At 43.5% G+C, this 64435-nt stretch overlaps 1 protein-coding gene across 2 annotated transcripts; it reads right to left on the bottom strand.

Annotated features, from left to right (window-relative positions):
* Positions 1 to 4432: 4432 nt before the first annotated feature.
* Positions 4433 to 43210, bottom strand: LOC106561388 (inactive tyrosine-protein kinase PRAG1). 2 transcript variants are annotated; one of them, XM_014125317.2, is made up of 8 exons: positions 42579 to 43210; positions 40661 to 40824; positions 38143 to 38525; positions 36151 to 37943; positions 21264 to 21430; positions 9474 to 10240; positions 7298 to 7579; positions 4433 to 7060 (listed from the first exon to the last, which is right to left on the bottom strand). In XM_014125317.2, the coding sequence occupies exons 3-8, from the start codon at positions 38407 to 38409 to the stop codon at positions 6260 to 6262; spliced, it is 4077 nt and encodes a 1358-aa protein (XP_013980792.2). In that variant the 5' UTR covers positions 38410 to 38525; positions 40661 to 40824; positions 42579 to 43210; the 3' UTR covers positions 4433 to 6259. The 2 variants fall into 2 exon arrangements, with proteins under 2 accessions (XP_013980792.2, XP_013980782.2); XM_014125307.2 differs by lacking the exon at positions 40661 to 40824 and having other exon boundaries at positions 42579 to 43207.
* Positions 43211 to 64435: the final 21225 nt, after the last annotated feature.

Raw genomic sequence — 64435 nt, 5'->3', positions numbered from 1 at the left:
TGCCAGACTATGCTTATCATATTAACCATGCCATGAACTGGTAATGTCCCAAATGGCACCCTATTTCCTATATAGTGCAGTACTTTTGACCAGAGCCCTATGGACGGTGTACACTTTTGCACTATAAAGGGAATAGGCTGCAATACCTAAAGTATTTCAGTTCATAATAGCCAACTTGTTGTGATGTTGAGCGGTCTGCTGCTTGCCCCACAGCTCCAAGAGTAGCTGCAGCCCAATATGGTGACCGGAGTATGGGCGAGTGGGTGTCGAAAGTAGTGGGTGTATGGAATGCGAATCAGCTAATTGGGCAGATTTGTTGCCACTCAAGACCGTTTGGCGTGGCTGACTAACGAATATTGAGATAACCATCTAGATGTGACCTTGAACCATACAGTACCAGTCAAAACTTTGGACACACCTACTCATTCAAGGGTTTTTCTTAATTTTTACTATTTTCTACATTGTAGAATAACAGTGAAGACATCAAAACTATGAAATAACACATATTAAATCATGTAGTAACCAAAAAAGTGTTGAACAAATCAAAATATATTTTAGATTCTTCAAAGTAGCCATCCTTTGCCTTGATGACAGCGTCACGTGGAATGCTTTTCCATCAGTCTTGAAGGAGTTCTTATTCTAAAATGGATTCAAATAATTCCTCATCAATCTACACGCAATACCCCATAATGACAAAGCGAAAACAGGTTTTTAGAAATGTTTGCTAATTTATTAAAAATTAAAACAGAAATACCTAATTTACATAAGGCCCTTTGCTATGAGACTCAATTGAGCTCAGGTGCATCCTGTTTCCATTGATCATTCTTGAGATGTTTCTACAACTTGATTGGAGTCCACCTGTGGTATGTTCAATTGATTGGACATCATTTGGAATTGCACACGCCTGTCTATATAAGGTCCCACAGTTGATAGTGCATGTCAGAGCAAAAACCAAGCCATGAGGTCGAATGAATTGTCAGTAGAGCGCCGAGACTGGATTGTATCGAGGCACAGATCTGGCGAAGGGTACCAAAAAATGTCTGTATACTTGAAGGTCCCCAAGAACACAGTGGCCTCCATTCTTAAATGGAAGAAGTTTGGAACATACAAGACTCTTCCTAGAGCCAGACTCCCATCCAAACTTAGCAATCGGGGGATAAGGGCCTTGGTCAGGGAGGTGACCAAGAACCCAATGGTCATTCTGACAGAGCTCCAGAGTTCCTCTGTGCAGATGGGAGAACCTTCCAGAAGGACAACCATCTCTGCAGCACTCCACCAATCAGGCCTTTTATGGTAGAGTGGCCAGATGGAAGCCACTCCTCAGTAAAAGGCACATGACAGCCCACTTGGAGTTTGCCAAAAGGCACCTAAAGGACTCTCACCATGAGAAACAAGATTCCCTGGTCTGATGAAACCAAGATTGAACTCTTTTACGGGAATGCCAAGAGCGCTTTCGACACACCCACTCCTTTTCACAGCTCTGCACTGACACCCTTTGCTGTCTCTAATTAAACTATGACATACATGTAATGTGTCCTTTGGACCACTAGGTGTCATCCTTGCATTACAAACACCTGTAACAGGTTTGAAGTGTTCTAGCTACATTGTCATTCGTCAGTTATGTTCAAGGAAGACGTTTGTTTTGTGTTGGAGCAATTGTATGGCTGGGTATCTGAAAGGTTTGGGGTGACAGGACAATTTCAACTTTGGATGGTTTCTCCATGAGTTCATATACTTAAAAATGTCAATTGTGAAAACATGAGTTTGATATGGTGCTGAATTGAAACGTGCAAGGCTGACTAATACAGAAAATAGTAGAAAGTATGAGACAGGTCCTATCTCCCCTACACCTTCTGCAGCTAGGTGAAGTCTAATTGTGCATTCCAAATGACACCCTATTTCCTATATAGTGCACTACTTTTGACCAGAGCCATATGAGCCCTGGTCAAAAGTAATGCACGGAATAGGGTGGCATTTCGGGTGTAGGCAGGCCGATGTGGTAAACAACTGTCTTTCAGTATGCCTTCACTTATTGTCAAAACAGATTCAATGCAGTGCAGATCTGGCTTGTACAGGCTTGTTGTTGTTTACAGCTGTGTAACCACTCCAAAAATCCCTCTGTACAGCAGTGGAACATTATGATTTCAAGGTATGATAATTACCTGAACAGAGGAGGAATCGTGATAAATTAGCCTAAAAGGAGCATCTATTCTAAACATTCTCATTATTGCCCAATCTTGTTTGACATACATTGTGTTTCATATTCAGTAGGAACTTATACATATTCGTACATTCAGTCCTCATGCGATCTCATAGATTTAGAAATCAAAGTGAAGTGAATTGAATCGTGACAGGGGGTTGGTTAATGTCAATCTATAGAGACCCAAAACCTCCCAACAGCTTTTCATCCCACGTCCGACCTGAGCTCTCCCACTCCCCCAGGGTAAAAGTGGAGGACTGAAGGTTGCTGTGGTGTGTGTGTGTGTGTGTGTGTGTCTCTGTAGCAGTAGCAGACATGTTGGTTCAATTGAACCATAATGAAGGCATTTAATTTGCATGAAGAGTGCCTTGGTCCTTCCTGAAACAGTTTGTTAGATCTCTGAGTCTGGTAGATTTTGGTCATTCTTACCATAATTTGCACAATATGATGACTGAAACCTCCACATTGTGTAATGTTCAAATACAGAGAGATTACAACCAGGAATGTTAAATTGTCGTTTCCTTGCAGAGACTATCTGCTTGCAGTGGCGGTCAGTGCCGTTTAAGATGAGGGAGGACAATACATTTTTTCATGAGCATGGCCTTATTTCTACTACAGCATATTGGTTGACTCTCATTCGTATTCCATTCACCCAGTTCAATGTAACAGTGATAGGTTTAGGCTACCTCATGATAATCAGATTTTCCCTATACCCATTATGAGGTTGCTACAACCTAGCCTATGAATGAAAGTTTACAATGTAGTTGCACACAGGTCGAGAGACAAATTTGAGGTGACAGACAGTGACATTCAGTTCTGCCTTGCACACTCTTGCCTGCATCTAGCTGATATTGGGTGTAATCATTAGTCCAACAGTTGCAAACAATAGTTTCTATTGGACAAATTCCAGTATGCTTATCCCCGTTTTGTTTTGTTCTGTTTGCTTACGTTTAATAAACCTTTTCAACAGAATTGGCAGAATGAATACACCCCTGATCACGTGTAAACACAGTTCACTTTCATAGCAGCCACATTGTATTCCTTCTCGCATCCATGCACTCTCCTCCTTTCACCTCTTCCCTTTGTTTGTGGACTTCAATGCACAACACATCAGCTGTATGTGACCAGGCGAAAAAACCTTTCCAAACCAAACCGCTACACACTGCCTACATTGTTGTCACCATATTAGCTAAAGTAATGTCATAGTATAGCTAATAGAACTAACGCGTTAGTAAACCCGCTACAATTATGCAGTAACGTTAGTGTGCAGTCAGTAAGCAGTTACACCGGCGGGCCCCGGTGGCAATAAATGGGTAATACCATGAATTAATTGGAAGAGTCCCAGCGTTGTTTTGGAAAGTCATAGCCAGCTAGCTAACATAGCATCCCTCTTTCTGAGCAGGGTATTTCAGTAGGCTTAACTAGCCAGCTGCATTTGCTTGCTAAGTAAGTGAAACAGATTTTTTTTTGGGGGGGAAATCTCTCTCTTGCTTCTCCTTCATTTTGGAAGAAATGAATTTGTTCAAAACTGTTCAACTATCGTCTTTCTCTCTCTTTGAGTCAACTACTCACCATTTTATACACTGCAGTGCTAGCTAGCTGTAGCTTATGTTTTCAGTACTAGATTCATTATCTGATCCTTTGATTGGGTGGACATGTCAGTTCATGTTGCAAGAACTCTGATTGGCTGGAGGACGTCCTCCGGAAGTTATAATTACTGTGTAAGTCTATGGAAGGGGATGAGAACCATGAGCCTCCTAGGTTTTGTATTGAAGTCAATGTACCCAGAGGAGGACGGAAGCTAGCTGTCCTCCGGCTACACCATGGTGCTACCCTACAGAGTGCTCTTAAGGCTACTGTAGACCTTTTTTGCAGAATAGTTTGTTTTAATCAGTCATTTGGTGGCGTGTTTATATTTAGTATAGTTTTATTTAAAAAGGATAACTTTCTAAACATTTTTCAATTGACATTTTTATGAAATTCACTGAGGAGGATGGTCCTCCCCTTCCTCCTCTGAGGAGCCTCCACTGACTGCTTGATACCACATTTGTACCATTTTGTACAAATGGGCTTTCACATTTTCCTTACAGCTCCCTGACTCAGGCATTCTAGCCTTTCTTCCATTTCATTAGCAGCTAAGGTCTTACAAAGTACCAGGCCATAATCAGCAGCACACTTATATCCATTCACAGGTTACACCCATTGATTCAGAACAGAAAGACTGAGACGGAGTATGGTGTGAATGTGTGAAAACATATTTACAATTTATTAATAGATGCAGGTGAGGCTCACAAATTCTGTTAATAACTTGTTAGTCATCAGAGAAGGGTAAACGTTGTAGTCACATAATGATAACCGCAGTGGAATAGAACAGTATTTGGACTGTTTCCTTTGCAGCCTCAGGCCATATTTCTCATTGGAGAAAAAGCTAAGAAGTTAAAGTGTGTATGGAAGCAGTCTGCTGCAGTGCACTGGCAAAGGAGAGGAGACACAGCAAGCACAACAGCAGAAGCATTAAAACATCAACCTCTAAAACAAACAAAGTAATAAAATGGCACCCTGTTCCCTAAATAGTGCACTACTTTGGACCAAATCCCTATATTGGCCCTAGTCAAAAGTAGTGCACTATGTAGGTAATATAGTGTTATTTTGGACGCAACCAAAAAACCAAAATGCATTCCAGTAACTACTACAGGTTTAACGAGACTAATATAGGTTAAACAATTGGATATCATAAATACTTTCACTATGGATCTTATCCATTGCAATTATTAAGACCTGCTTGAGTGGGGCACACCAGTTGATCTACAATCTCTGTATGTACAAGTTATATCTGTCTCCAGACTAGTCTGTGAAATTCCAGTTTCACATATCGAAGAGGGAGTATAGGGGTTACGATTTACAATTAAGTTTTCAGTCACCATAACACATGGAGAACTAAAGGCACTGTAACAATTTTATAATATTGAAAACAACAGTTTTAGATGATATTAAGGTAAGTATTGGGGTAAGTGGGGCCATAGCAGTGGTGGTTCTGGCCATCTTAACTAATGCAATACACACTGTATTAAGTGTCATTAGGCAGTACACATTTTTAATTGGTTCATTCAGGTCAGACTAGTTCCATTCAGTCAAAACAGCTTTGCCTTTAAAATGGCTGCCTCTCTAAAGACCAATACCCTTACTCCCCATATGGATTGACAAGTTGAGATGCAACATCATACCTTTACACTGAATAGTAAGCATCATTCTAGAACCTTTTGACTCCGTGTCAACACTTTTACTGTATGTGCCATTTTAATATAGGCAAATGTAAATACTTGTGTGTGTGACCCTCTATTTACATTTTGTAATCAGCAAATAAAAGTTAAATAGCTGCACAGGCACAATCAAACATTTATGTCAAGACTTGCTGGAGTGGACAGAGATGAAATACCAGCGAGAGCTCTTACTATTTGAAAGGGCAAAGGGTATCAAGAAATCCTATTAATTAAGGACAACACAAGACCGTAACAGTTAGAATGTCTTGGCTCGACTGTTGTTCATTAGTACTTTGCATTCTAGTAAGTGTAAATCTTTGTCTGATTAGAATGCTCCATTCTGTGCAAGTCTCTTCTCACAGGGGCTGTGTTTGGGGTGGAGAGTGCAGAGTGCTCAGTCTGGCCAGAGAGACCATTCCATGTTAGGCTGTTCTGTCCATTCCTGGCCTGGCTGTGCTTTTGAACAATCTCCAGTGGTCTGCCTTAGTCCATACAGTAAACACAACAGCAGTCTGTAAACTAGAACACATACAGTAGAAGCTGAATGGACAGTCAGTGATGCCTTGCTTTCATGCATGTTGTTGTAAAGGAGGCAGGCAGGCAGCAGGTTCACATTGTATTTTCGTATATCCTCCGTGACAGATACAGGGAAACCCAGGGCATTGGTTCATTGTCTCTACACATTGTCCACAAACTCGCCCTAATCCCAAAACTATCCAATCTGTTCAGGTCTCAAGGAGTGCCTAGGGAGCTAGGGTTTGATTTGGGATTCAGAAAGTTTGTCCAGTCAGTGTTTCAGTCATTTGAGTGAGTAGAGCAGTTCAGCAGTATGACACAGGGACAGAGGGTGAGCGGCGCTGAAGTACTGACAACACAGCCAGTCCTCCAACTCTGCATTCCTCTCCGGCTCCAGAGATCTCTCAGCAAACTTCATCATCAGCAGGGCTCTCTTCACGTCCAGCCAGTTGAGGAGGCCCTCGTGGCAGGGCCCTTCTCCGGGGCCCAGCCTGTCTCGGTCCCCCCACTGCTGCTGCTCCATCAGGTCCCTCCGGGGGCCCCACAGCAGGCTCTGCAGCACCCGCTTGGCCTCCTGGATGTGGATGCGTTTGATTGGGTCTGGCTGGAGGAGCAGCCGGGTTAGTCTCTGGAGCCCAGCGGAGTAGAGGGAGACTGGAGGAATGGGGGGCAGGTCCTCACAGTTGTAGTCCTGTTCTTTCAGTTTTGGGCTCACCTCGAATGGGTTGGGCTGGTGGAGCAGCTCGTAGATCAGGATTCCCGTTTGGAACTCGTCGAATTTCCGGTACTGGGCGGCCGACACGATTTCCGGGGCCAGGCGGGCGTGGTCGCGTTTAATGCGGGGATCATTGGCAGCGGAATCCTCAGTGTTTCGCTGCTTGGCCTTGGCGAAGCTGGCGATGACCAGGCGGGGGAGGTGCTTCTGGTCGTAGGGGGCATTGGGGTTGGCCTGCAGGGGGCGACGGTGAGGGATCAGGAGAAGGTTCTCCAGACAGAGGTCGCGGTGTGTGACCCCGTGCTCCTTTAGGTGCTCCAGACCGTTGCACAGCTGCAGCAGGAGGAAGCAGACCCGCCGTTCGTACACCTACATAAAAAACAATACATTTCATTTGTTGAGCGCTATTCATCAGAAATCACAAAGCTCTGTACATCAAAACAAGATAAAAAAAAGGCTGAAAGCTTAAAGCAAAAATGAAGAAAGCTATGAGTGTCCCAAATGGCACCATATTCCCTATATAGTTCACTACTTTTGACCAGGGGCCTAGGGTGCTATTTGAGATGCAGCCTAGTACTGTACAAGATACGCAGACAGACAACTGACCTCTGGCTGAGCCTGGTGGAAGGACGCCCACTCCTTCACGAAGTCTGCCGTACTCTGCTGTGGCACCTCCTGGGTGATAACCACCACGCGTTCCTTGTCCCCCTGCGTGGGGTTGGGCCCGAGGGGCAGTGAAGCCTCGTCAGGGGGGAGCATGCTCTGGGGGACGCAGGCGATGAAGTGACCACAGTCCTGCTGGAGGTTAAAGTGGGGTGGGAGGGTTTGCTGGACAGACAAGCCGTAGAGGTGACCCTGCTTGGCTTCAGAGGTCTGGCTCTTACAGATCTGGAGGGAGAGAGAGAAACATACTGGTTATAGTTGGTTGAGAATGGAGGAGGGAAGAGTCAACGCCATAATGTGGAGAGAATTAGGAAAATGTCAGCCTGGCACTTTCAGAGAACAGAGTGGAGGAGGAAGAGACTGCTTAGACCACAATGTGCATAGTGAGGAAAATACTTGAATTATATTGATACACAAGAGTCAAAGCCCTGATGTGGACAGAATGTGGAAATACTTCAATTATATTGAAACAGTTTTATGACTTGTATACCATCTCTGCCTCCAGAATCAAATCTTGCCTGTGTGTTTGCACGCTACTTGTCTGTCACAAGAGACTTTGCAAGAGATTTCCCCTTATTGTACTACTTGTTTGCAGCTTCAAGTAGAGACATTAACACATTCTCTACTTGCACTTAGTGAGATTTAGTATTCTCACTCGCTGTCACCAAGCTTTAAATCCTGCATTCATTCCAATCTTGTTTTCAAGCAAACACTGGTACACTTATGGCAGCTTAGATGAATGAGTTTCATCATGTACAATACGTGCAAAGCCAAACACTGTGCGTTGCATCCCAAATTGCACCTTATTCCCTATATAGTGCACAAATTTTGACCAGAGTCCTATAGACCCTAGTCAAAAGTAGTGCACTATATTGGGAATAGGGTGAGCTCTGATATGACATTGGGTACTTCCCAAATCGCACCCAATTCCATATATAGTGCAATACTTTTGACCAGGGCCCATAGGGAAATGTAGTGCACTATATATAAGGAATAGGGTGTTATTTGGGACAGTCTGATGATTACTATGAAGGCTGGATTATTTCATACACTGTGTGTGTGAGAGAGAGGGGATCTTTGATGTGTGTGTGTGTGTGCGCGCGCGCGTGTGTGTGTGTACAGGCCTTGACAACAGGCATGTGTATAACTGTAAATCCTGGCTGGCATGAAAAGATTAATGGACCCAGAGACATTAGGAAAGACTATGCAGAGCCTCGGGCAGCAAACCTCCCTTAACACACACGGCCCTGCTCTGGATTTACACGTTGCTAATGACTTTGGGACAAAGGTCAGTCAGAATGAATGCAGAGCAGCACACCCTCCTCCCTCCACGGCAGGCTACAGTACATCCCCTGGAGGAACACTAGAATGGTGGGACCTTCCTTCTCTTCTCTCAGAGAACAAACAAAATCTGTCCCAAACGGCACCCTATCTCCGATATGGTCAAAAGTAGTGCACTATGTAGGGAATAACATGCCATTTGGCACATACACAAAGTGAAGGGGCTGTGGCTCCCTCTGGTTCTCTAAACAGTCAAAAAGCTTGTTATTAAGGGGTCGGCTTACTTCATTGGACAGGTTTTTATTGTTTAACGAGCTAGTCTTTAACAAGGTAGAAAGATGACCTTGATAGATGAGTAGAATTTACACAGTCCAATCACAGGGGAGTCTGGATGTACACAATCCAATCAGAGAGGAGTTTGAATTTAAACTACAGATTACAAAGAACCTCTTCTCACGGTAATTATGTCTCTCACCGACACACACATCCTCGCCACACGCTTGTTTATAATTCCACACGTTTTTTCCCCCCATCTAAATGTATTCTCAGCCTTGTTGTTTTGTCTTTCAGACTTATTGTAAACATTAAACACAAGAGTCCTTGATATCAAAACATTTTGATTATCAAGCACTACATGAGAGCCTTGGCCCCCCAAAACAATCCCACTTTGAAACTTAAGAACACAGAGAGACATATCTCCCTAGGGAAAGCGTTCTTCTGACCTAAATAAAGGTTAACTAAGAAAGTTTGTATTCAGTTACCTTGACTGTGTAGTGTAAAACTTTGAAACTTAAGACCACAGAGAGCTATAGAGATGAAAGGTATCTAATGTTGTTACCTTGACAGCGTAGGAGTTAGATGGGTCGGAGGCGCAGGCAGCAGAGTAGTACACAGCATCGCCTGCATTACAGCTGGCTTTGTTACAGGTCAGTTTGAACAGGGACCAGTTGCTCTCATCGAAGCGCAGCGTGTTCTTCTGACTGCGGGTGAAGTGGTCCTCACATTTCAGAGCCAGGCGCCGCAACGACTCAGCGTACAGGCCTCCCAGCTTAGAGTAGATGCCCTCTCTACTGTCTATGTTACTGAGCAGGGTCTGCAGCTGCAGGCTAGAGCCGTGGGTGGGCCCAGAGGCTGAGAGGTGAGGGCCGCTGAGCTGGGGGGAGGAGGAGGAGGTGATGCTGCCCCGGCTGTGTCCTCCGAGTCTACCACGTACCTTCAGGGGTTCGTCCAGGGTCCGGGAGTGCAGGGGGCGACCCGGAAGGCCATGACAGCGCTCTAGGGATTCGGAGGAGTAGAGGGGACGGGGGTCGACAGGGGAGGACGGGAGGCTGGACAGGGATGGTACGTCTGGACGAGATGCGTTGCTCTCGGAACCACCGGTGAAGGGGAGGCGGGGGAAGGCCCAGAACAGGGGTTTCCCGGCCGCGCTGTCAGGGGCGGAGACGGTGCGGTTCACCATCTTCTTCTCGGGGAGAGGCGGTGGCTGCAGCTGGTTGGAAAGGTTGTTGCTAGGGAACGGGTCAGGGTGAGGAGACACTGGAGAGGAGTCCATGGGGCTTCTGGGAAATGGGGAGGCGCACGACAGACGAGGGGCATCGTGGGAACCTGTAGAGAGCGAGAGAGAAGTCATCAGTATTCATGATGATATTGGATATCACACCGAGACAGGCTACAAGATAAAATATTACATTTGAAGCGCGTTTCTATTTTTTTATATACTGAATTGACTTAAACACTGGAGAACTACTAGTACCAGCAGCATCAACACTTCTCTGATCAAACAGTTGACGAATCCATATACATATAAAAAACATTTGATCAAAACCGCATCAAAACAACATCTCACACTTGAAAAAACTCTGAGCTGACTTCTCTGAAGCGTGTATGTGTGTGTGGTGTATGTAAGAACCCAAGCTGAGCCATAAGGGAGACTCTGGGCATCTATCACACCACTATCAGATTGGGGGGGGGGGGGGGGGTAGTAGTGCATGTATGCTTTTTGTCTCCAGACAAAAGGTGAAGGTCGAGAGCCGTGCATCCTCTGAAACACAACCCAGCCGCAATGCTTTTTGACACAATACCCAGAAGCCAACATGTCTGAGGAAACACCATACACCTGGCAACCTTGTCAGTGTGCAGTACACCTGTCACAGGAGTTGCTAGAGCCTGATTGCCAGCCAAACCCTCCCCTAATCTGGACAACGCTGGGCCAATTGTGCACCGCCCCATGGGTCTCCCGGTTGCGGCCGGCTGCGACAGAGCCTGGACTCGAACCAGGATCTCCCTCGATTGCTAGTGGCATAACTAGCACTGCGGTACAGTGCCTTAGACCATTGCGCCACTCAGGAGGCCCTTGTTGAAGCACCTTTGGCAGTGATTACAGCCTCGAGTCTTCTTGGGTATGATGATACAAGCTTGGCACACCTGTATTTGGGGAGTTTCTCCCATTGTTCTCTGCATATCCTCTCAAGCTCTGTCAGGTTGGATGGGAGGCGTTGCTGCATAGCTATTTTCAGGTCTCTCCAGAGATGTTCGATCGGGTTCAAGTCCGGGCTCTGGCTGGGCCACTCAAGGACAATCAGAGACTTGTCCTGAAACCACTCCTGCGTTGTCTTGGCTGTGTGCTTAGGGTTATTATCCTGTTGGAAGGTGAACTTCGCCCCAGTCTGAGGTCATGAACACTCTGGAGCAGGTTTTCATGTAGGATCTCTCGGTACTTTGCTCCATTCATCTTTCCCTTGATCCTGACTAGTCTCCCAGCCCCTGCCGCTGAAAAACATCCCCACAGCATGATGCTACCACCACCATGTTTCACAGCAGGGATGGTGCCAGGTTTCCCCCAGACGTGACGCTTGGCATTCAGGCCAAAGTGTTCAATCTTGGTTTCGTCAGACCAGAGAATCTTGTTTCTCATGGTCTGAGAGTCCTTTAGGTGCCTTTTGGCAAACCGAGTGGGCTGTCATGTGCCTTTTACTGAGGAGTGGCTTCCGTCTGGCCATAAAAGCCATAAAAGCCTGATTGGTGGAGTGCTGCAGAAATGGTTGTCCTTCTACAAGGCTCTCTTATCTCCACAGAGGAACTCTGGAGCTCAGTCAGAGTGACCATCGGGTTCTTGGTCACCTCCCTGACCAAGGACCTTCTCCCTCGATTGCTCAGTTTGCCCGGGTGGCCAGCTCTAGGGAGAGTCTTGGTGGTTCCAAACTTCTTCCATTTAAAAATGATGAAGGCAACTGCATTCTTGGGGACCTTCAATGCTGCAGAAATGTTTTGGTACCCTTCCCCAGATCTGTGCCTCAACACAATCCTGTCTTGGAGCTCTACGCACAATTCCTGGTTTTACCGTCATTTCCGGACTATAAGCCGCAACTTTTTCCCCACGCTTTGAACCTTGCGGCTTAAACAAATTTTTTCTCCCCAAAAAAACACATTCTGTGACGTGCTCAGTTTTTTGGCGGCATGAAGCTTTCATTAGACCAATGAAATTGCCGAACGGGTTAAGGTCAAAAATTTTTTGTTTACTGTTTAGATTAAATCGAGCGCTCTCAAACTTCCCATCATTCTGATTACGGTAGTCATTTTGTCACCCTCATCATGGCAAAGACACGGAGAAATGCATATGATACAGCTTTCAAGTTGAAGGCGATTGAACAGGCTGTTGGAAAAGGAAATAGAGCTGCTGCACGGGAGCTTGGTCTTAATGAGTCGATGATAAGACGTTGGAAACAGCAGCGTGAGGAATTGACTCAGTGCAAAAAGACAACTAAAGCTTACTGCTAATTTTTTGTTGTTGTTGTTACAAGCCGTGTTTCGTTAAAGCCTATTTATTTTTGTTACAAGCCGTGTTTCGTTAAAGCCTATTTATTTTTGTTACAAGCCGTGTTTCGTTAAAGCCTGTGTAAAGATAATTTGTTTCAATGTACCGGTAGGCACCTGCGGCTTATAGACATGTGCGGCTTATTTATGTTCAAAATAATATATATTTTTTAATTCAGTGGGTGCGGTTTATATTCAAGTGCGCTCAATAGTCCGGAAATTACGGTAGCTGTTTGTTTTTTTCTGTCTAAAAAACTGTTTTTGCTTTGTCATTATGGAGTATTGTGTGTAGACTGAGTTTTTATTTGGTATTAAATCCATTTTACAATAAGACGAACATAACAATGTGGAAAAAGTAAAGTGGTCTGAATACTTTCTGAATACACTGACTGTTTAAAGCAAAACTATCCAAACTATTGATGATGGTGAACCTGAACAATCAAAATAAAATCGAACGCAAGCCTCGATCAGCAGGTAGGCTATAGCCAGATCAGAGTTGTGTCTCTGGTAGCTTACTTTTATTCTGGTAAAACACCATTTTCAACAGCGCATTTGATAACAATAAGCTTGAAAATGATATTGGTTGTCAATGAACTAATAAAGCCTAATATTGTGCAAGCCATTTTACAAGCATTTGAATGCAGCTATACAAGATCAGAAATAGACCTCTCTTCGGGCAGTGCGCGAAGCTGGGCACAGTGTGCAGTTTGACTAGGCTACTGATATTCCCCGGGGTTGTTCGGCACGCAAAGGGACTTGTAGATCAATGACTATCAACGCATTTAAAAGAGCGGTATTTTCAGAAGGTAGAAGGAAAGTTATTTGAGAAGAGGAAAAAAACAAACCGACGATTCGTAACCTTTGAATCGATTTTCTGACTGATGCATGCTAGATCTGGATTGGTTTGGGGTCCCGAGTACCTTAAACATTTGAACTAGGGACCAATGCGTATTAGTGAATCGTTACATCCCCAGGAAACACATATCTCGACCATAAACAGGGTTGGTATAGAACAGGTACAATTGGCCACCAAGGGTTCAGAGACTGAGCAATAGGGAGAGTGAGGAGAGCGACTAACTGCCGCTAGTAGTTACTATTGAACTAGGAGCCTACCGCCTCAGGCGCCTGTATTGATTCTTATAATTGGAGCTTTGTGTCCTTGTGCCTCCCTCACCCAGAATGCTATAAATATATAGTGCATTACCAATACAGTACATTACCCCTCACCGACAAACCTACAGTACATTAACCCTAACCCATAAACCTATAGTACGTTTCCATAAACATACCGTACATTATCCATATGTAACAGATTGCATTCTGTTCTGCCCCGAAACTAGCGATCTTCTGCCCAGCAACACACGCAACTCAAAGCCAACCGTCTTAGCCAAAAGAGCAATCTACATTATCCCTCACCCATAGACCTACAGTAAATTACCCCTCACCCATAAACCTACATTAAAGTCCACAACAGCATCTGCCTGGGTGACTTTGGCGAGCTGCACCCATCCTATCACTGAGTCACTGTGGCCCTCCCTTATAACGTCTAATATCTTAGTCACATTTCATCTATTCAAAGTTCCCTGAGAGGGTGTAGTGAGGGAGTTCAATATGATGGTCAACATGTCTGCTGTGCTATACCATTAGGAAATGGTGAATAAAAGAGTACAATATAAAGAATGTGACACTCCATAGTCTAAGGCTGCATCTCAAATGGCACCCTATTTGGGCTCTGGTCAAAAGTAGTGAACACTGTAGGAAATAGAGTCATAGAGTCACATTTGTAACACCGACTAAATGAGTGTGTATCCAGAGCGGAAATCTAAAGGAAAGATGGCATGTATGCATGGAGCAGCAAAAGCCCTTATTTTCCTTGTTATCAAAGTCCCATAATTATCTCTTCAAACACTTCCCAGGAAGTGAGGCAATTACATACTGTCTGGGAGTGTCCCAAATGGCACCATATTCCTCATGTAGTGCATTACTTTTGACAGGAGACCTATGGTCATAAGTAGTGCACTACATAGAGAACAAGGTGCCATTTGGGTTGCGTCCCCTGGGCTTATATGGAGAGACGAAGACTGTGACGCCAAACAAGAGTGATGGTGCGTCAGACCTCAGCCAGCAGTGTGCAGGGTTAGACACGCACACACTCACTTGCACTCAAACACACACGCACGCACACTGATTCAATCTGTCTATCTGGAAAAAGTATATTTCAAAACAAAGGCTGGTCACACAGACAATTTACATTTTAGTCATTTAGCAGATGCTCTTATCCAGAGCGACTTACAGTAGTGAATGCATACATTTCAAAAAAAAAATTCTCCGTACTGGTCCCCCGTGGGAATCGAACCTACAACCCTGGCGTTGCAAACACCATGCTCTACCAACTGAGCCACACGGGACCATTTGAAAGAGGACAGAGAAATGAACACTTGACTTCTGCTACTATAACCTCATATCTGCAGTCGCCTTTTTCTCTTCTGATTTGTTCTCTCAATTTCAACCTAGTTAGATGGCTTCCTTCTAGTAGAACCATGTGACTACCACAAATGGAAAACAAGCAAAGACGTTTTTCCTAATCATGTAACATGGTATAAAGGGCAAGATTTCCCCCAGGACCAACTCTGGGGCACAATTCTTTTACATTATTTCCCCCAATGATGTTGGATAAGTGTAGTTATGGCTGCACAATTAATCGAATTCAGATCAAAATTGCGATTATTGACGTGCAACATCCATATCGCAAGAGGCTGCGATTTTCTTCTTTCTTTGACACTCCGTTAATAAAAAAAAAAACTAGACTACGGTACCTCCTCCAATAAGATGTGCTAGACTCTGTTCATTCACTCTCTACAGATGTAGGATCTTAAATGCAGGAAATTAAATATTTGTAGCATAGTTGAGAATTCCACTTTGAAATTTCAGACTTGATTTTCCCTTACGAAAAATGTATCAACCCATTCAAAAATGTCCATTAATTATAATCCACATAATAATTCACATTTCCTTTTGCTGCAGGATTAATTTCCTGCTGTAGCAAACTGGCTCAAATGTAGATCCTACATCTGTACATGCACAGAGGATGCTGACAAATCACAAGCGAACTCTCTCACTCTCTGCATGGCTTGTGCATGCTGGCCAATCACAAGCGTCCCTGCTTAAAGCTCGCAGATAGACTCTGGTGAGGAACGAAAGGGCTTTACCTGTGTGTGTGTGTGTCAGAACAACAATGTTGATTTGGTGCCAAAGAAGGGCGCACCTTCAGTGGTATGGCAGTATTTTGGCTACAGGCAAACCGATGTCAACCAAATTAAATCATTTGAAGAATAACCATCCCCTACTTTACGATGATTGCATGGTGAAAAAAACATCTGAATAGCAAAGCCCCTCAGCCACAAACAGCCGCCTAAACAGGCATTGATTGCAGACACATAGAAATCACATAGCTTTAGAAATGTTCCTATTTACACAGTCAGCAAAGATGACTTCAAGAAGATGATAAACAAGCTGGACAGGAGATACAAGATTCCATCTCGCACATATTTCTCCCAAGTCGCCATCCCAACACTGTATAACAAAATGAAGGGAGAAGTTGAAACATTGAATGTCGCATTGAATGACTGGACCAAACTCCATTGTTTTGGACACAGGCTGCACCTTGCAATCGGTAACCTATGTGTTAATTGTTTTTGTTAAGGCACTTTGTCTTATCATTTCAATTATAATAACGATTGAGTCTACTTATACATAATTACACAATCATAAGCTTCCTATTCCATCTGTAGCCTATGGGTACCTGAATAAACACTTAACTTACGTTAATTAAGAGCTCATAAAGGTAAAATAGAAATAAGGAACTCATTATGTTATTCATTAATTAATAAGTGCTGTGCTTATAGCACACTATTTTGATAATAAAAATGTGTTTTAATACAGTTGAAGTCGGAGGTTTACATACACCTTAGCCAAATACATTTAAACTCAGTTTTTCACAATTCCTGACATTTAATCCTAGTAAAAATTCCCTGTCTTAGGTCAGTTAGGATCACACTTTATTTTAAGAATGTGAAATGTCAGAATAATAGTAGAGAGAATGATTTCAGCTTTTATTTCTTTCATCACATTCCCAGTGGGTCAGAAGTTTACATACACTCAATTAGTATTTGGTAGCATTTCCTTAAACAATTTAAACTTGGGTCAAACGTTTCGGGTAGCCTTCCACAAGCTTCCCACAATAAGTTGGGTGATTTTTGTCCCATTCCTCCTGACAGAGCTGGTGTAACTGAGTCAGGTTTGTAAGGGCTCCTTGCTCGCACACACTTTTTCAGTTCTGCCCACACATTTTCTATGGATTGAGGTCAGGGCTTTGTGATGGCCACTCCAATAACTTTGTTGTCCTCAAGCCATTTTGCCACAACTTTGGAAGAATGCTTGGGGTCATTGTCCATTTGGAAGACACATTTGCGACCAAGCTTTAACCTCTTGGGGCTAGGTGGGACGCTAGCGTGCCACCCGTGGTGCACTCCATCAACAGCAGGTGCATTTCAAGAGCGGCAAATTTGAATCCAAATAAATGTCAAAATTCAAGTTTTACGATTTCAAAAAGGTTTTACGGCGAAAGCATACATTTAGAGTATGTTAGGACAGTACATTTACAAGAGTTGTGTGTAATGTTTTGTCAAGTCAAAGACAGGGTCACCAAAACCATAAAACCAGCTAAAATGATGCACTAACCTTTTACAATCTCCATCAGATGACACTCCTAGGACATTATGTTAGACAATGCATGCATTTTTAGTTCTATCAAGTTCATATTTATATCCAAAAACAGCGTTTTACTATGGCATTGATGTTGAGGAAATCGTTTCCCTCCAATAACCGGCAGTCAAGTCAGCGTCACAAATTAAATAATTAAAATTAGAAAACATTGGTAAAATATTATATTGTCATTTAAAGAATTATAGATTTACATCTCTTGAACTCAATCAACTTGCCAGATTTAAAAATAACCTTACTGGGAAATCACACTTTGCAATAATCTGAGCACTGCGCCCAGAAAAATATGCGTTGCGATACAGACTAGACGTCATGTTGGGGAGATCTAAAATCGAAAATACTATGTAAATAATCCATTACCTTTGATTCTCTTCATCAGATGTCACTTCCAGGTATCACAGGTCCATAACGAATGTAGTTTTGTTCAAAAAAGCTCATCATTTATGTCCAAAAATCTCCGTCTCGTTAGCACATGATGTAAGCCAGCCGGACTTCTCGTCATGAACGAGGGGAAAAAATATATTTCCGTTCGTTCAAACATGTCAAACGTTGTATAGCATAAATCATTAGGGCCTTTTTTAACCAGAACATGAATAATATTCAAGGTGGACGAATGCATACTCTTTTATAACGTATTGGAACGAGGGTACCCAACATGAACACGCGCGCCAGGTGTCTAATGGGACATCATCGTTCCATGGCTCTTGTTCGGTCAGATCTCCCTCCAGAAGACTCAAAACACTTTGTAAAGGCTGGTGACATCTAGTGGAAGCAATAGGAAGTGCCAAAATATTCCTAAGCCCCTGTGTTTTTCAATGGGATAGGTTTAAAGTCAATACAACACATCAGGTATCCACTTCCTGTCAGAAAATGTCTCAGGGTTTTGCCTGCCAAATGAGTTCTGTTATACTCACAGACACCATTCAAACAGTTTTGGAAACTTTAGAGTGTTTTCTATCCATATATAATAAGTATATGCATATTCTAGTTACTGGGTAGGATTAGTAACCAGATTAAATCGGGTACATTTTTTTTATCCAGACGTGCAAATGCTGCCCCCTAGACCCAACAGGTTAACTTCCTGACTGATGTCTTGAGATTTTGCTTCAATATATCCACATAATATTCCTACCTCATGATGCCATCTATTTTGTGAAGTGCACCGGTCCCTCCTGCAGCAAAGCACCCCCACAACATGATGCTGCCACCCCCGTGCTTCCCGGTTGGGATGGTGTTCTTCGGCTTGCAAGCGTCCCCCGTTTTCCTCCAAACATAACGATGGTCATTATGGCCAAACAGTTCTATTTTTGTTTCATCAGACCAGAGGACATTTCTCCAAAAAGTACAATCTTTGTCCCCATGTGCAGTTGCAAACCGTAGTCTGGATTTTTTATGGCAGTTTGGAGCAGTGGCTTCTTCCTTGCTGAGCGGCCTTTCAGGTTATGTCGATATAGGACTCGTTTTACTGTGGATATAGATACTTTTGTACCTGTTTCCTCCAGCATCTTCACAAGGTCCTTTGCTGTTGTTCTGGGATTGATTTGCACTTTCGCACCAAAGTACGTTCATCTCTAGGAGACAGAACGCGTCTCCTTCCCAAGCGGTATGACGGCTGCGTGGTCCCATGGTGTTTATACTTGCATACTATTGTTTGTACAGATGAACGTGGTACCTTCAGGCGTTTGGAAATTGCTCCCAAGGATTAACCAGACTTGTGTAGGTCTACAATTCTTTTTCTGAGATTTTCCCATGTCAAGCAAAGAGGCATTGAGTTTGAAGGTAGGCCTTGAAATACAGTGGATTTAAAAAGTCTACACACCCCTGTTAAAATGCCAGGTTTTTGTGATGTAAAATAATGAGACAAAGATAAATCATGTCAGAACTTATTCCACCTTTAATGTGACCTATAACGAGAACAATTCAATTGAAAAACAAACTGAAATCTTTGAGGGGGAAAAATAAAAAACTCACAATAACCTGGTTGCATAAGTGTGCACACCCTTAAACTAATACTTTGTTGAAGCACCTTTTGATTTTATTACAGCACTCAGTCTTTTTGGGTAGGAGTCTATTAGCATGGCACATCTTGATGTGGCAATATTTGCCCACTCTTCTTTGCAAAAGTGCTCCAAATTTGTCAGATTGCGAGGACATCTCCTGTGCACAGTCCTCTTCAGATCACCCCAGAGATGTTCAATTGGATTCAGGTCTGGGCTCTGGCTGGGCCATTCTAAAACGTTAATCTTCTTCTGGTGAAGCCATGCTTTCGTGGATTTGGATGTGTGCTTTGGGTCGTTGTCGTGCTGAAAGGTGAACTTCCTCTTTATCTTCAGCTTTCTATGGACGCCTGAAGGTTTTGTGCCAAAATTGCCTGGTATTTGGAACTGTTTAGAATTCCCTCCACCCTGACTAAGGCCCCGGTTCCAGCTGAAGAAAAACAGCCCCAAAGCATGATGCTGCCACCACCATGCTTCACTGTGGGTATGGTGTTCTTTGGGTGATGTGCAGTGTTGTTTTTGCGCCAAACATAACTTTTGGAATTATGGCCAAAAGGTTCAACCTTGGTTTCATCAGACCATAACACATTTTCCCACATGCTTTTGGGGGACTTGATGTTTGTTTTTGCAAACTTCAGCCGGGCTTGGATGTTTTTCATTGTAAGAAAAGGCTTCCGTCTTGCCACCCTACCCCATAGCCCATTCATATGAAGAATACGGGAGATTGTTGTCACATGTAGCACACAGCCAGTACTTGCCAGAAATTCCTGCAGTTCCTTTAATGTTGCTGTAGGCCTCTTGGAAGCCTCCCTGACCAGTTTTGTTCTCGTCTTTTCATACATTTTGGAGGGACGTCCAGTTATTGGTAATGTCTCTGTGGTGCTATATTTTCTCCACTTGATGATGACTGTCTTCACTGTGTTCCATGGTTTATGTAATGCTTTGGAAATTATTTTGTACCCTTCTCCTGACTGATATCATTCAACAATGAGATCCCTCTGATGCTTTGGAAGCTCTCTGCGGACCATGGCTTTTGCTCTGAGATGCAACTAAGAAAATGTCAGGAAAATCCTACTAGAACAGCTGAACTTTATTTGTGATTAATCAGAGTCACTTTAAATGATGGCAGGTGTGTAATGACTTATATTTAACATGAGTTTGAATGTGATTGGTTAATTCTGAACACAGCCACATCCCCAGTTATAAGAGGGTGTGCACACTAATGCAACCAGGTTATTGTAAGGTTTCTATTTTTCATTTTTCCCCCTCGAAGATTTCAGTTTGTTTTTCAATTGAATTGTTCACATTATAGGTCACATTAACAGTAGAAAAAGTTCTGACATGATTTATCTTTGTCTCGTTCTTTTACATCACAAAAACCTGGCATTTTAACAGGGGTGTGTAGACTTTTTATATCCACTGTACATCCACACATACACCTCCAGTTGACTCAAATGATGTCAATTAGCCTATCAGAAGCTTCTAAAGCCATGACATCATTTTCTGGAATTTTCCAAGCTGTTTAAAGGCACAGTCAACTTAGTGTATGTAAACTTTTGACCCACTGGAATTGTGATACAGTGAATTATATGTGAAATAATCTGTCTGTACACAATTGTTGGAAAAATGACTTGTGTCATGCACAAAGTAGATGTCCTAACCGACTTGCCAAAACTATAGTTTGTTAACAAGAAATTTGTGGAGTGGTTGAAAAACGAGTTTTAATGACTCCAACCTAAGTGTATGTAAACCTCCGACTTCTACTGTATGTAGGTGTAATAATCCTATCTATTATCATATGTAGCCTACAACAATGTTGGAAAATATTTGTTTCATTTGTTTTTATATTTAGTTACCACAGTTTGTATGTTTTAAAATCGCAATTCATAATCGCCATTGCAATATCTGGCCCAAAAAAAACACAATTCGATATTTTGTCCAAATCGCACAGCCTTGCGTGTAGCGCTCTTATTTTTTTTCTTCTGCTCTCGTATCTCGTCCCTAGTTTTTGTGTCCCGGCGGGTGGCTGTACTCACCAGAATCAGAGAGGGCTCTGTTGGAACCTCCAGGCAGGCTGTCAATAGAGGCTGTAGGCAGGCTGCTGCTCCCCAGGCCACAGAGACTGTAGGACAGGCTCTCTACGGAGCCCTGCTGGCTACACCGGTCCAGCTCCACACTGCTCTGACTCATCTTACCAGACACCCTGCAGAGAGAGGAACATAGAGACTGACTGACTGTGTGTGTGTGTATGTGTGTGGGGGGGTTGTTTAGTGCCTTATCTCTATAACCAGGAAGTTAAATTAAAAATTACAAAACAGCTTCCCACCATTAAAAACAAATGAACACTCACTGTTATCATGTCTGATGCTTGCACTGCTTGAAAACAATTAACAAAATGTCTCTATTGCACCTCTCAACAATTACAGACGGTGTTCTCTATTCTTCCAACCAGTTAAAAAGAACACAGAATCTTAGTACTCCTGTCTAATTTCAGGAAACTGGTCGAGCGTGTGTTGTTTGTGTGTGTTGTGTTGTATGCTGCTTCCCTGTCAGTTTTGCTTCAGGGAAGGAGACGGTTGTTTACAATCTACTTTTGTCTCTGTGAGCCAAATATCAAGTTTCCCTTTCATCTTATCTAGATATCTCAACCTGTCTGGATGTGAATAAGACAGTAAGGCCACTCCATTTGGTAACTTGCCTCAACTCTTCACAACAACACATAAAACATCAGATAGATTATTCTCACTTTCCTGGCTGACTGAGTGTTTGTTTTTGCTGTGTCTCTTTAGATAAAGAATTTTCTAGCACACAATACTTACAACCAAAACAATGCCAATTCGTGAAAAAGAGACAATACAGACACTGTAGTTTGCCGAATTGACCGTTTAAGTGCTAGGGGACAATAATGCTGTTTTTGAAAATGTTTGCCACTTTCCACCTTCTAGCCCCATTTAATAATTTACCTGTTCTCCAAATCAACCGACAAAAGCTCTACTCTAAAACGATAGATAGAAAATCAATTTTTGGTTTCCCTTGCCATGATTGTGCCTATCTGATTATATCGGAATGAAAAAGAGCTCCATCCTCCTGGGGTAGTTTTTCTGATCATGGGTCGCAATTAGACTGAGTGACAAGCCGGCCACTGCTATTCAGTTACTTCGTTATAGCTGGTTAATGGGATAACAGCGCATAGGACCGGTTCCTTCATCTCAGCTCAGATTGACTGGCTCTATTGCTCTATCCACCGGGCCTTTTAACTACAATCACCTCGTAAATGACCACAACAAAAAGTGTGTGTGTGTGTGTGTGTGTGAGAACCCTTCTCATGATTGAGCAGAGCAGGACCCAGTATCATTTTTCTGTCATAAATATTGCCGTGTTGAAGGGAGGACCAATACGCAGCGGGAATGTGGATACTCATCTTTTAAAAAAAACATGAGCAAAGCATCCACAGGAAAAAACAATAAACAATACTCACGACAAGAACAGTGTGGCAGGCTAAACAAAAGCAGTGCTCACAAACAACTACCCACAACCACAAAGAAAAACATACACCTGTTTACAGGACTCCCAATCAGAGGCAACTAGAAACACCTGCCTCCAATTGAGAGTCCAGCACCCAACCTACACATAGAAAACCTACCTAGAACCTACACACAACACAAACCCTCTGCCACGTCCTGACCAAAACTAATACAATTACTCCCTCTGCTGGTCAGGACGTGACATTTTCACACCAAAGGTTTACAGTGGCTTGCGAAAGTATTCACCCCTCTTGGCATTTTTCCTATTTTGTTGCCTTACAACCTGGAATTCAAATATATTTTTTGGGGGGGGTTTGTATCATTTGATTTACACAACAGGCCTACCACTTTGAAGATGCAAAATATTTTTTATTGTGAAACAAACAAGAAATAAGACAAAAAACGGAAAACTTGAGCGTGCATAACTATTCACCCCCCCAAAGTCAATACTTTGTAGAGACACCTTTTGCAGCAATTACAGCTGCAAGTCTCTTGGGGCATGTCTCTATAAGCTTGGCACATCTAGCCACTTGGATTTTTGCCCATTCTTCAAGGCAAAACTGCTCCAGCTCCTTCAAGTTGGATGGGTTCCGCTGGTGTACAGCAATCTATAAGTCTTACCATAGATTCTCAATTGGATTGAGGTCTGGGCTTTAGATGTTTCCCCTTAAATCACTTGAGTGTTGCTTTTGCAGTATGCTTAGGGTCATTGTCCTGCTGGAAGGTGAACCTCCGTCCCAGTCTCAAATCTCTGGAAGACTGAAACAGGTTTCCCCTCAAGTGTTTCCCTGTATTTAGCTCCATCCATCATTCCTTCAATTCTGACCAGTTTCCCAGTCCCTGCCAATGAAAAACATCCCACTGTGGGGATGGGGTTCTCGGGGTGATGAAAGGTGTTGAGTTTGCGCCAGACATAGGGTTTTTCTTGATGGCCAAAAAGCTCAATTTTAGTCTCATCCCACCAGAGTACCTTCTTCCATAGGTTTGGGGAGTCTCCCACATGCCTTTTGGCGAACACCAAACATGTTTGCTTATTTTTTTCTTTAAGCAATGGCTGTTTTCTGGCCACTCTTCCGTAAAGCCCAGCTCTGTGGAGTGTACGGCTTAAAGTGGTCCTATGGACAGATACTCAAATCTCCGCTGTGGAGCTTTGCAGCTCCTTCAGGGTTATCTTTGGTCTCTTTGTTGCCTCTCTGATTAATGCCCTCCTTGCCTGGTCCGTGAGTTTTGGTGGTGGGCCCTCTCTTGGCATGTTTGTTGTGATGCCATATTCTTAACATTTTTTTATAATGGATTTAATGGTGCTCCGTGGGATGTTCAAAGTTTCTGATATTCTTTTATAACCCAACCCTGATCTGTACTTCTCCACAACATTGTCCCTGACCTGTTTGGAGAGCTCCTTGGTCTTCATGGTGCTGCTTGCTTGGTGGTGCCCCTTGCTTAGTGGTGTTGCAGACTCTGGGGTCTTTCACAACAGGTGTATGTATACTGAGATCATGTGACACTTAGATTGCTGTAACGCCCTGGCCATAGAGAGGGGTTTTTGTTCTTTATTTTGGTTAGGCCAGGGTGTTACATTGGGTGGGCGTTCTATGTTCATTTTTCTATGTTTTTGTTTTTCTTTGTTTTGGGCCGTGTGTGGCTCCCAATCAGGCACAGCTGTAGTTCGTTGTTGCTGATTGGGAGTCACACATAAGTAGCCTGGTTTTCCTTTGGGTTTTTGTGGGTGATTGTATTCTGTTAGTGTGTTTTCCTGACAGGCCTGTTTCTGGTCGTTTTTGTTTCGTTTTTGTAAAGTGTTCTCTTTTTGAATTAAAATTCTAATGATGAACACATCCTCCGCTGCACCTTGGTCTAATTCTGACGACGGCCGTTACAGAATCACCCACCAAAGACAGACCAAGCAGCGGAGGAAGGAGCAGCACAATGAGGGGATGAAGCAGCGTGCTCGGGAGGTCATGGCATCCTGGTCGCTGGAGGTGTTGGAGTCAAGGATTGACTGGACATGGGATCAATTATTTGACCACTGCAACAACCTGCCGAGGGAGAGCGACGGACATGGGAGGCAGCCCCCAAATTTTTTTTGGGGGGGGCACACGGGGAGATTGGCGGAGTCAGGCGGTAGACCTGAGCCAACTCCCCGTGCTTACTGGAGGCAGCACAGTACTGGTCAGGCACCGTGTTATGCGGTTAAGCGCACGGTGTCTCCAGTGCGCGTTCATAGCCCGGTGCGCTATAGGCCAGCCCCCCGCAAGTGCCATGCGAGTGCAGGCATCGAGCCAGGACGGATTGTGCCGGCTCAGCGCGTCTGGTCTCCAGTGCGCCTTTTCAGTCCAGGTTATCCTGCACCGGCTCTGCGCACTGTGTCTCCAGGGCGCTGGGAGGGTCCAGTTTGCCCAATGCCTGCGCTCCGCCCGTGCATGGCCAAAGTGGGCATTCAGCCTGGAGTGTGGGTAAAGAGCCTACGTACCAGAACTCCAGTGCTCCCCCACAGCCCGTTTTATCCTGTGCCTCCTCCTCGGACCAGGCCTCCAGTGGGTCTCCCCATCCTGGTCAGTCCTGTGCCTTCTCCACGGACCAGGCCTCCAGTGGGTCTCCCCATCCTGGTCAGTCCTGTGCCTCCTCCACGGACCAGGCCTCTAGTGGGTCTCCCCAGCCTGGTGAGTCCAGTGCCTGCGCCCAGAGCCAGGCCTCCTTCATGCCTCGCCAGCCTGGTGAGTCCTGGGCCAGAGCCGCCCGCCAGTCCGGAGCCGCCAGAGCCGCCCGCCTGTCCGGAGCCGCCAGAGCCACCCGCCTGTCCGGAGCCGCCCGCCAGCCCGGTGAGTCCTGTGCCTGCGCCCAGGGCCAGGCCTCCTTCATGTCTCCCCAGCTCGGTGAGTCCTGTGCCTGCGCCCAGGGCCAGGCCTCCTTCATGTCTCCCCAGCCTGGTGAATCCTGGGTCAGTGCCGCCGGAGCCGCACGCCAGCCCGGAGCCGCCGGAGCTGCCAGGGTCACCCGCCAACCGGGCGCAGCCAGGGTCGCCCGCCAGCCGGGCGCAACCAGAATCGTCCGCCAGCCGGGCACAGTCAGGGTCGCCCACCAGTCCTCCGGCGCGGCCAGGGCCGCCACCTAAGTGGGCGACGCCGAGGGTGGAGCGGAGGCCACATCCCGCACCTGAGCCGCCGCCGTAAGAAGGCCCACCCGGACCCTCCCCTTCAGAGTCAGGTTTTGCAGCCGGAATCCGCACCTTTGGGGGGGGGGTACTGTTACGCCCTGGCCATAGAGAGGGGTTTTTGTTCTTTATTTTGGTTAGGCCAGGGTGTTACATTGGGTGGGCGTTCTATGTTCATTTTTCTATGTTTTTGTATTTCTTTGTTTTGGGCCGTGTGTGGCTCCCAATCAGGCACTGCTGTTGTTCGTTGTTGCTGATTGGGAGTCACACATAAGTAGCCTGGTTTTCCTTTGGGTTTTTGTGGGTGATTGTATTCTGTTAGTGTGTTTTCCTGACAGGACTGTTTCTGGTCGTTTTTGTTTCGTTTTTGTAAAGTGTTCTCTTTTTGAATTAAAATTCTAATGATGAACACATCCTCCTCTGCACCTTGGTCTAATTCTGACGACGGCCATTACAATTGCACACAGGTGGACTTTATTTATCTAATTATGTGACTTCTGAAGGTAATTGGTTGCACCAGATCTTATTTAGGGGCTTCATAGAAAAGGGGGTGAATACATGTGCACGCACCACTTTTCCATTTGAAAAAAATGTAAACAAGTAATTATTTTTATTTCACTTCACCAATTTGGGCAATTTTTTATCAATTTAAATTACAGGTTGTGATGCAACGAAATAGGAAAAACACCAAGGAGGATGAATACTTTTGCAAGGCACTGTATGATGATGAAAGACGGTGGAAATGTTGAGGTGGAGGTAAAAAGTAAAGGACAGAGTGTGGTGTGTGAGAGAGAGTGTGGTGGGGGGGAGAGGGAAGAGTGAGTGAGTGAGAGGTTGAGGTACTCTCTCTAAGTTTCAAACTCTGAGATCATTTGTATCCTAAATATCAGATTTCCCTCATCAGATTTCCCCCCCAGCTACCATAGGAATGGAATAGTTTTAATTAGTGTCCTGAGTAAATGTAAAGACAACCTCCTCGGTGACAGTCAAGGATACATTACAGGGACGGACCTTGAGTGAGATTGAGCCTTTAAGAGAAGACATGCATGGACAGCCTCCCATCATTAGGGTCTCATGACACAGTGCCAATGTCTTATAACTGCACAGGTTATTTGTTCTGAATCGTAGGGACACTTAGGATGGGATCCAAACAAACACAGGTAAATGTCCTGTGCACTGCGATAAACTTTCAAAGGCAATTTCCCAGACATTTCCAGTTATCACATTCCCGGTAACACTGCTATTGTAGGCTCTACCGTAAATCACCTCACCTTCAAAAGTCAATTGCAGTGTACAGGTAATCCATCTGTGTTTGTCTGGATCTCAGTACTTATAACTAATATGTAGAAAGTAAACAACAGTGCTAAGAAGCCTTGTGGATCTGTTGACACTCATGATATCATTACATGCGTGTGGTATTTTTAAAGAAGCATCAGGGTGGAGGGGAGGGCGAGATATATGGGGTTGAGGAGCGGGTGAGTTATAAGCGGTTAAGTTATAAGGGGACTACAGATGGCAGTGTTGAAAGACGAGCCTCACTTGCCTGTGGGTGATGTTGTGGTAGATTATGTTCTACAGTACTGAGTCTCTCTCTCTCTCTCTTCTCTTTCTCCATTTCTCTCAGTCACACAGCCCTCCTTTGAGTTACAAAAGAGAATAGCTACCTAGTAGCGAGGTAACTTTAAAGTAGGCCGCAGCCTCCATCACTTCCCCTGCCTGAACTGTGTGATCTGTGACTACGTTGTCAGATGATGGTTGGATAAAAAGGTTACCAAAACAATAATAATCTCTGAAACCTTGTTTATAATGGCATGGCTTCCATTAGCTCTTCAGGCATATGTCTTTCTGATAAATCACCAGTGTCTAAGGGGTTGAGTAATAGTGTACATTTACGCCTACCTGGTGGCCAACCTGCCTATACTGTGCCCCTCCCCTCTCTCTCTGTCCCTCGCTAGCTGGCAATGAAAGATGTGTGTTTGTATTCTTGGAAGTACGGCAACTAATCAGTCTCCTAAGTAATCTTGACACTCAAAAATGGGAGTTGACACCGGGCATCGACGTCCATTATTTTGAAGTCGGCTCTCCACCACTACATCATCGTCGTTAATAGTTGGGAAAATGGCAGAGGAAGGCAAGCGAGAGCAGCGAAGTCCTGTATGACAATACTTTGAGAAGTTAAATGAGAAGGAAATGCAAACTTTCCAAGGTGGAATTGAGGTGCTGTAATGGTAGTACAGGTGCAATGCTTAATTAAAGCTCAGACCTTTTTTTTGTTTTTAATTTTTGCCTAAAATGACATACATCTAACTGCCTGTAGCTCAGGATCTGAAGCAAGGATATGCATATTCTTGATACTATTTGAAAGGAAACATTTTGAAATTTGCGGAAATGTGATACTAATGTATGATAATATAACACATTCGATCTGGTAAAAGATAATACAAAGAAAAAAAAACGTTTTTTATTTGTATTTGTTTTCATCACCTTTGAAATGCAAGACAAAGGCTAATATATGACTTAGGAATCTAGGCGCAATTTCAATTTTGGCCGTTAGATGGCAGCAGTGTATGTACAAAGCTTTAGACTGAGCCAATGAACCATTGCATTTCTGTTCAATATGTTGTATCAAGACTGCCCAAATGTTTAACCATCTGAAAGGTACGCACCGTGAAACCCAAACTTTTTGCCATTTAAACGTTAAGACATTTTTTTCATTTATCATATCCCTAACTTGAAACTCTAAAACTAGATAGAAAGTATGTATAAATAATAATAGACATATATATTTCAAATAACTGCCCTTTTCCTTGCCCGCAAATTGATTTTGAGGAACAAATCGGTGAAACAAAATCTCTGCGGCCCTTTGTTGAATTTTGAAATCCAGATGTGGCCCTCATGACAAAAAGTTTGCCCACCCCTGATCTAAACTATTATATACTACATCTATACTATTACTATACAGTAACATATCTAAAAATGATTTCTGTTCCAGCCTGGTCATGATGAATATTTCCATTGAAAAATGGAACAAGACAATTCACACAATTGCGTCTCTAAAATTGGAAGTGGAATAGGGAATCGAGGAGGACAGCTCTGGTTGAAATAGATTACTGAGAACACGATTTCTCTTTACAGAGTCAGAGGGTGACCTTGGCAAGTAGCCTATTTAGCGATCGATACAGAGTGTTAGAGGATGATATGAGGACCATTGATGAGAGTCATGTGCTGCTATGAATAGCAATAGAGAAGCCCACTCTTATGATAATTCATCATAACATTATTATAGAGTACATTATATGTACATATAGGGTCCCTGAATGCATTCATGCGGGTCTTTCTCAGAAAATACAATCCAGATCTATAACTGCCTCATTGCTGTTGGTCAATATAGAGAAAACGGAGTGAATGTTATGATATGAAGTCAAGTAACAGCATCATCATTCTGTATGCTACCCTATCACCATGGCTGGTCGTGAAAATAGCATTCCTGTAGCCTTCTTTCAGCAGCAGCACCGCAGCATCCGCAAGCTAGCCTGTTAATTAAACATGGTGTTAGGCTAGCGAGGTTATAAGTACAACATTAACACAGCCTGATGAGGACTACCTGCTGTGAAGAGGCCACGCACATACACCGCACGCACACAACCTGCTGTGATGAGTCATGGACCCCAGGAAGAGTAGCTGTAGCTGCTGTGATTGTAACTGGGAATGGGGATCCAAATAAACGAATAAAACACATAGGCAACACAACAGTCTGTATCAGTTCCAAGAAGAAATTATCCCATCTATAATACAGGACAGCAGCCAGTGACACACTGTGACACATACTTATAGCACTATAGACATAGAATGACTAGATTCTGTTTCAATGGCTGAACCGTTCATTTCCTTTTTAAGCATTTAGCAGACACTTCCTATCTAGAGCGACTCACTTGAAGTAAGTGTGGAAGAGTTCACACAACTCCAGGACCATTCAGTGATTCCCCCAGTAACGTTGGTGTGTTGTAATGCTGTTGCAATGCTGATTTTCTTGCCTTGCAAATGCAGGTGAGTTATTATTTTGAGCAGAATAGTGACCATTGTTTCAGCAACAAGGTCATTTGAAAAGCAGGCCAGTCATAAACCACTGCCTTGCTGCCAGGGATATTAATGTACAGGCACAGGGCCCTCCCTCCCTCCCTCTTTGGGAAGTATATTAATGTACAGGCACAGGCCTTTCCTCCCTCCCTTTCTCTCTCCCTTCTTCCCTCTCTCCTCTCTCTATGGGCAGCAGTCACTGTACCCATAACACGTGCAGAGCAGAACTACAAGCAGCAGCAGCAGCAATGGGACGTGTGGTGTGGTGCAGCAACGCTTGGTTTCACAGTGCTCCGTCTGCCACCGCTGAGAGCTACGCCTTAGAGAGCTTTATGTTTTATGAGTCCTCAAGGTCTCTGTCAGTCATGCTCCCAGGATGGATATAACCCATTTAACGTTCAGATATATCCTACATCCGTCTGTTTGCCAACCGTCTTTTATGGAAGATGCGTTTCACCCCATCACCTCCTATCCAGATGACTGGGGCTGCATGCCAAATGGCACCGTATTCCCTTCATAGTGCACTCATTTTGACGAGAGCCCTAGTCTCTGGTCATAAGTAGTGCATTATAAAGGGAATAGGGTGCCATTTAGGACGCAGCCTGTAACCTCCATCCACATCCCAACCCTGGAGAAATAAACCTGGAAGGCATGACATGGGGAGGTTTATGTAATCAGATAGGAGATGCCAGTATCTATCTGGGCAGCAGGCAATGGTTTCACACACAGGGCTGGTTTCAGCTCTCAGCTCTGACAAGCAGTGCCAACCTATGGGGGACACCTGACAAGAGATCGCCTCTGATCTCTAACGATCTCGATCCCACTGCAATGTTATTGTTTCAGTCCATAAGTTGTATGGTTTTGGTCTGATGAAAAATAACCTTAATTTGCAGTACTTCCAAAAACACAACACAGAATCAGAATTTTACCAAGATTAGAACCATCTTATTCAACATAGGGCAACAAAGAAAGTTCACTAGATCATATCTACAAGACCCTATTGTTTTTGTTCAACAGAGTTTGGCTAAAGGTATGTTTCAGAAAAGTCTCATACAGTACCTCAGACTGAAGGATCAGCAAAGGTCCAGGTAGGATGGCCATCAGACACATTATGATTCCAGGTCCTTACTCTCGTTCAAAAACCACAAGCTATGAAGTAATGCAACACTCCCTCAACAAGAGTCATGTGTGTATTTAAAGTCTCTCTCCACAGAGAAAGCAATGGCACCTTCAAACACCAAATAAAAACACCCGTATCTCATAACCTCCACAAACCACACAAACGCACCACTTCTTCACTGCAGCGTTTCCCCTGTACTCTTTCAAACCCAGCAACTATGCTATCTAGTCTATTCTCTGCCATCCGGAAAGGATAAAGCTAATCTCGGGGTGAGGCGAGGGGGGAGGGGGAGGGTGGAGGATCTTGGCTGGGGGTGGCACCTCATTGCCATGGACAGTTTGGGAGTTGCCCCGGGCAACAATCTGCTCTTCCACTACTTTAGGCAACCCATCCGGGTGTCCTGCCCTGACCTAACTGACACACCCACATCCCATAATACACACACAGGACTGATGGGGGTAAGATGGTAGGCCACACACAACGGCTTGGACCAACTGTCACTAGGGTCGTTCCACCTCAAAAAGCACAATGAAGAGGATTTCAACACCCACCATCATGGCATTGGTTTCTTTACCCTGTAAGCAGTCTATTGACAAGGTATGACAGTAACTCATGCTGTTTTTGTTGGTACCATTGACTTGCATTGGATTTGTGCCACAAATGCTAAAACGTTTTGGATTTGTGCCACAAATGCTAAAACGTTAGCATTTGAAACAGTGGCCTTGTAAACAAAACCAAAGCATGGATTGCTGTCATACCTTGTCCATAGACACTTACAGGGTAAGGAAACTAATGTAATTTTGTAATTTGGGTGAAATGTCCCTTTATCGTTGAGGGGGTGGGGATATTTTGGGGGAAATCACCTAATAGCAGGAACAGCACCATCTAGTGGTCAGAACCTGGTAATATCAGGATGTAGGATGGGACATAAACCTAACAACTTCAATGACCAATTTCTCTGAACAGAGGGAAAAAAAAACATCACCAAATTCACTGAGAATACATTACCTAGGATGAAGATAAATGCTCAGAGCTGCAGCTCCATACTACCAGACACAGAGAACTGATACTCTATACTCGTTGTTGGGATTGGTGTGGCGGGTCCGTGGGTGGCTTTAGACTATTTCTTTGGATTCCTCATGTCTTACTCATGGTTAGTTTGGTCCAAATTGGATGTAAGATACTATATTTACTGAATATTATATGAATCAAAGAAATTAAAATGGCCAATTTGGGTGTAATCAATTAGCTTAATTTCTCAAAGATCAAATTGCAACAAAAATAATGTTTCAGGAATGCTAATATTTGATGTTTCCAACTACAGAAACGATTTCAGAGCAATCTGAGATGGTGGGTATCATGGCTTGCGGAAATCACATGGAATGACCCACTAAGGATGAAAGGACTGCATCAAAAGTATCACCTCACACAAGGGCCTCCCAGTGAGGACGTTTGTTTGGTTCCTCACAGTGATCAATGAACTGAGATGATGATTCCCGTCGTGAGAAGGACAGACTTCTCAACCATCTGGTCCTTTAATGATTCATCACACAAAAATGCTGCCTCATCAGGGTTTGGTTGGTTTGCCTGTTTTCCTCCGTCTCGGCCTTGTGGAAACACCACTGCATCACTGGATGTGTCTCAAATGGCATCCTATTCCCTATGGGCTCTGGTCAAAAGTGTAGGGAATAAAGGGCCATTTGGGACACACTTTCCTGTGTTACACTCTTCTCAAAGGCTTTCTAAGACACTTTGTCTCTATGGGATTAAAGTCTGTTCAAGATGTTTCCGGAGTTATATTGGGTGAACTGTGAGCTGTGAAGTTGAATCTGTTGTCATCTGGCTGTTTCTTAACAGAAGACAGAGAGGAGAGATCTTGTGAACCTGACAGAGCTTCATTATTTAGGGAAAGTTCACTGTAAAGCCTATGTGAGGGTTAATGTGACTCTGAGGCACGTTCTTTAAACACGGGAAGAACTGGCGTGGCAGTTCATGCCTAGTCCTAGTGTGCGCTGTAACAGTTAAGCTCTCGGAAAACAAATAAGAACAGAATACCCAAAAGCATGTCGGTTGCTAGGGAAAGGCATGTTCCCACATGCGTCTCTAGAAAGTGTATTTTTATCAGTAGCAGCATGCTAGCAATGTCATAATATAATGGGAGAGATGCATCAGCTTACTAGTATTACAACAAAAATAAGGGTCTGGGAAATGCAGTCAGCAACAGGGGTTCTAGAGTTCCCTACAGCCAGCCAAAACAAAAGCTGCTGCTGAGACTAATTTCTTTCATATTGAAAAGTTTCAAATGTCAAACTTTAAGTTGCCAAATAATTAAGAGAAAAGTGTTTGGGATCATCTTGATACCTCAATGACCTTGCTCCCCAATAACTTAGCCTAATACTGTATAGGTTTGACACATTTTAACACACTTCCATTTGAATACACAATTAACACCTCTACAGCTTCCCTGCAGTTTAAAACTTAGAAATGACATGTAGAAATAGTCATCTACACAGAAAACCAGCAGAGAATCAGCACAGTCTTGTTGACCAAACACCTAAAGCTGCTCTGTTCTGAACTCTGCAAGGACTTGAGGAACTTACAATTGTATTCTAAACCTACAACATGCCCGACAAAGCAAGGTTTATTTTAAAATGACCATTTGACGTCAACACGGCGGCAAACTATGTCTCCTTCTGCTTTGGGTACATGACTCAGAAACCTCAACGTGTATTAATAATTTGAGGCCCTGTGGTCTAAATAGTACATGGGGAAATGTCACTAGAGTTTAACAGCTAGGTTATTTTATATAGCCATGTGACTATATTTGTTTCACAGCTAGGTCACAACTAGCTATTACCAATGTTAGAAACATTGATTAGTTTCATGAACATTTGAATTAGAGCTTAGTTAAATGCATATTCGCATCTTAGATGCATAATAACATATCAACATCTTAGTTAGTTGACAATGTTATCTTTGTGTGTGCCTGTCAGTGTCAATGAGACAAGGCACAAGGACCCTTTTTTCCCCAGTCCCATCTATTGTGTGGTGGCCAAAACAAACGTAGAATATGACAGGGAACATTTTTACTGCCCATTTTGTTCTTGACTTATAGAATGAAAAGTTAGGCTGCAGTTACACGACTCAACTTGCACGCAGTTTTAGTTTGCAGTTGCAGGTTGCAAGTGACATCATCCCAAACAACTTTGCTGTTACATGAAGCAACTCCAACACAGTTAAAATAGCATGCAACAGCCAAAAGAAATTGAAGCTGCTTCTGTCATATTGTTTGAGAATTCTAAACTCACCCCATGCCATCTGCTGCATTAGGTCTTGTACATTGTGATTACAGAGTTAGCGTAACTCTGCATTCAAATGGGGCAGCAATGAAAATGAATGGGCCTTTTAGCTTTTGTTTTAGCATCAACATCCGGGAACGCTGGCGAAACAGACCAAGCAGACCAGGCTGGGGTTTGAGAAATCAACGAGAAGTGAAAAATTCTTCCTTAGTTGTAAATTTTCTTGAAATCTTGGCACAACTTAGCCAATGTCTTAAGTAATTGAACATGTTGTTACTCCAACCTCGTGAAAGTGACAAGCTGACACGTTTTCATTTTTGTGAAAAACTCTTTTATATGAAGGAGTGCCTTTGATTTGACGGCCTGCACGTGTGCAGTTCGGCGCGAGACGACTGTTAGACCCGATTTATGTGTTTCTACGCATGAGCTTAACTTACTAACGTTGTCATGTCATCGCCTACAAGTGTGATGAGGGATTTCTACTGGAGAAGCAGTTTCTGCCGATCTTCATAATGTACCGTCTGTGTTGTTGACATGACAACTGGGCCGGTGTTCCGAACCTTCAAATGTGACAAAAGCATAAGTTCTGATTGGCTGTTTCTTGCGACTAGCTGCATAAAGTTGAAAAGCTTGCAGATGAGATGCTTATTAGTTGCAAGGGGTGTTTCACGGAGCACTCAAGAAGCAACTCAGTTGCAAGCAACTAAAATTGTGTTCCGAGTTGCGTCGTGTAAACCCCAGCCTTAGACTACTACAAATGGAACAAGGAATGCATTGAGACTGGTTCCGGAACAGTCTGAATGATCCTAAGGTTTCTAGAATGAGAATGGAGGCTGATACCGGCTGAATAATCTCACAACGGAAGGCGAGATCACAGTAGGCACAGTCGCCTCGCATCACTGCACAAGACGAGGGAGGAGCAACATTTAACCATCACACCCAGAGAGAGAACAAACCACATGGCTGCTACAACAGACCTCTCTAGTCAGCTGATTAGGTGCACCAGAGGGAGGGGGGGGTGAAACTATTCATCTGTTGTGTTGACATTCCTAAAATAGTCTAACAAGTGAATAGTTAATTATCAAACAGCAAAAACCTTTTAGAGTACAAGGGACATTTAAAATGTCTACACTATATAAAGTAAGTGTTAATACCCGTGCGTTACTTAATTTATGTACTGCCTAATGATGAATGAGTTTCATTACTGTAGCGCTACAAAGAATTGCACTCGATTCTATGGTCTGTCTGGCATGCTGTACTATACTATGCCTGAACCAAGCAGTGCATTGGGTAAGTGAGGAGCCTTTAAAAGCTATAAAGAAAATGACAGAGTGGAAATAAAACAAATACCTATCTAAACTGATACATTAAGAATCACGTTTGCCTAAAATGTTGTCTCATCAATATGAAGCAAGCCATCTAATTCCAACTCAAATTACTGAACACTGAACTCAATGACAATACTGTATATTCAACTAGTAAGCTACAAAGACGCGCCATGGCCTTTGCTCTTTCAGACTCACCATCATTCATTCTGCACTCTCAGGAACACCATCCATAGCTCAATGCTCAGTGTGAGTGAAATAATCCAGGTGCCGTACATTACAAAAGAGTGACTCAACGACAAAGATGAGTAAAGCTACTTCACTACAGTACAATGACTGCTCTTCCTTCTACCCTCTCAGTAATGCCATCCATAGGCCGTAGCTCATAGAGTGTGTAAAAACAAAAGACCCAGGCCTAGTTTCTTACCTGTGGTGTTTCTTAGGAGGAGGGGGTGGAGGAGTGGGGCCCTGGCTTGAACTCTTCCCCTCTGCTGAGAGCTGCACCGTGCTGGAGACAGACGATGGAGTCAACGGCTGCGTTTTGGCCAACATGCTCCTGCTATGTTTTCCCTCCTCTACGCTGCCGCCGCTGCAGCCTGCCTGCTTCAGTTTCTGACTGGCACCATTGTTGGCCACGGTGCCTGGCAGGGTCTGGGTGCTGCCCTGCAACCCCCCAGCGGGTCTCCAATCCCTGGCCTCCCTCCAGACAGCCGCCCCATTGATGAGCCCCATCACCCTGTTCCGAGAGGAACTCTCCTGGGCATGGCCCTCCTCCCCCTCCTCCTCCTCCTCGATCCGGCCCTCCCAGTTCCAGGCGGTGGTGTGGAGCTTGTGCCTCCGGGCCTCCGATGAGGCTGAGTTGTGGGGCTCCATCTGGGGCTTCACCTGCACCTGGACGTCACTCTCCCTGGGGGATAGAGACAGAGCCTGGATTCCCTGGATGCTGAACTCAGGGAGAGGGACTGGGGAGAGACTAGAGGTCCCGAGGAGTGGTTTGGGGGAACGGTTGTTCCTCTTGGGGGGGATAGGGGGGCTGTTCTGGGGCTTGGGCTGGAGGGAGGCTGGGGATGATGTGGAGGATGTCTCTGTGACAGAGGAGCTAGAGGGCCACTTGAAGGCTGGACTCCCAGGATTGCTGAGGGCCGTGGGGCTGAAATGTGGCCACTGGGTGCTGACGGCTGAGTCCGGGCTGCTCAGGTAGAAGGTCCGGTTGTTCTCCTCAGTATGGGCGGCCATGACAGTTATCTTTGCCCTATGGTTCTGACCCTCTCCTGTGAGCTCCAGCTCTGAGCATTGCTTTTGGGCCTGGGGGGGGTTGGGCTTCCCGTTCCCCCCAGCACTCTGAGGCCTCCTCTTCCTCTTGGTGCTCTCAGCATAGATGGGCTCTGATGACATCATCTGTCCCTCTGAGGGAGGGCTGGCTGAGGAGGCTGAGAGGCTCTGAGGAGTGGGACTATCTGGCCCCAGCAGTCTGAAGCCATCGGGTCCTGTGAGGGAGTCTGTGCTGCTGCGGTAGGAGCAGGAGTCTGACAGAGACAGGCTGGAGACAGGCTCAGAGAGAAAGGAGTTGGTTCTGCCACCTCCACAGGGTTGGAAGTTGGGCACTAGTAGGCCCGGAGAGGCCCCCGAGCCCACGGTGGTTAAGGCTGGGACGAGATAAGTGCTGGACGAGTCCGTGGTACCAGACGTGAGCCAGTTACTTGGGGCGGCTGTGGCGGTGATCAGACCGTTACCAATGCCGTTACCGGCAGTTGTGGTTGCCGTGGCGATGATGTCGATAGCAATACCCAAAGGTGCTTGTACATCCTGGACGACCTGGACTTTGGAAGACCCCCTAGTGTCGACACCATTCCCATTGTAAGTGCTCTTGGTGGTTTTGGTATTCTTGGTGATTTGTTGCCTGTAGGAGAATTCACCGTTGCTATTCCCATTCTCCTTCAGACTGTGGGCACTATGAGGCCCCCGGCCGTGGCCATCCTCCTGGGTCACAAAGATACTGCTGATGATCATACTAGAGTCCTTCTGCAGGGCAGACGGGGACAGGGGGCTTAGAGGTCCAGGGGAGAAGCGGCTGCACGGGTAGTCCATCTTCCCAGGGGTTGTAGTACTGTGTAGTACTGCTTCTCTCAGGGCCTTGTTACAGCCGTTACTGTCTATGTAGATAGGGGACAGGTCCAACATCTTAAGGCCCAGTCTGTCCCCTGGACTCTTCTGATTTTCCTGGTGACACATGGAGGGGAAACACAATTCATGGTTATAGAAAACATAGTCATTTATTGAATCACTTGAATTAAGTGACTCTAAAACCTATGGGTTTCTATTGGGTATTTATTATATATTGACATGGTTATTACATAGGAAGGTAAAATGCAAAGGCATACATTTTCACAAATCTGCATTTGAGTTGGTGAGTTCTCACCTGCTCTATGTTCATGTTGACATCTGCCAGCATGTCGCTGGTGTCAGGGTGCATCATGGTAGGGCGGACAGCGATGGTGGGTTTCGAATAGAGCAAGGGCACGGTTACCCCCTGGCCATCCTCCTCCTCTCCACCCAGACTGGCCCTCAGGGCACCACAGGACACTATGCTGCCCCCGCTAGCACAGTGGGCGCTACGCGGGTGGAAGCAGTTCTTACACGATCCGGGTTTCCACACGTGTTCTGCAAACTCGCCGCAGGCTGACATGTTTGTCCGAAACAAACGTTTAGTGGTCGTCACTGATGGGTTGTGGAGGCAATGGAAAGATCCGACATGGTTGATTGGTACACAGAAGCCTGGTGTCACAAGATTGTACAGAAGATCTGCAGAGAGGAAAGCAGAAATCAGAAATTGATAGTGAACAGATTTGTATTTACTGTGGCGATTCTCAGTACTGTTTCTTGTCTGAACTTCAAGAGTTAATCAATAACCATTTTAACCCAAAGGAATGCTATTGAGGGCATACATACAGTGCTTGAGCAGAGGCTCAGGGAGATGAACAGAACAGTGTAGGTTATGAAGATAAGGCATTGTTTAACGCATTTTCTACAGCATGCTTATTTTAACACCAACTGAATTAAGAAATAAAACTTCATCCATATCAACGCAATGAATTAAACTTTTTAGGAACAGGCATTTGATAGTGGATTGTGGTGTTGCTCAATGATCATGAGTCAGGATGAAAATACTTCACACCCACTGGTGAAAACCAAAAGGTGCAATCCTCTCCTCTCCTTTCCTCTCCTCTAACTAACAGAGTTGGCATTATGTCTGGTTGGAGAATCACCAAACTGTCTGTCTGCAGGATGAACTAGGATAGAACGACTACAGTAACCACCTCATGATCATGTTGTTCAAGAGTTAATAGGATATATTACATCACATCTATGACACGTCTATGACACTGTGGGAAGCTACAAGTGTTCCCATCGATTCTAACCCATTACTTAGCTAGACCAGTCTCTGACTGTATGTGTGGTATCAGGGCCGGAATAGCAAAATGTGTAGAATAGCAGGAACAATTCTTAAAAACTGCTAAATGTTCTCTTAGCCTCGTGGCAAAATATAAACAATAGGATGAGATGAGCTATAAAACAGCATGATTTTCTCTCTGACCCATGGCAAAAAGTGTGTGGTACCAGAAAATGTTTAAGCAATGACAGTGATCAACCTCTGTCCCATTGGTTCCACACTAATGCTCCATTGATTCCGATCGATTCTAACCCATTAATTAAGGTTCAATCCATCAAGTGTTTGACTGTGTGAGGTGCCAGTAAAAGTTGAAACAATGACAGGCTTTAAGCTCTTAGTGGCAAAACTCAACAAGCCCCGCCACTATCACTCCACTCCAGTGTTGTTTGTAACTTAAGACGCTCTCAGCTTTGTCCTCGTTTCCCAGGACTCCTAAATTAGAGGATCCTACTTTCTGTTCAGCCCACATGACCCCCAGGAACATAAAGGCTTTTAGAATGCAGTCTCACGTTCTAGAACGTCTGAAACATCACAGAGGTCGGAATGCCTTGAATGTGGAGAGGCGCAAGTCGCACCAGGGTGAATCTCACACCACCAACCCGGCACCACTAACACCTCTCCCTGTGTAAGTCCTGTTAAAGACTGAAGGACGATGAGAAAATCCACATGACTAGGAGGTTCATTTGTCTTGTTCCTCCTGGGTGTCCTACTGTCTCTTCACACAGAGCTAAATACCTAGAGACAAACCTTGGAAATGGTTCACAGTAGTACACACACATATCCCCACCCCCTAAATGAATTAGGAAAGCAATACAGATGACGTAGCGTAATAATATAAGAGATTACTCATCCAATATCAAACAACACCAGAAACTGGAGGATTTATGCTATTGATATTATAGCTTGTGTTTCCCACGTAAATAATATATAGGAACCAACTAATAGGCTAGACACAGGCTGTAGGAGGGGAGTTTGTTGAGATGCATGTTTACATATACAGTACAAACTGAATTCCTTTGATGTTGTTTTTCTGACACAAGAACTGTCTGGAAAGCACCGGAAAGAGCACTGATTGTTGTTCCAACTCTTGTTCCAATAGCAGGAGTTACAAATGTAGCCTATATTCAAATGTGTGACCAATAGAGCGAATTGGCAATACAGACAGACAGTGTGGTACATGGTCAACTTCTGAATCAACAACTAGCTCTGTCTCATGTCAGAATTAGACGTTCATCCAGGTTTCTCCAACGTCAAATTTCGAAGTTGTCGCAAACGTTGTTGTGGCAAAAGTGTTTAAGGTTAAGTTTAGGCATTAGCTCCAAAATCTTAAGGTTAGGTATTAACTCTGAACGGATAAGGTTTGAGAGGCTTAAAACTAAAAACTCAAAAACGACTTTCTATCGCTAGATTCGAACTTGCAGCCTTTGGAATCAGAGGAAAATGTGTACGCCCATCCACCACCCCCCCTAGCAAAAACGAAACCTACTTGAAGGTAACAGTGCTCACTGTTGCCCATAGGGGCCGGTTTTCACATCATCTCCTGACGTCCTCAGACATGGATGGACGTCCAATAGCGACTTGTATTACGGGTGACCTGGCTGGAATCAAACAGTCATAGCTGCTGTTCCATGTTCTCAACGGGGTATCTACCTATCACCCAAAACAAAAACAAGAATGAATGTGGTAAGGAGTTTCATATGAGGGGGCTGTCCATTTCTTCAGCTCCATCAACTCTAGAAATGAACACAACCAAATACTCAGCCAGAGTGTATCTCTTTCTTCCTAGAAATGACACTATTCTACAGTATGTACTCCTGTAGGCGAACATCTATCAATGAGTATGGCTGGACAGTTAATACACAAATTCAAGTCTGTTTTTTTTTATATAAACACTTACCTGAAAGTGAAAATTCTCATATGGCTGTTAAGAAATTCAGAAGTCAAAAGGGAAAAAATGTAAAAGCGATTGGCGGGTCTGGGTCAACTTCGTCCTTTCAGACTGAAAATAAAAAGCCATCTTTGTCCCTCTGTCTCTCTCTGTGTGTGTGTGTGTGTGTGTGTGTGTGTGTGTGTGTGTGTGTGTGTGTGTGTGTGTGTGTGTGTGTGTGTGTGTGGTCAGTAATGTTGTGTTGTTGGGGCGGCAGCAGTCAGGACAGTTTGGCTTCCTGGCACTGTTCTGTTATTGCATGCTAGGCAGAGACAGCAGGGGGTAGGCTTCAGCAGAGAGGCAGCAGTAGTTAATCACACACACACACACACACACACACACACACACACACACCACACACACGCGCACACACACACACACACACACACTGCATTATTTGCTCAGGGCTAGTGTGGTGCAGTGGGGAATGCAGTCTGTGTCAATGTTAGACTCCGTGGCAACACTTTTGACAGTCATATTCAGATAAAGACAGAGGCAGAGCAGGGCTTTGTCAAGGACAGAACAGCTGAAAAAACTCTGATGAATTGGTTTACTTTTATACTTAGTCTACATCAAAAGAGCTTATTTCATGTAGTAGTAGTGTCCAATACAGTTTACCTGCATTTGGTAATCACGCTAGTGACTTCACTTTCAAACTGAAAGCAGCTATGAGACAATTATGAAGACAAGTTTGATACTAGTTTGTAAACCAGTAATTCCATGCTGAAAATGCACTCACATGCATGCGCGCATACATCTAAGGGAAGAAGTTTTCCCGCATGGATCGATACTCTGCACATTCCACGACTGGTGTAATAAACTTGGCAAAAACGTGTTATTAACGAAATAGGGCCATACATTCTCAACTCGATCACGGACGACATATTGAGTTCTTGTGAGGATCTACAGAACATTACGCGGTTTTACGAAGGCAAATAATAATGTGTATGAAGGCAAATAATGAGACTACCGCGCCTGTTTGAACATCGATCCAGCATTTTCCCATTCCTTGATTGAGGATTCGAACACTTCACTCTCATTCGATCTTTGGATTGTCTTATTCGAACTGCGACTTTAAGATTCCTGAAGGTATTTTTCTGAAACAAGTAGTATGCTTCTAGCCTCCTGGAGCACGTGCCTAGTTCCTGAATATCTACAGATGTTGACATTTTCATGCTCCTTGTCCTCGCTCAGCCATGGTCATAAATAACATTTCACTTTTAGAATCCGATTGCGCTCTGGACTATGAATGGTTTTATGCAGGATCACCTGTGACATTCCTATTGAGGTTTCTTAGCCTGATTATACACATGGAGCAAATAGCCTACTAAGCAGAGGGACCGCTATATGTTCAACCTAGAGAAATTAAACAAACACTGGTTTGAATAAACATAGAGGTGTAATTTATCGGTCAGAGAGGTGCTATTCGGCTATCTGGCAAGAAAAACGCATGGCAGAGTCAAATGTTTTCGCTTACCTGCGGACTTGACTTGCCTGGCAACAGCAATTCGCGCCCTCCAAAACAATATAAAATAACTGGGTCCCCAAAACAAGATGTTTATGTTATTTATCCCACGCCCGACAAACCGACAGGTTCATATGGAAGCCTCGAGAAATGAAGCTTTGATGCGGAGTCCCAGCAGCTAGCTTTGATCCGTTGCTCTGGACTCGCAGCGAGGTGAACTGGTAGAGGAACGGGCGAATAGTGAGCTTGAAGCTCCCGCAGCGAGGGGCGGAACTCCCTAAACTATAGGCCTAATAACCTATACGCAGAGTCGCAGACTATAGTCTTGCCACATTCAAGTGGCTGTAAAGTGGTTTTCGGCTACTAGGTTCACTTTCTCTGCTCGCAACATATCGAGCCGTGCATCAGTGGCTTTCCCAGGGGCAAGGGCATTTCGCTTGAATAGGCTATAGGTGACGCGCGTAATATAATATAGTCTAATTGTTAATTTTACCCTATTTGTGAAGGGCGGGAGAAATAAGATGAAATAAGGTATTTTCGTGGTCACCATATCTATAGGCCTGGCCGCCTGGGGATGATGTTTATCACATGCGTATAGCCTATGATAAACTGCATAATTATTATACTAGGAGGGTATGTGGGAGATAATCCCAAAGTAATTAAACACGCATTTTGGGCAGCTCCGGGGATGGTTTTGAGTCCCCCCCGGTCCGGCTCTGACAGGCAGTGCCTTGCTTGGATGAGTGCCCCCCGGAGCTCCTGCTTCTGTACTGAGAGAGAAAGAGAGAGAGACGGGAGGAGCCGTGTCGTGCCCCCCGCTGAGCCTCATTATGACCCGGGCCAAAGGAGGCCAAACTCGGCATGGTCAGTACCATTCAGCACCATCCCATTCCACAACTGAAAGGTGAAACATCACTGTCAGCGAAAAGCTTAGTCAAAACAACAGCCTAACGCGCGACAACGCACACTAGTCTCCGCACGCACGCTCGCGCTAACGCACACACATACACACAGTTGAGTTGTTGCCCCAGGGACCTATCTGTCTGTGAATTGTCTTTCGCCTGAGCAACCCACGATTAGGCTAATGTCCTGATAAGCGATGAGTCATTTAATTATGAACTTTCAATGGAAATTCAAAACACTTGTCATCTCCCAAGGAGCATCAGCTGTAGATGGGCCTAATTGAATTGTATGCACAGCAGTGGAGGCTGCTGAGGAGAGGACGGCTCATAATAATGGCTGGAACAGAGCAAACGGAATGGCATCAAACACATGGAAACCCTGTATTTGATACCACTCCACTAATTCTGCTCCAGTCATTACCATGAGCTCATCCTCCCCAATTTAGGTACCACCAAGCATCATTGACTATCAATGTATGAACTGTAGAGAAGAATGGTTAAAAAGGAGAGGACATGTACTGGCATACCAATATAGTACTGCTAGGTTTATCTACATAGTCTGGTTAAAGTTTGGGTAAATCAAATTCCATGTTATTTTCCTTTTTTGGGACACAACCTAACAGCCGCTCGCGTTGCGTGCGCATGCGTTGTAAAATAAATGTAGAAATGTATATTATTCAATTATTGCACCCACACTGCTCGCACACGCCAACAAGCATCTGTGTTGCCAAGGGCTAAAATAGATGTCAGTTCTATTTGTGACGCAGATCGCGCTGCAAGTCCTGCCTCTCCCATCTCCTCATTGGTTTATAGAAGCAGGTACCCACGTGCCATCTCCTCATTGGTTATACTCACGTGGGTGACTGAAGACGAACGAGGTCAGTGGCGGTAATGCACCTAATTTATGAAAGTTGCCAATTGCAATATAAAGTCAAGAGAAGAAAAAGCCTGGAAGGAGGAGAGATGACTAGAAACGATTCGGTTGACCGTTTTATGTGTGGATTAATTGGCGGAGTAGAGGACCTTGTGCATTTCAGGTAAAATAACTCAATGTTTATATCCCAGGACAAATTAGCTAGCAACAGCAAGCTAGCTAAATAGGACAAATTAGCTAGCAACAGCAAGCTAGCTAGCTAAATTGCCATAAATTATTAATGCTTTTCAACCTGTCCCCAAATTAATATAATTGGTTCTGGAGTTGTTTTGATATTTTAACCTGCGTGTCGTGATCATGTTTGGTGTGGGGGGACAAAATACATTTATGCACTACACAAAATGCCTCATCATGACAAAGCAAAAGCAGGTTTTTAGAATTTTTTGCTAATTTATAAAAAATATAAAACAGAAACATCACATTTACATAAGTATTGAGACCCATTACGCAGTACTTTGTTGAAGCACCTTTGGCAGCGATTACAGCCTCTAGTCTTCTTTGGTATGAAGCTATAAGATTGGCACACCTGTATTTGGGGAGTTTCTCCCATTCTTTTCTGCAGATCCTCAAGCTCTGTCAGGATGGATGGGGAGCATTGCTGCACAGCTATTTTCAGGTCTCTCCAGAGATGTTCGATCGGGTTTAAGTCCGGGCTCATGGACATTCAGAGACTTGTCCCGAAGCCACTCCTGTGTTGTCTTGGCTGTGTGCTTAGGGCCGTTGTCCTTTTGGGAGGTAAACCTTCGCCCCAGTCTGAGGTCCTGAGCGCTCTGGAGCAGGTTTTCATCAAGAATCTCTCTGTACTTTGTTCCCTTCATCTTTGCCTCAATCCTGAATAGTCTCCCAGTCCCTGCTGCTGAAAAACATCCCCACAGCATGATGCTGCCACCACCATGGTGCCAGGCTTCCTCCAAATGTGACTTTTGGCATTCAGGCTAAAGAGTTCAATCTTGGTTTCATCAGACCAGAGAATCTTGTTTCTCATTGTTTGAGAGTCTTTATAGGTGCCTTTTGGCAAACTCCAAGCGGGCTGTCATGTGCCTTTTACTGAGGAGTGGCTTTCGTCTGGCCACTCTACCATAAAGGCCTGATTGCTGCAGAGTGCTGCAGAGATGGTTGTCCTTCTGGAAGGTTCTCCCATCTCCACAGAGGAACTCTAGAGTTCTGTCAGTGTGACCATCGGAGAGAGAAAGAGAGAGAGACGGGAGGAGCCGTGTCGTGCCCCCCGCTGAGCCTCATTATGACCTGGGCCAAAGGAGGCCAAACTCGGCATGGTCAGTACCATTCAGTACCATCCCATTCCACAACTGAAAGGTGAAACATCACTGTCAGCGAAAAGCTTAGTCAAAACAACAGCCTGACGTGCGACAACGCACACTAGTCTCCTCCGTTGTCCTTCTGGAAGGTTCTCCCATCTCCACAGAGGAACTCTAGAGCTCTGTCAGTGTGACCATCGGGTTCTTGGTCACCTCCCTGACCAAGGCCCTTCTCCCCCGATTGCTCAGTTTGGCCCGGGCGGCCAGCTCTAGGAAGAGTCTTGGTGGTTCCAAACTTGTTCCATTTAAGAATGATGGAGGCCACTGTGTTCTTGGGGACCTTCAATGCTATAGAAATGTTTTGGTACCCTTCCCCAGATCCGTGCCTCGACACAATCCTGTCTCGGAGCTCTACGGACAATTCCTTCGACCTCATTACTTGGTTTTTGCTCTGACATGCACTGTCAACTGTGGGACCTTATATAGACAGGTGTGTGCCTTCCAAAATCATGTCCAATCAATTGAATTTACCACAGGTGGACTCCAATCAAGTTGTAGAAACATCTCAAGGATGATCAATGGAAACAGGATGAACCTGAGCTCAATTTTGAGTCTCATAGCAAAGGGTCTGAATACTTATGTAAATATGGTATTTCTGTTTTTTATTTGGAATACATTTGCAAAAATTTCTAAAAACCTGTTTTTGCTTTGTCATTATGGGATATTGTGTGTAGATTGATGAGGGGGAAAAAACGATTTAATCAATTTTAGAATAAAGCTGTAACCTAATACAATGTGGAAAAAGTCAAGGGGTCTGAATACTTTCCGAAGGCACTGTATATAGTGGCAGTACATCATAAACTGCAAGGTGAGCTGTCTGCCTGGGCAACACAGAAACAGAAGACAAGCTCATTCATTATGACCTCTGTATTATAGCCTTTCTGCAACAGCATACACCGTCGTCATCATAGGCCCATACTGTGGTGCCAACTGCAAGTTAAGCCGGTGTATAGGCGAACTGCAAAAGCATAAGCATTCAGGTATACAAACAGAATACATGTCATGTTTGGGCATCACTTTCAACTATAAAGGATTATACAATGGGAAAAGATCATTGCAGCAAAAAGAGAATAATGTAAGCCTGCCTTCCAGCTGCATTACAAATTGCACTGTATTCCCTATATAGTGCACTACTTTTGACCAGGGCCCATAGGTTTCTGGTTATAAGTAGTGCACTAAATAGGGAATAGGGTGCCATTTGGGACACAAGCTTAGAGTATCCCTTCCTGCCACTGGCATGTCATTACTATTCATGATGATGAATTAGCAGTTTGTTGACAGAAGGCTGCCTGCTCTGTCTGGCATGCCTCCTGCAGTATTTGCAATGTGAGAAGTGAGCTGTGAGTGGACAGTGGGGAGATTGCCAATCAGTCCCTCGATTACAGACCATCCCCACGATGAGAGAGATGCTATGTCAGAATGCTGCTGGAAGCTGGACGGGTGTTGCGAAAGGTATATGGACTGTGTAATGGTCAAAAGTAGTGCACTACGTAGAGAATAGGGTGCTATTTTTGACGCAGTCCGTGCTGCTCCTTTTCCAACACGCTGTGTAATCTCATGAAGAAGTCCATGCCTGCCAAGCATCTCTCCTGTGGCTAGCTGTTTGAATTATTAAAGACAACATCATCTTGAATTAAAGTCAGCCGAGGGATAAATGGTTTTATTGCATGAGAAGAAAAAAGTGCAGGGTTTACACTTGACTGGAGGAGTTAGATAGGTCAGTTTGGGCCAATAGGAGTCATATTGTAGCCTCACCCCAGAGTCGTTGGGGTTTGTGTATTTGTGTGAGAGAAGAGTGGTACCTCACCATAAAGTCGTTGCTATTGGGGTGAAGAATGGGGATTTGGTTGAGACTACTTAGCAGGACGGTATATTATGATTATTCTGTCAAAATGATAACTAAACTGCTGACTGAACTGTAATTCTTCTTACTGTATATCTCTGGCAGACCAATCCCAGAGAATGGTTTCATAATCTGGATTTCCCTCTGTGTCAAAAAAGGCACCAATCCCCAACCCTTCACGCCGTCTAGCTAAGCTCTCATTAGTTTCTCAATCCTTCTTTTCCGATTAGTTTGCAATATTTAAGGTTCGCAAAGTTGACTATTCTGAAGGCATGGATTTTCCAAGTGGTTAGTTGTGAGCACACAATCCTTGATTTCTGTCCTTCTCACGAGTCAAAAGAAGACTTGAAAGTGTGGTGTTGGTAACACAAGACCATGAGCACACAAACTGGTTGGACATTACATCATTCCCTAGGGAAGTGTATTTAAAGCTACTGACGAAATATGTAGCCACTAGCATGCCCACCACCTACGGAGATGCCCTCTATTCGTTTTCTAATGTTTAGCTGACTGTGGGGGATGCTGCACTTTGTACTCCTAGGACTGCTTACTGCTTAATGTACCACTGTGTAGTGTCGAGTGTACCCGAAGGAATGTTATATCACGCAGGAAATAGGCTTGGTGCCGCTTCCCCTCATCCCCGACTTGCACGCGTTTTCTTTTTTTCCACTGTCACCATGTTGCTTTGTCTTTTCATTTGTTCACCCCCCTTCCTAGCTATTAGTCGCAGGTTGACATTTATTGTCATGAGTCTTGTCATCGAGGCAGAACTGAGCGATTTCCCCTTAGATAGTCCAGCTGCAAAGTAAAAATTGGCTATATTTTGTGTGCTTTTTGGTCTTAGTTTAAGGTTAGGGTTAGGGTTAGGCATGTAGATGTTATAACTTTGTGGCTGTGCCAGCTAGTGACCACAATGCAGAGCTGCCTCCAGAACAAGATTCAAGATGAAAAATGCTAACCTGCTAACGCTAACCTACAAGCCACCCCCACCTTACTTCTGGCCTCACCCCTGACACCTGGCCTGTCCCAAAATAAGTTCAAAGTTCAACTCACTTCCACTGTTTTTTGGGATGATTGACAAAACAGGTTGCCTGGTTGGCTGGTCCCAGTATGACACACATACCATATAACTCTTGTAAAACCCTCCTTTACCACACCAAAAGGCTACCACTGCTACTGTGAAAGAACTTTCACCTACAATGCCTTCAGAAAGTATTTTGGTATTTTATTAGGATCCCTATTAGCTGTTGCGAAAGCAGCTACTCTTCCTGGGGTCCACACAAAACATGAACACATGTAGCCTACATATCAATACATATACACAAACTATCTAGGTCAAATATGGAAGAGGTGTTGTGCCGTGAGATGTTGCTTTATCTGCTTTTTAGTCTCTAAGAGCTTTGCCCACGTGGATTGAAATTATTCAAGCTCTGTCAAGTTGGTTGTTGATCATTGTTAGACATCCATTTTCATAGTCTTGCCATAGATTTTCAGTCCAATTTAAGTCCAAACTGGAACTAGGCCGCTCACGAACATTCAATGTTGTCTTTGTAAGCAATTCCAGTGTATATTTGGCTGGGCTTAGCTTTATTAAGTTTATCCCCCAAAAAACTCCCTAGTCCGTGCCGATGACAAGCATACCCATAACATGATGCAGCCACCACCATGCCTGAATATATGAAGACTGGTACTCAGTGATGTTGGATTTTCCCCAGTATTACTTTAGTAACTTATTGCAAACAGGATGCATGTTTTGGTAAATTTTTATTCTGTACAGACTTCCTTCTTTTCACTCTGTCATTTATGTTAGTATTGTGGTGTAGCTACAATGTTGTTGATCTATCCTCAGTTATCTCTTATCACAGCCATTAAACTCTGTAGCTTTTTTAAATCACCATTGGCCTCATGGTGAAATCCCTGAGTGGTTTCCTTCCTCTTTAGCAACTGAATTAGGAAGGGCGCCTGTATTTTTGTGGTGACTGGGTGTATTGATACACCATGCAAAGTGTAATTAATAACTGCACCATGCTCAAAGGGATATTCAATCTCTGCTTTTAAAAATAAAATGTATCCACCAATAGGTGCCCTTTGCGAAACATTGGAAAACCAATGCTCATTTCTAACCATTGTGTAAATTTAACACTAAATATCTGCGTGCATTTCTGAAAAGACTACTCACGCACAAAAATATTGATATTTATCAACTTGGTGAAAGACATATATGTTTCCTGTTATAAATCAGGCCTGTCATAAAACCGTGCACATAATTCTGCCAGAAAAAAAACATCAATCACTTTTTATGGTGACATGAACACCATGTATACTTTTGGAAGTATTGGCATTAGGCCAAGAAAGTATCTAAAGGAAATAGCAATGGATGACGAACTTTGTGTTGGTAGAATGTTTTTCTTTCCCAGTGATGTTTCCTGTATAGTATCTGACCATTTCTGAAAATCCAAAACAATTGCACATTTCTGTGGACCTGTAAACAGATCGTTTGAATGCAATATTGTTTTGCATTCACTTTTTCCTGACCCTAAAAATGCTCACTGCCTGTGAATTTGGAAACATTGTCTACTTAGGCCTACTTACGGTGGTAGCCTACACACTTCAATGCAAATGATCAACTGTCTGTTCACCTGTTATATTCAGTATGATATGAACCGCGCTGTTTGTCGGATGCATGAAATTGCTTGAAAATATAGTAGCCTACCTAATAGGCCCAATTAAATGAGAGATGCACATGGTAATTTGTTGTATGGCTACTTCGGCATTATGTAAAGAAAAGGTGAGGAGTTTATTCTACAATGGTTATATATACAGTACCAGTCAAAATTTTGGACACACCGTCTCATTTAAGGGTTTTTCTTTCTTTTTACAATTTTCTACTTTGTAGAATAATAGTGAAGACATCAAAACTATGAAATAACACATATGGAATCATGTGGTAACCCACATTTTTTTTAAACAAATCAAAATATATTTTATATTTGAGATAATTGAAAGTAGCCACCCTCTGCCTTGATGACAGCTTTGCACACTCTTGGCATTCTCTCAACCAGTTTCACCTGGAATGCTTTTCCAATGGTCTTGAGCAAAGCACCCCACACCATCACACCTCCTTCATGCTTCACGGTGGGAACCATACATGCAGAGATCATCCGTTCACCTATTGTGCATCTCACAAAGACACAGTGGTTGGAACCAAAAATCTCAAATTTGGACTAAAGGAGAGATTTCCACCGGTCTAACGTGCATTGCTCGTGTTTCTTGGCCCAAGCAAGTCTCTTCTTATTATTGGTGTCCTTTAGTAGTGGTTTCTTTGCAGCAATTCGACCATGAAGGCCTGATTTCATGCAGTCTCCTCTGAACAGTCCATGTTGAGATGTGTCTGTTACTTGAACTCTGTGAAGCATTTATTTGGACTGCAATTTCTGAGGCTGGTAACTCTAATGAACTTATCCTCTGCAGCAGAGGTAACTCTGAGTCTTCCTTTCCTCTGGCAGTCCTCATGAGAGCCAGTTTCATCATAGCGCTTGATGGTTTTTGCGACTGTACTGTACTGTACAAAGTTCTTGAAATTTTACGCATTGACTGACCTTCATGTCTTAAAGTAATGATCGACTGTTGTTTCTCTTTGCTTATTTGAGCTGTTCTTGCCATAATATGGACTCGGTCTTTTACCAAATAGGGCTATCATCTGTATACCACCCATACCTTGTCACAACACAACTGATTGGCTCAAACACATTAAGAAGGAAAGAAATTCCACAAATGAACTTTTAACAAGGCACACCTGTTAATTGAAATGCATTCCAGGTGACTACCTCATGAATCTGGTTGAGAGAATGCAAAGAGTGTTCAACACTGAAGGCAAAGGGTGGCTACTTTGAAGAATCAAAAATATAAAACATATTTTTATTTGTTTAACACTTATTTGGTTATTACATGATTCCATAAGTGTTATTTCATAGTTTTGATGTTTTCACTATTATTCTACAATGTATTTTTTTTTTTAATAAAGTAAAACCCTGAAATGAGTAGCTGTGTCCAAACTTTTGACTGGTACTGTGTGTGTGTGTGTGTGTGTGTGTGTGTGTGTGTGTGTGTGTGTGTGTGTGTGTGTGTGTGTGTGTGTGTGTGTGTGTGTGTGTGTGTGAATACTGTGTGTGTAATGGTTGTATATATTATGTTTAGAAATGAAATATTGTCTACTTGAGAAATGTGACTACAATATTCAGACGTAGGCCTAATAGCCCACAAACGACAATGGAAAAGGTGAAGGCCAAAAAGATCAAGGACATCAACCACCTGAGCCACTGCCTGTTCACCCCGCTATCATACAGAAGGCAAGGTCAGTACATGTGCATCAAAGCTGGGACCGAGAGACTGAAAAACAGCTTCTATCTCAAGGCCATCAGACTGCTAAACAGCCATCACTAGCACATTAGAGGCTGCTGCCTATAGGCATAGACTAGGAATCACTGGCCACTTTAAGGAATGGAACACTAGTCACTTTAATAATGTTTACATATCTGGCATTACTCATCTCATATGTATATACTGTATTCTATACTTTTCTACAGTATCTTAGTCGCTCGTCCATATGTATATAGTCTTAATTAATTCCTACTTAGATTTGTGTGTATTGGGTATATGTTGTGTAATTTGTTAGATATTACTTATTAGTTATTACTGCACTGTCGGAGCTAGAAGCACAAGCATTTCGCTACACCCGCAATAACATCTGCTAATCACGTGTATGTGACCAATAACATTTGATTTGATTTGAATTGTCTGTTCTATCGTTAAATTGCGCTTCGGATTGGATTGCATAGAGCAAAATACTTGAAATAGCTTATCTATTTACTACTGTGAAGTGGATCCAATTAAATGAGAGACGGAACAAATTATAATTATAGATTAACCTAACTTGTTGTAGGCCTAGGCTATTTCGCGAGTAGTCTATGAAACCATCACAGTCAGAAAAGGTAAGGAATTTATTCTGCAATGATAATGAAAATGAATACTTATTTTAGAATGCAAAGATAAAATAAATTGATTTTCATTCTTCTCACTAAAGGCAAATTATTGCATCTTGTTATTATACACTGAAAAAAATATAAATGCAACGTGTAAAGTGTTGGTCCTATGTTTCTCTCAGATTTTGTGCGCAAATTTGTTTACTTTCCTGTTAATGAGCATTTCTCCTTTACCAAGATAATCCATCGACCTGAAAGGTGTGGCATATCAAGAAGCTGGTTAAACAGCAACATCATTACACAGGTAACCATAAGCCACCACCAACGTCGTTTTAGAGAATTTTGGCAGTACGTCCAACCGGCCTCACAACCACAGACCACGTGTAACCATGCCAGCACACGACCTTCACCTGCGGTATCGTCTGAGACCAGCCACCCAGACAGCTGATGAAACTGTGGGTTTGCACCGAAGAATTTCTGCACAAACGGTCAGAAACGGTCTCAGGGAAGCTCATCTGCGTACTCGTCGTCCTCACCATGGTCTTGACCTGACTACTGTTCGGCTTCGTAACTGACTTCAGTGGGCAAATGCCTTTGATGGTCACTGGCACACTGGATAAGTGTACTCTTCACGGATGAATCCCAGTTTCAACTGTACTGGACAGATGCCAGACGTCGTGTGGGCGAGCAGCTTGCTGATGTCAACGTTGTGAACAGAGTGCCCCGTGGTGGCAGTGGGGTTATGGTATGGGCAATCTGAATGCGCAGATATACCATGACAAGATCCTGAGGCTCATTGTCGTGCCGTTCATTCGCCACCATCACCTCATGTTTCAGCATGATAATGCACAGCCCCATGTCGCAAGGATCTGTACACAATTCTTGGAAGCTGAAATGTCCTAATTCTTCCATGGCCTGCATACTCACCAGACATGTCACCCATTGAGCATGTGTGGGATGCTCTGGATCGACGTGTATGACAGCGTGTTCCAGTTCCCGCCAATATCCAGCAACTTCGCACAGCCATTGAAGGAGAGTGTGACAACATTCCACAGGCCACAATGAACAGCCTGATCAACTCTATGAGAAGGAGATAGTGGCAAGAAAAAGTCTGTGAACCCTTTGGAATTACCTGGATTTCTGCATAAATTGGTCATCAAATTTGATCTGATCTTCATCTAAGTCAAAACAATAGACAAACATTGTGTGCTTAAACTAGTAACTCACACATTATTGTATTTTCTTGTCTATATTGAATACATCATTTAAACATTCACAGTGTAGATTGTAAAAAGTATGTGAACCCCTAGGCTAATGACTTCTCCATAAGCTAATTGGAGTCAGGAGTCAGCTAACCGGGAGTCCAATCAATGAGACGAGATTGGAGATGTTGGTTAGAGCTGCCCTACCCTATAAAAAAAAACACTCACAACATTTGAGCTTGCTATTCACAAGAAGCATTGCCTGATGTGAACCAAGCCTTGAACAAAAGAGATTTCAGAAGACCTAAGATTAAAAATTGTTGACTTGCATAAACCTGGAAAGGGTTACAAAAGTATCCCTAAAAGTCTTGATGTTCATCAGTCCACGGTAAGACAAATTGTCTATAAATCGAGAAAGTTCAGCACTGTTGCTACTCTCCGTAGGAGTGGCCGTCCTGCAAAGATGACTGTAAGAACACAGTGCAGAATGAACACCACGGAAGAAGCCACTGCAAAAAAAACATTGCTGCATGTCTGAAGTTTGCAAAAGTGCACCTGGAGGTTCCAAAATATAAGTTTGCAAAATATTCTGTGTGTAACTGATGTGAAATAGCTAGCTAGTTTGAGGGGTGCGCGCTAATAGCGTTTAAATCAGTGACGTCACTCGCTCTGAGACCTTGAAGTAGTTATTCCCCTTGCTCTGCAAGGGCTGTGGCTTTTGTGGCGCGATGGGTAACGATGCTTCGAGGGTGGCTGTTGTCAATGTGTGCAGAGGGTCCCTGGTTCGAGCCCAGGTAGGGGCGAGGAGAGGGACGGAAGCTTATACTGTTACATTGATGCTGTTGACCCAGATCACTGGTTGCTACGGAAAAGGAGGAGGTCAAAGGGGGATGAGTGTAACCGATGTGAAATGGCTAGCTTGTTAGCGGGGTGCGCACTAATAGCGTTTCAATCGGTGATGTCACTCTCTCTGAGACCTTTAAGTAGTTCCCCTTGCTCTGCAAGGGCCGTGGCTTTTGTGGTGCGATGGGGTAACGATGCTTCGAGGGTGGCTGTTGTCGATGTGTGCAGAGGGTCCCTGGTTCGGGGCGAGGAGAGGGACGGAAGCAAAACTGTTACATGTGGACAGATGAAACTACAATTGAGTTGTTTTGAAGGAACACACAACACTATGACACTATGTGTGGAGAAAAAAAGGCACAGCACACCAACATCAAAACCTCATCCCAACTGTAAAGTATGGTGGAGGGAGCATCATGGTTTGGGGCTGCTTTGCTGCCTCAGGTCCTGGACAGCTTGCTGTCATCGACAGAAAAATGAATTCCCAAGTTTATCAAAACATTGTACAGGAGAATGTTAGGCTATTTGTCCGCCAATTGAAGATCAACAGAAGTTGGGTGATGCAACAGGACAATGACCCAAAACACAGAAGTAAATCAACAACAGAATGGCTTCAACAGAAGAAAATATGCCTTCTGGAGTGGCCCAATCCTGACCTCAACCCAATTGAGATGCTGTGGCATGACCTCGAGAGCAGTTCACAACAGACATTCCAAGAATATTGCTGAACTGAAACACTTTTGCAAAGAGGAATGGTTCAAAATTCCTCCCGACCGTTGTGAAGGTCTGATCCGCAACTACAGAAAACGTTTGGTTGAGGTTATTGCTGCCAAAGGAGGGTCAACCAGTTATTAAGTTCAAGGGTCCACATACTGTCTCTTGCCACTGTATGTCGTGCTGTATAAGGCAAATGGTGGTCACTCACACCAAATACTGACTGGTTTTCTGTGACCAACAGATGCATATAGGTATTCCCAGTCATGTGAAACCCATAGATTAGCACCTAATGAATTTATTTCAATTTACTGATTTCCTGTAACTGTAATTCAGTAAAGTCTTTGAAATTGTTGCATGTTGCGTTTATATTTTTGTACAGTGTATTTAGCTACCAGTTTTTTGTTTATGAATAAGACTGTCATCATATTCCCCATTTGCAAGGTTACTACTAGACTAGTTTTGCCTTCATGCAATGCAATACTTCAACCACTAGAAACTATGCGTACTGTACACATGGTCTAAATTTTGCGGGAGGATAAGTTCAGATTTGTATAAATGCTAACGTTTGAGTGAACTGGCGCTCGTATGTTTTGGGATACATTTTGTGAACACACAACGTTTATAAATGAGGCCACTGGTCTTTGTGATTTGAATCTGTGCTTCAAATTCACTGCTCGACTGAGGGAACTTACAGATAATTGTATGTGTGGGGTACAGAGATGTGGTAGTCATTTAAAAATCATGTTAAACACTATTATTGCACACAGAGTGAGTCCAGGCAACTTGTTATGTGACTTGTTGAGCACATTTTTACTCCTGAATTTATTTAGGCTTTCCATTACAAAAGGTTTGAATACTTATTGACTCAAGACATTTCAGTTTTTCATTTTTTATTAATTTGTAAAAATGTCTAAAAACATAATTCCACTTTGATATTTTGGGGTATTGTGTGTAGTAGATAAGTGACACAAAATCTCAATTTAATCAATTTAAAATGCAGGCTATACAGCAAAATGTGGAAAAAGTCAAGGGGTGTGAATACTTTCTGAAGGTGCTGTAGTAGTTGTATACAAAACATTTTTAGTTCAATTCAGCCATTATCCTTCTGGAATGTGTTTTTGATTGGGGCTCCAACTTTTACGAAACTGAGATGGTTGAATGAACAAGAATGATCCAACAATAGGTTTCAGGAAGTGCCCATCTGGGTCAGGGTAGTTTCTTGTGACAGACTGTTAACATAAATGTCATGGTGGGTTCTGAGATTAGGGTCATGGTATTGTATTGCATTCAACCAGGCTGCTTCCCAAAGTAAAATGTACTACTTTTGACTAGGGCCGATAGGGGCTCTGGTCAAAAGTAGTGCACTATATAGGGAAAGGGTGCCATTTGGAACGTACCCCCAGTGTGAGAAAAGCCTAATCAGCAAACAAACCTCAATTCTCAGGTGCCTCGTAAGCCGTGTACATTCAAAGGATTCAAAGGTTCCCTCTCTGTGTAACTGTATGCCTCTGGGAGTCCAGGAGCTAAAACAGAAATTAAAGACCGTTGTGAGCGCATGTGTGTTTTTGTGTGTGTGTGTGTATGTCTTTGTGTGTCCTTCAGTTGTCTGGCAGGAAGTTGGAGACAGAGAGGTGGGTGTCAGTTTCAACAGTGCCTTTTTCCAGCTGTGTTGCTGTGGTGGGTAGGTGTAGTTTGGAATGCAGAGATAACGTGGCCGGCGCTGCCGGTATGTTTGTGTGTGTGTGTGTAGTGCCGCACCTTGCCGCCCATGGTTTAACACTGTACACAAGCCCACCCTGAGCACTTTATTGTGTAGCCTCTGTCACTCACTGTGGAGATTTCTCCACTGCCATTCATTGATACGTTCCTCAACATGTTGCTACAAATCCTCAGCCTCTGTTGGTTATTAAACTAAATCACAGAACATGAAGACACTGTATGAATCACACTCAGTTTGTCACTGATCTGGCAGAGTTCTTATGTTTCTACTCACAGAGCTTATAGATATGAAAACAAAAAGTCCTACTGTAAAAACTAGATTTTATACTTAAGTAGAGCATTTTCCATGTTGTTTTGTAGTATACATTTAGCAATGCATTTTAGTTTATTCCTTTTCAGAAAAGTATTTTAATTTTAAGTCATTCTAGAAGAACATGTCATGCCCCATTGCAAACCTACTCAGCTTAAATCAATATGTGAAGTCACCAGACAACATTGTGAGCATCAGCTGGTAAATGTTTGGTGGCGGTGTGTCTGAGTGACTTGTCCTCTCTCTCTAACCAAACTAATGTATCTTCCACACTCGGTCTCTTCCCTATGTTTACAATGTGTCTCTGCTCTTGCACTTAAGCCACACAGGGACATCTGCCAGAGGCATTAGCTGTCCAGGCTTCAGGCTACAAGGGACCAAACCTGGGTTCAAATAGTATTTGTTATCTTTCATATACTTTGAGTGTTTTATTGAGACTGCCTGGGGTTACATATGGGCAGGGTTTTGATTCCTTTGCAGAAAGTAAGTCATTGAAAGACAATAAATGCTATTTGAACCCAGGTCTGCAGTGGAGTCATGTGAGTTTGATGTTTCATGCGGCGTGTTAATGGCTTCTGCATGGTTGGTAGCCAGAGAGTCAGTCCTCTCACCCAGGAAGGGGGCTCTCACACGCCCAGCCTCTTCCCCAGGGGCTGTTTCATTATGGGGTAAAAACTTATTCAATTCCCCCTGTCTACCACTGCCCCACCCTGTTCTACCAGCATGGGCTTAGTTAGAATCCATTTTGACATGTAGCTGGCCAACATTTAAATCAGTAATGGTCTCTTCCCCCAGGGGCCATTTCATCGTGCTGTAAAAAACACTTCCTCAACTCCCCTCTAGCTACCACTGCCCCACCCTGCGCTAGTCTGGCTTTACCTCCACCGTCTTAGCTGGAATACATTTTGACATAGTGTGTTTTTCCTTCTAAATCTGTAATGGTTTCTCCCCAGGGTCTATTTCACTGTGGGGTAAACACTTCCTTAACTCCCCACTAGCTACCACTGCCCCCATCTTGCTTTACCTCCATGGGCTTAGCTATACATGTAGCCAAAATGTTAAGTGTGCCCCTTCTAAATCAGTAATGATCTCTCTCTGTGCTAAGTGGTTTTAGAGGGCTGTGGGCATCTGAAGAAAAGCTGTTGTGAGGGAATATGACATCTGACCTTCCCCTGAGCTCTGTCCCTGTAGACTGGTCATAAGGAGTTCTTGGGAATCTGAAAATGTACAAGAGAGGTTATATCCCAGGAAAAGGCATGGGGTGAGATTGAGTTTAGTCCTGGACTAAAAGGCTTGCTCAAAGGAGAGTCTCCATTGAAATTGATTTTTATTTCAGGACTAGGTTTATCTGTCCAGGAAAGCAGAACTGCATGTTACATATTGGAGGAATTGTACATTAATTTGTCCTAGTTCATTCATACCTATGAGATCTCATCCCTAGTGACAGAATAGACTAATTGGTTGATGAAATAAAGATAACCAATTTTGTTATTTTAAACATGATTTATTAATCCTGTGACTGACTGTGTTGCATGAGAAAGGCCGTTGTAATTTCACTGATGATGTAGATAGCTATGGTATTTTATAGTTTACAACCAATTATTCATAATCAAGAATCAATAAAAACGACAATAGGCTATCCTTACAAAGCCTATTAATTCAGTGTTACACGGAATTTAACTGATTGGGGAATTAAATAAATAAAATGGAAATTCATCCAAATGACATAAAGACATGAGACAGAAAATCAATGATTGCAGATGCAGCCAAACCCCAAAAGCAGGGGTGTCAAACCAATTTTGGTCTTCAACGAGGTCCCGAAGGCCGCACTGAATTTTAAAATGATTTCCTCACTGTCAAAATTAGTCCAAAATAGTCCTCTATCCAGCGTTTTGGGAATCTCCGATGATCCCTGACTGTCTAGCTTTCATTTTCGTGATTATTAGTGAGCTGGACACAGTAAAGAAACTGTATAAATATAGGTCCATTATCATTTCTGCACCGTTTTTTATTTGGTTTTAGTCCTTTTAAAGTATATTGAGGCTCTATGTTTGACACCCTTGCGAGAGAGCGAGAATATTCACACACAGGCCTTTAACCTATCATTAACCCTGTCTTCTCCCCTCTGTCTCACTGTACAGCTGCCTCATCAGATATATGACGCACAGACCCGTCACTGTAATTACACAAATTGACAGACAATCCCTGTGTCAATCTTACTGTTCCCTGTATATCTTAAATAGAAAACCAAGAGTGGATATCTGTCAGTCGGTCTTAAAGAGTTAATTACCACAGGGATGTTTGATTGGAAAGAAAAGGCATGGGGGGTTGTCTGTCAGGTTGTGGAATAATGAGAGAGCTTGGAAAGAAGGGAAAATGAAATACAATACTAATACGCCAATTGTCTTGGGTCTCTATTACAGTAGTCTGTAGCCTGCTTTACTGTGAGGTACTAAAGAAAGAGACTGACTAGAACAGACATTTCTATTCAAGTCTAATTGTCTTTATCCTGATTGGCCAAAGCTGTCATTACCATGCAGTAAAGCACTGTGTTGTTTGAACCAAAATGGCTCCTTAGTGGCTCCTCAGTGTTTAATGACATCCTTTAGCCTCCTGCTACTATTGCCACTTAATCACAGACAGACAATCAGGAGAGAAGAGAAGAGGAAGAGAGGAAATGAAAGGAGTGGAGAGGGGCGGTGAAGAGAGGAGACAAGAGGACAGTAGAGGGGGAGAGAGAAGGCAGTCTAGTCTGTGTATCCACTTATCTGCCACTCAAGTATGCAAATTCTAGTCACGAAGTGGATGCAATCATAATCACATGGGTTCTTCTGTTGAGAGCTTATTGGTTCCCTGGCTGGTTTAGGCTATAGAAGACTCAGTTAGAGGATTTGGGGGATGATTATAAATGCAAGAAGATAATGATAATCATCTAGACTAATCGTCTGGAGGGGACGGGATGATCATTTCATGATACTTTTAAATAAAGAAACATGTTCTGGAAAGAAATGATGGTTTGGGAATCCCAATGAGAGTGCAGTAATACATTTTCTTTACCAGCTTGATTCATTATAGTTGAGAAATATTTTGTCACTTCAGCTTCTTTAAAGGGGAACTGCACCTGCTGATTTGGCTTTTTTGGCCGGACTTGCAGCGTGTTGAGCATCACAAATAGAACCTATGCCTGGCCACGCAGATGCTCGGTGAGGAGCGCGAGCAGTGTGGGTGCAATGATTGAATAACACTTACAGTTGGAGTCGGAAGTTTACATACACCTTAGCCAAGTACATTTAAACTCCGTTTTCACAATTCCTGACATTTAATCCTAGTCAAAATTCCCTGTCTTAGGTCAATTAGGATCACCACTTTATTTTAAGAATGTGAAATATCAGAATAATAGTAGAGAATGATTTATTTAAGCTTTTATTTCTTTCATCACATTCCCAGTGGGTCAGAAATGTACGTACACTCAATTAGTATTTGGTAGCATTGCCTTTAAATTGTTTAACTTGGGTCAAACGTTTCAGGTAGCCTTCCACAAGCTTCCCACAATAAGTTGGGTGAATTTTGTCCCGTTCCTCCTGACAGAGCTGGTGTAACTGAGCCATGTTTGTAAGGCCTCCTTGCTCACACACGCTTTTTCAGTTCTGCCCACAACTGTTCTATAGGATTGAGGTCAGGGCTTTCTGATGGACACTCCAAGACCTTGACTTTGTTGTCCTCAAGCCATTTTGCCACAACTTTGGAAGTATGCTTGGGGTCATTGTCCATTTGGAAGACCCATTTGCGACCAAGCTTTAACTTCCTGACTGATGTCTTGAGATGTTGCTTCAATATATCCACATAATTTTCCTGCTTCATGATGCCATCTGTTTTGTGAAGTGTACCAGTCCCTCCTGCAGCAAAGCACTCCCACAACATGATGCTGCCACCCCCGTGCTTCGCTGTTGGGATGGTGTTCTTCGGCTTGCAAGCCTCCCCCTTTTTCCTCCAAACATAACAATGGTCATTATGGCCAAACAGCTCTATTTCTGTTTCATCAGACCAGAGGACATTTCTCCAAAAAGTACAATCTTTGTCCCCATGTGCTGTAAACTGTAATCTGTCTTTTTTTATGGCGGATTTGGAGCAGTGGCTTCTTCCTTGCTGAGCGGCCTTTCAGGTTATATCGATATAGGACTTGTTTTACTGTGGATATAAATACTTGTGTACCTGTTTTCTCCAGCATCTTCACAAGGTCCTTTGCTGTTGTTCTGGGATTGATTTGCACTTTTCGCAGCAAAGTACATTCATCTCTAGGAGACAGAATGCGTCTCCTTCCTGAGCGGTATGACGGCTGCGTGGTCCCATGGTGTTTATACTTGCATACTATTGTTTGTACAGATGAACGTGATACCTTCAGGCATTTGGAAATTGCTCCCAAGGATGAATAAGATCTGTTGAGGTCTACAATTTTCTTTCTGAGGTTTTGGCTGATTTCTTTTGATTTTCCCATGATGCAAAGAGGCGCTGAGTTTGGAGGGAGGCCTTGAAATACATCCACAGGTACACCTCCAATTGACTCAAATGATGTCAAATAGCCTATCAGAAGCTTCTAAAGTCATGACTTCATTTTCTGGAATTTTCCAAGCTGTTTAAAGGCACAGTTAACTTAGTGTATGTAAACTTCTGACCCACTGGAATTGTGATACAGTGAATTACAAGTGAAATAATCTGTCTGTAAACAATTGTTGGAAGAATTACTTGTGTCGTGCACAAAGTAGATGTCCTAACCGACTTGCCAAAACTATAGTTTGTTAACAAGAAATTTGTGGAGTGGTTGAAAAAAACGAGTTTTAATGACTCCAACCTAAGGGTATGTGAACTTCTGACTTCAACTGTATATATATATATATATATTAATTTCAGGGTTTTTCTTTATTTTTATATGTCAAAAAATTTATGTAACAACTACAGATTGTCCCTTTAAGTCTATCAAAAGTGTACAAGTTAGAGCATGTGTCTGTTTTATCAGCGATGAATTAGATTGAGCAATAAAAGCCCCCCTTTTATTTCATAGGCTTGGATCCGCACTATGCAGCTGTTGCAAGAGCACATTTTTCTCTGGCTGTCCACTGGTTTCAAAAACAATGATTGATTGGCAGCTTCAACTTCTTGAATTCAACCATAATTGGGTTCAAATACACATTTAGATTTGTGAACAGCCATCCACAACAACCACAATCCATAAGGCGCAAATAGCTAAATGAGAGAGCAGCAGTGTGATTCACATCAATTTGCTATGTAGAGTTCAATAATAAGTGATATCCGTATCGCCGTAGACTACACCACTACTGTCATCCTTACCTCCAAGCGTTTATTAAAGTTGGATAATCTTTGGATGCCGACAGCAATCGCACCATTGGAAGACATAGCTTGGACTGTAGCCTACAAAAGCCTATTCCTGCTCTTTTCCCGCAATCCATCAAACACATATGGTTTGATTACAGTCACCATTTTTTTTGTTATCCCTGTATTCTGTTACTCCCCAAGGACCGCATACTTAGGTCCTTCGGCAGGGCATGGAAACCGTGGAGCGTTGACTGTGGAGGCACGGTCGATCCATATAGGGCCTGTGATCTTTTGAACGCGTTGGGGGCGATGACACGACAAGAGCCCCATTCAACAAGCGCCCCATTCAATGAAGGGAAGCAAAGTGGGTGGAGGGGCGATTTGCACGTGGAGCTTGGCAGAAGGGGGCAGGATTTGTTGACATAATTGTAATCCAAACACAATCTTCATTGATTTGGTGTGATGCCCTGAGGTTCCAAACTCAGTTTTAGAGGAGACTGACGTTATGACCGAAATGATCCTATTTACACTTTGTAGTCAATTTTGACACTAGAATAAATGTTTTTGACTCATATCGATGCCACATAGGCCATTTTCAACGTGATTAGTTGCATTTTAGGGGCAGTCACTCTAATTTGTCAGTGAACATTCAATGCACATGTGAGTGTGACATGGAACAGCAGGATTGTCAGTCAGTAGTGTCTCACTCTTTTATTTCTGTCGTTGTTTAACATATCGTTTTTATACCCCAAATTAAAATGTTATTTTCAGATTTCATGACATTGTGAAAGACCAGTATGTTCCAACCAACTTTGATTTACACATTGTGATGAATGCAGCAAACGAAGCTGAGCGAAACAAATACAAAGGTTTAATTGAATTAATTCTACAGGGTGGTGTTTATGGGTTGTCACCCACTCCCTAACACCCTTAACACTAAACAGTGCCTGGTGGATGGATAATGGGAGAGTGGATGGCTTTAGCAGACAGAGTGCTAGAACAGGGAAACATGGCCATTTGTGGAACACTGTTGTAATAGCCTACAAAATGAGCACACGTTTCTCTATATTTCTCCTAGCCTGGAAATCATACCTGAATTCAGCTCCGTTTCAAATCTGTTTCAAACAATAGTGAACCATAACATAATTCAGTCTGGATTTCGAGGGAGTATTAAAACTCTTCTGGAATATTCTATGAGTAAACAGTATTTTATTGTAGGCTACAGAACCATGTTGTTGGTTATCATTGAGAACAAAATTTGACTTTGTTTTCAACATCTGCCTCTCAGACACATACAATGCTGGTTGGTTGTGATGTGTTACTTGTACTGTAACTCACCTCACTTCACCTAAGCGCTCCTCTCCCACCTCAGCTTTGACTCAGGTAGCCAGGGGAATGATTTAAGTGTCTGACTGCCTTAGAACAGGTTTGGGTTTTCTGAAATTATCCTTCATAACAGTTACCTGTAGACATGACTGAGCTCTTGCTTTTGAGTGTTTGGAGAGGTTCAGCACATTGCAGGGTGATTGTGACTAGTAGCTCACCTTAGCTCTGTCTATGATTTAAGTGTCTGACTGCTTTAAAACAGGTTTGGGTTTCCTGTAGACAAGCTACCTGAGCTGTTGCTCCTGGCTGTTTTGGAGACTTTCATCACTGCAGCGAGAAAAGAAAAGGAAATAAAGAAGAGACTTGATGAGTAAAGAGGATTAATGAAATATATCTCTCGCGATTCCCCCAGGCAAGTTTGTCTCTCAGATATTAGATAAAGTTAGA

The sequence above is a fragment of the Salmo salar genome, chromosome ssa01 (genome assembly GCF_905237065.1).
Source record: "Salmo salar chromosome ssa01, Ssal_v3.1, whole genome shotgun sequence".
NCBI classification, from domain to species: Eukaryota; Metazoa; Chordata; class Actinopteri; order Salmoniformes; family Salmonidae; genus Salmo; species Salmo salar.
Note: the sequence above shows the minus strand (reverse complement) of the source record. Positions and strands in the feature narration are given on the sequence as shown.

Excerpts from the sequence above, each read along its gene's own strand:
- LOC106561388 (XM_014125317.2), bottom strand. The coding sequence starts at position 38,409 with ATGTCAGCCTGCGGCGAGTTTGCAGAACACGTGTGGAAACCCGGATCG. Across the intron at positions 21,431-36,150 it reads CCTCCTAAGAAACACCACAG|GGTGTCTGGTAAGATGAGTC; the intron begins GTAAGAAACTAG and ends CTCTCTCTGCAG. Across the intron at positions 7,061-7,297 it reads TCCACCAGGCTCAGCCAGAG|GTGTACGAACGGCGGGTCTG; the intron begins GTCAGTTGTCTG and ends TTTTTTATGTAG.